The sequence below is a fragment of the Papaver somniferum genome, chromosome 3 (assembly GCF_003573695.1).
Source record: "Papaver somniferum cultivar HN1 chromosome 3, ASM357369v1, whole genome shotgun sequence".
NCBI classification, from domain to species: domain Eukaryota; kingdom Viridiplantae; phylum Streptophyta; class Magnoliopsida; order Ranunculales; family Papaveraceae; genus Papaver; species Papaver somniferum.
In genome coordinates this window covers 108,764,659-108,836,747 of record NC_039360.1, presented here as the reverse complement: position 1 = coordinate 108,836,747, position 72,089 = coordinate 108,764,659, and the positions used below count along the sequence as shown (strand labels likewise).

General features: G+C 38.0%; 1 protein-coding gene and 2 non-coding genes across 4 annotated transcripts; 2 read left to right on the top strand and 1 right to left on the bottom strand.

The window, feature by feature from the left end:
- Positions 1-20,883: 20,883 nt before the first annotated feature.
- LOC113362524 lies at positions 20,884-21,026 on the top strand. Its single transcript, XR_003365774.1, has one exon. It is a non-coding gene; the product is annotated as a small nucleolar RNA snoR2/U65 (small nucleolar RNA).
- A 9,452-nt stretch (positions 21,027-30,478) lies between these two features.
- TRNAT-UGU lies at positions 30,479-30,551 on the top strand. Its single transcript has one exon. It is a non-coding gene; the product is annotated as a tRNA-Thr (tRNA).
- A 3,006-nt stretch (positions 30,552-33,557) lies between these two features.
- Positions 33,558-34,742, bottom strand: LOC113357047. Of its 2 annotated transcripts, none has more exons than XM_026600310.1 (3): positions 34,311-34,742; positions 33,993-34,215; positions 33,558-33,893 (listed from the first exon to the last, which is right to left on the bottom strand). In XM_026600310.1, the coding sequence occupies exons 1-3, from the start codon at positions 34,593-34,595 to the stop codon at positions 33,868-33,870; spliced, it is 534 nt and encodes a 177-aa protein (XP_026456095.1). In that variant the 5' UTR covers positions 34,596-34,742; the 3' UTR covers positions 33,558-33,867. The 2 variants fall into 2 exon arrangements, with proteins under 2 accessions (XP_026456095.1, XP_026456094.1); XM_026600309.1 differs by having other exon boundaries at positions 33,560-33,893; positions 33,988-34,215; positions 34,311-34,737.
- Between the last annotated feature and the right edge of the window lie 37,347 nt (positions 34,743-72,089).

Sequence of the window (72,089 nt, the reverse complement as noted above, 5' to 3'; positions counted from 1 at the left end):
TTTACTTATTGCTTCTAATGTGTGTTTGCATCGTATATCTTTCATTCTACGTCGATCCAAAGATCTAGTTTCTTGTGGGTTAGTTCTTGTTGGATTTTCCCAACAAGTGGTGCGGTTAGTTTGGCTATCCACCACAACAAATGGTGCGATGAGCGTGGAGAGGATCGAAGTTAGAAGTGGGATGTTTCGGTTTTCTGCGGATATCCGAATTTTTTGGTTTCAAAGGATTTGATGTTTTCAAGTATTCAAGTACGAATGATTTGAAGTTGTCAAATATTTGAAGATGCATAGGTTGATGTTATCAAGCATTTCGATTTGAAGGGTTTGATGTTATCAATTTTGTGTATGAAGCAAGTTAAAGTGTTTCGGAAGAAAGGGGTACTTTGATATTTTACATTCGTTTTTGGTAATGATCTACATCGAAGGATTTGACGTTATACTTCTTGAAGCATATAACCCTATGCATTCCGCATAGCTCCAAGTAAGTATACGTGTAACCGTAATTTGGTTAGTTGATTGTGTTTTTTACTTCGTTTCACATGAGGCTCTTGTGGACTATTTTGGAAGACCAAGTTGTTTTCGTTTGGGTGTATTTGCTTCGCAAGTCACCTTTTGAGAAATCAAGAGCATTTTGGATGAGATACAAGTTTCGGTTTGTATGTTGGTTGAAGTAAAGGCAACAATTTTTAGTGTGTCAAATTCTTATCATTATTTCGGTACAGAGGGTGCAAGTTTGATATCGGTTGTCATCAGTTTGATCAGGTTGCTAATTTTTTGACATAAGAAGTCGAAGGATGTTAAGAGGAAGTTAGACTCGAAGATGTTATGGATTCAATTGCATAAGGCAGTGAAGATTTGGTGAGATCTTTTTGAATATTTCGTTTTGGGAATTGTTGACCGTTATCAAGGATCAACATGTTTCAGTTTCGAAGAGTTTAATTTCGTTTGGAGTACTTGTTGCATGTTGGTTACAAGTAAGTTGAAGTGTGATGATCGTTTGATGAGACGTGGTATGTTTTGGACTTTGTATACGGGGATTTCAGTTGTGGTGGAGCTATGGTTTCTTATCATTTAATGAGAAACAATTTTGTTAACACAAGTTATGGAATATGCATCTTAGGCATATGATTGAAGAAAGGGTTATTTAGTTGTGTTTCTGTGAACGTTGTAGCTTCGAAGGGCGTGTACCTTTGGAGAGTGACGTGGCTACAGGTTTGGATATCATTATGTTTCGTATACATGATACGTTTAGTGACATCCATTTGGGTGTTTAGGGCATCTTTCTTACTGTTTCTGAGAGAGATGCTAAGTAGATAGTGACCTTTGTTTCGATGATGTTTTGGCGGAGGATTTTGGCAGTGTATCAGGGATCATCGAAGTAGTTTGAAGTGCAGGACCGTTTTGAGAAACAAGTTGGTCTTTTAGTGTTGATACGTTCCAATTTGGAGGTGAAGACCGTTTGAAGAACAAGGTATCGTTTGGGCACTTTATAAGTTAGGTACAATTCTACTGTTTGGTGTAGATAGCGATTTTATCGCATACTACTTGGAGAAAGCACAGTGCATGTTGTTCAAGTTTCTTGGATAAGTTTGGGGCTGAAGTTTCGGTGTGCTATCTCGTAAACCTTTTATCATCTACTGTTATTTGCGAAGTACTTCTTGAAAGTGATCAAGTTTTGGTTTCCGGTTTATTTCTCGCAAGAGGAAATAGTTTTGGTGTTAGTGTTGAGGAAGGTGTTCTTTCTTCGGTATTCTAGAAGTTGTACTTGTAATTCTTAATTAGTTTTTGAACTCTAGGTGGAGAGTGTTAAATTATAGCAGTGATGGTATTTTGAGAGGTTTTGGTTTGGGTGGAGCAGTTGTTCCTTTGCTATCTACACAAATATTGAGATTTCGGTTTCAATAATTACAGAGGCGGTAGAAGATGGATCAAAGATTTCTTTTGAGAAATCTATTCAGGAACAATTTAGTTTTATCATCCTTTGGTTCTCAGCTTAGCGTGAGAAGTTAGCACTATTGTCTTGGATAGTTACTTAAGCACTTATTACGGTTGCTTAAGAGTAAGAAGACAATGAGTGAGCACAAAAGCGTTTTGGATATTTTCTTGGGAGCTGGTAGAGTTGCCAAGGTTAAGAAGACGGTTGGGTGTGTTTGGGTCTTTACATTTTTTGAAGGATGATTACCAGATCTCGTTTGGAACAGTTACGTACTGGTACATTTTGGGGTAAGTTTGACTAAAGGATATGCACAAGACAAAGTATGATTGTTATGAAGTTTTTCCTCCGTGATTAATCACATTTCTATCCGAGTCCTGTTAGTTTTATAGTGTGGCGGTTTGACTTAGTCGACGAAGTCGAAACTGCATTCTTGCCTGGAGATTTGGTGGAGAACATTAATTTGTCACAGCCCGTTTGGTTTGAGGTTGCTGGTTAGTCTGGAAGTTTGGTATGTCAGCTTTTGGAGCCTCTGTTTTGTTTGTTCACTAATGTAGTGATTTTGTGAAGCTTGACATGTTTGTTAATCTATTGTCTCGTTACTCGTTTCGGGGATATGCTCATGGAAAAGATAAATTCAGTGTTTGATTGCTTTAAGAAGCAATTGAGCTTGGAGTTTCGAGATGAAGGAGTTTTGTTCTGCTAAGAAGATACTTGTGCAGTAGTTTGGACGAGATTTGTTGACTTCGGTCGTTTGGGGGTTGAGTTGATACTTGATCTAGTTTGCTCGTCGTTGAGGTGCTGAGGCGATTGTCGTGGTTTGAAGATTGACTCAGATTAGTGAAATCTTTACCAAGGTGGAGATTTGTTGAAACATCGACAAGGTGGAGATTGTTAGATAATTGTCGGTTTTTTGGAAGGTTCCGGAAAGTTCTGGAACATACTAGAAATCTTTTGTGTAGAGAAACACAAGGTTTCCTAGTTTAGGTTGATTTCCATATTTGGATAGGTTACCTAAATAACAATAGGTTTCCTAGTTGGGTAGAGTTTCCTTTTCCAAGGAGACTAAGACTTGGGAATCAAGTTTGTGACTCCTATATAAGGAGGTCTAGGCTATGTGTTTAGACATGGAATTCAATGCTGAGTTAGAGAATACACAATATAGTTCTCTAAGGTTTCTAGGGATTCCATCCCACCTCTTGGGGTGGAATTTTAGTGAAGAGAAGATCGCCTTGTTCGTTGATGGTGGAAGATCATCGTTGGTGTTGGAAGATACATCGTTTAGAAGGAGATCATCTCGATTATGTGAGATAGTATTATCTTGTTTGGTTAGACATTATTCAGCAATATTGGAGCATTTTGTTCATGAGAATTATTTTAGGGTTTATGATCAACACAATGTTGGATCATAGTTTGTTGATTGATTCGTCAATTGTTAAGTGTAATTCTCTATTTAGTGGCTCCATAATAATGAAGAAGTCGTAATCGTTTTGGTGGATGTAGGCATATTGCCGAACCACGTTAAGTCTTGCGTGCTTTACTTATTGCTTCTAATGTGTGTTTGCATCGTATATCTTTCATTCTACGTATCCAAAGATCTAGTTTCTTGTGGGTTAGTTCTTGTTGGATTTTCCCAACAAGTGGTGCGGTTAGTTTGGCTATCCACCACAACAAAAAGTACAGAAGTTGCATGCTAAGTCCTTGAAGTCTGAGGATCTTAAATTACTGATCAAAAGGTATTGCGTATGCATATATTATATCGACCTTAGAAATATTAGCGTCGACTTAAATCTTATTATGTAGTAGGTGACAAGTGCAAATAATCATGTAGTAGGTCACAAGTGCCGATAGCAATGAAATTTTCTTTTGTGAATAGAGAACTAAGTAATTTATTACTGCAAATTTGATTGAACGATTACCGACCCTATGGAATATTCTTTACTGCCTACTTACGTTGGAAGTAGTATTTGCTATCTTAGCTCAAATGGAAGAGCACATGATTTTCAACCATGTAGTTGTGGGTTCAACTCCTACAGATGGCATTCATTTGCTACATGCTTCCAATAGCAAAATAGTGATTCCATTACTTGATGCACACAGAGTGAGACTCCAATAGAAGATATGGAGTTGGAGCAGGATCTTGAGAAGATACGGGAACCTTTTGGATTGGAAAGCCCAACATAAAATTGCTCTAGGAGTTGTTGAAGGTCTTGCTTATCTCCACCAATATATGCTGCCTCTAATTATTCCCAGAGATATCAAGTCAACAAATTAATATCTTGCTTAATTCAGATTATTTCCCTAAAGTCGCAGATTTCGAAGCTCCAAAAGTATTGCAAACAAAAGAAATGGACTCTACAATGATATTGATTGTAGGGACATATGGATACTTGGCTCCAGGTAATTTAGTTTTATTTCCAATTTGATCTTTTTTTATGCAAATTTCATTTCATTATTCATAATAGTATTTATTTTGTCCAGGTAATTTTTCAATTCACTGTTCATGAGTAAGTTCTGTAAATAGTATAAGTGCTTACCGAAAAGCACTTGAAAAATGTGTTAATGATGTTACCTTTATTGTTATTATCTCAGTTACAGTTACAGATGTATCAACTTAAATAACCATAGTGCGGGGATTCAGTTGACATGGTCTAGGCGAAGGTATAGAGTTTAAGCACACATTGCGCCTTCGGTCTGCCTGTATGTTTTGATGAATTTTGTTTCCTTTTTGTATCATAGCTACTGCCTGATAGTACATGATGTGCATGATATGGATGAAAGTGCATCATAACGGTTTCATTGATTCTCAATCATCTTCGCCAACAAAACATGTTATTGATTTCATCAGTACATAAAAATCGATTCCATTGGTTAGGGTACATTGTTAGAGAAACAAAAGTTATTGATTCCATGTACACGGTTTTTCTTATTTTCTGTTTTACAAGCCTAAAAATTGACTGTCCTAGAGAAAAGTATGTTAACTCTCCTTAGTGTATGTTAAGATGTCTATTAACAATACATCATCAAGCTCTAATCAGGAAGCTCTAATCAGGTCATATTGTATACTCTCTCCGTTTTTTTAAAGAGAAATATTATCACTTTTTCAATTTGGCGTATTTTATTGTTTTGGTTCAGATTATATGATTCATTGATTGGGTCAATTAGCATCATTTAAAATTGCATCAATTACATAATCAGCAGCAAAACCATATTTTCTTGGTAACAGAGCCACTTTTGTCATGATATCTGCAAAAAAAGTAAGCAACTTATTGAACATGCTTTGATGGGTAAAAGTGTTAGATAATTGTCGGTGTTTTGGAAGGTTCCGGAAAGTTATGGAACATACTAGAAATCCTTTGTGTATAAAAACACAAGGTTTCCTAGTTTAGGTTGATTTCCATATTTGGATAGGTTACCTAAATAACAATAGGTCCTAGTTGGGTAGAGTTTCCTTTCCAGGAGACTAAGGGAATCAAGTTTGTGACTCCTTATAAGGGGTCTAGGCTATGTGTTTAGACATGGAAATTCATGCTGAGTTAGAGAATACACAATGTAGTTCTCTAAGGTTTCTAGGGATTCCATCCCACCTCTTGGGGTGGAATTTTAGTGAAGAGAAGATCGCCTTGTTCGTTGATGGTGGAAGATCATCGTTGGTGTTGGAAGATACATCGTTTAGAAGGAGATCATCTCGATTATGTGAGATAAGTATTATCTTGTTTGGTTAGACATTATTCAGGAATAATGGAGCATTTTGTTCATGAGAATTATTTTAGGGTTTATGATTAACACAATGTTGGATCATAGTTTGTTGATTGATTCGTCAATTGTTAAGTGTAATTCTCTATTTAGTGTCTCCATAATAATGAAGAAGTCGTAACCGTTTTGGTGGATGTAGGCATATTGCCGAACCACGTTAAGTCTTGCGTGCTTTACTTATTGCTTCTAATGTGTGTTTGCATCGTATATCTTTCATTCTACGTCGATCCAAAGATCTAGTTTCTTGTGGGTTAGTTCTTGTTGGATTTTCCCAACAAGTGGTGCGGTTAGTTTGGCTATCCACCACAACAAATGGTGCGATGAGCGTGGAGAGGATCGAAGTTAGAAGTGGGATGTTTCGGTTTTCTGCGGATATCCGAATTTTTTGGTTTCAAAGGATTTGATGTTTTCAAGTATTCAAGTACGAATGATTTGAAGTTGTCAAATATTTGAAGATGCATAGGTTGATGTTATCAAGCATTTCGATTTGAAGGGTTTGATGTTATCAATTTTGTGTATGAAGCAAGTTAAAGTGTTTCGGAAGAAAGGGTACTTTGATATTTTACATTCGTTTTTGGTAATGATCTACATCGAAGGATTTGACGTTATACTTCTTGAAGCATATAACCCTATGCATTCCGCATAGCTCCAAGTAAGTATACGCGTAACCGTAATTTGGTTAGTTGATTGTGTTTTTTACTTCGTTTCACATGAGGCTCTTGTGGACTATTTTGGAAGACCAAGTTGTTTTCGTTTGGGTGTATTTGCTTCGCAAGTCACCTTTTGAGAAATCAAGAGCATTTTGGATGAGATACAAGTTTCGGTTTGTATGTTGGTTGAAGTAAAGGCAACAATTTTTAGTGTGTCAAATTCTTATCATTATTTCGGTACAGAGGGTGCAAGTTTGATATCGGTTGTCATCAGTTTGATCAGGTTGCTAATTTTTTGACATAAGAAGTCGAAGGATGTTAAGAGGAAGTTAGACTCGAAGATGTTATGGATTCAATTGCATAAGGCAGTGAAGATTTGGTGAGATCTTTTTGAATATTTCGTTTTGGGAATTGTTGACCGTTATCAAGGATCAACATGTTTCAGTTTCGAAGAGTTTAATTTCGTTTGGAGTACTTGTTGCATGTTGGTTACAAGTAAGTTGAAGTGTGATGATCGTTTGATGAGACGTGGTATGTTTTGGACTTTGTATACGGGGATTTCAGTTGTGGTGGAGCTATGGTTTCTTATCATTTAATGAGAAACAATTTTGTTAACACAAGTTATGGAATATGCATCTTAGGCATATGATTGAAGAAAGGGTTATTTAGTTGTGTTTCTGTGAACGTTGTAGCTTCGAAGGGTGTGTAACTTTGGAGAGTAACGTGGCTACAGGTTTGGATATCATTATGTTTCGTATACATGATACGTTTAGTGACATCCATTTGGGTGTTTAGGGCATCTTTCTTACTGTTTCTGAGAGAGATGCTAAGTAGATAGTGACCTTTGTTTCGATGATGTTTTGGCGGAGGATTTTGGCAGTGTATCAGGGATCATCGAAGTAGTTTGAAGTGCAAGACCGTTTTGAGAAACAAGTTGGTCTTTTAGTGTTGATACGTTCCAATTTGGAGGTGAAGACCGTTTTGGGAAGAACAAGGTATCGTTTGGGCACTTTATAAGTTAAGGTACAATTCTACTGTTTGGTGTAGATAGCGATTTTATCAAATACTACTTGGAGAAAGCACAGTGCATGTTGTTCAAGTTTATTGGATAAGTTTGGGGCTGAAGTTTCGGTGTGCTATCTCGTAAACCTTTTATCATCTACTGTTATTTGACGAAGTACTTCTTGAAAGTGATCAAGTTTTGGTTTCCGGGTTTATTTCTCGCAAGAGGAAATAGTTTTGGTGTTAGTGTTGAGGAAGGTGTTCTTTCTTCGGTATTCTAGAAGTTTTACTTGTAATTCTTAATTAGTTTTTGAACTCTAGGTGGAGAGTGTTAAATTATAGCAGTGATGGTATTTTGAGAGGTTTTGGTTTGGGTGGAGCAGTTTGTTCCTTTGCTTATCTACCACAAATATTGAGATTTCGGTTTCAATAATTACAGAGGCGGTAGAAGATGGGATCAAAGATTTCTTTTGAGAAATCTATTCAGGAACAATTTAGTTTTATCATCCTTTGGTTCTCAGCTTAGCGTGAGAAGTTAGCACTATTGTCTTGGATAGTTACTTAAGCACTTATTACGGTTGTTTAAGTGTAAGAAGACAATGAGTGAGCACAAAAGCGTTTTGGATATTTTCTTGGGAGCTGGTAGAGTTGCCCAAGGTTAAGAAGACGGTTGGGTGTGTTTGGGTCTTTACATTTTTTGAAGGATGATTACCAGATCTCGTTTGGAACAGTTACGTACTGGTACATATTTTTGGGGTAAGTTTGACTAAAGGATATGCACAAGACAAAGTATGATTGTTATGAAGTTTTTCCTCCGTGATTAATCACATTTCTATCCGAGTCCTGTTAGTTTTATAGTGTGGCGGTTTGACTTAGTCGACGAAGTCGAAACTGCATTCTTGCCTGGAGATTTGGTGGAGAACATTAATTTGTCACAGCCCGTTTGGTTTGAGGTTGCTGGTTGAGTCTGGAAGTTTGGTATGTCAGCTTTTGGAGCCTCTGTTTTGTTTGTTCACTAATGTAGTGATTTTGTGAAGCTTGACATGTTTGTTAATCTATTGTCTCGTTACTCGTTTCGGGGATATGCTCATGGAAAAGATAAATTCAGTGTTTGATTGCTTTAAGAAGCAATTGAGCTTGGAGTTTCGAGATGAAGGAGTTTTGTTCTGCTAAGAAGATACTTGTGCAGTAGTTTGGACGAGATTTGTTGACTTCGGTCGTTTGGGGGTTGAGTTGATACTTAATCTAGTTTGCTCGTCGTTGAGGTGCTGAGGCGATTGTCGTGGTTTGAAGATTGACTCAGATTAGTGAAATCTTTACCAAGGTGGAGATTTGTTGAAACATCGACAAGGTGGAGATTGTTAGATAATTGTCGGTTTTTTGGAAGGTTCCGGAAAGTTCTGGAACATACTAGAAATATTTTGTGTAGAGAAACACAAGGTTTCCTAGTTTAGGTTGATTTCCATATTTGGATAGGTTACCTAAATAACAATAGGTTTCCTAGTTGGGTAGAGTTTCCTTTTCCAAGGAGACTAAGACTTGGGAATCAAGTTTGTGACTCCTATATAAGGAGGTCTAGGCTATGTGTTTAGACATGGAATTCAATGCTGAGTTAGAGAATACACAATATAGTTCTCTAAGGTTTCTAGGGATTCCATCCCACCTCTTGGGGTGGAATTTTAGTGAAGAGAAGATCGCCTTGTTCGTTGATGGTGGAAGATCATCGTTGGTGTTGGAAGATACGTCGTTTAGAAGGAGATCATCTCGATTATGTGAGATACGTATTATCTTGTTTGGTTAGACATTATTCAGCAATATTGGAGCATTTTGTTCATGAGAATTATTTTAGGGTTTATGATCAACACAATGTTGGATCATAGTTTGTTGATTGATTCGTCAATTGTTAAGTGTAATTCTCTATTTAGTGGCTCCATAATAATGAAGAAGTCGTAATCGTTTTGGTGGATGTAGGCATATTGCCGAACCACGTTAAGTCTTGCGTGCTTTACTTATTGCTTCTAATGTGTGTTTGCATCGTATATCTTTCATTCTACGTCGATCCAAAGATCTAGTTTCTTGTGGGTTAGTTCTTGTTGGATTTTCCCAACAAGTGGTGCGGTTAGTTTGGCTATCCACCACAACAAAAAGTACAGAAGTTGCATGCTAAGTCCTTGAAGTCTGAGGATTTTAAATTACTGATCAAAAGGTATTGCGTATGCATATATTATATCGACCTTAGAAATATTAGTGTCGACTTAAATCTTATTATTTAGTAGGTGACAAGTGCAAATAATCATGTAGTAGGTCACAAGTGCCGATATCAATGAAATTTTCTTTTGTGAATAGAGAACTAAGTAATTTATTACTGCAAATTTGATTGAACGATTACCGACCCTATGAAATCTTCTTTACTGCCTACTTATGTTGGAAGTAGTATTTGCTATCTTAGCTCAAATGGAAGAGCACATGATTTTCAACCATGTAGTTGTGGGTTCAACTCCTACAGATGACATTCATTTGCTACATGCTTCCAATAGCAAAATAGTGATTCCATTACTTGATGCACACAGAGTGAGACTCTAATAGAAGATATGGAGTTGGAGCAGGATCTTGAGAAGATACGAGAACCTTTTGGATTGGAAAGCCCAACATAAAATTGCTCTAGGAGTTATTGAAGGTCTTGCTTATCTCCACCAATATATGCTTCCTCTAATTATTCCCAGAGATATCAAGTCAACAAATTAATATCTTGCTTAATTCAGATTATTTCCCTAAAGTCGCAGATTTCGAAGCTCCAAAAGTATTGCAAACAAAAGAAATGGACTCTACAATGACATTGATTGTAGGGACATATGGATACTTGGCTCCAGGTAATTTAGTTTTATTTCCAATTTGATCTTTTTTTATGCAAATTTCATTTCATTATTCATAATAGTATTTATTTTGTCCAGGTAATTCGTCAATTCACTGTTCATGAGTAAGTTCTGTAAATAGTATAAGTGCTTACCGAAAAGCACTTGAAAACTGTGTTCATGCTGTTACCTTTATTGCTATTATCTCAATTACAGTTACAGATGTATCAACTTAAATAATCATAGTGCGGGGATTCAGTTGACATGGTCTAGGCGAAGGTATAGAGTTTAAGCTCACATTGCGCCTTCGATCTGCCTGTATGTTTTTATGAATTTTGTTTCCTTTTTGTATCATAGCTACTGCCTGATAGTACATGATGTGCATGATATGGATGAAAGTGCATCATAACGGTTTCATTGATTCTCAATCATCTTCGCCAACAAAACAGGTTATTGATTTCATCAGTACATAAAAATCGATTCCATTGGTTAGGGTACATTGTTAGAGAAACAAAAGTTATTGATTCCATGTACACGGTTTTTCTTATTTTCTGTTTTACAAGCCTAAAAATTGACTGTCCTAGAGAAAAGTATGTTAACTCTCCTTAGTGTATGGTAAGATGTCTATTAACAATACATCATCAAGCTCTAATCAGGTCATATTGTATACTCTCTCCGTTTTTTTAAAGAGAAATATTATCACTTTTTCAATTTGGCGTATTTTTTTGTTTTGGTTCAGATTATATTATTCGTTGATTGGGTCAATTAGCATCATTTAAAATTGCATCAATTACATAATCAGCAACAAGACCATATTTTCTTGGTAACAGAACCAATCATAAATATGACCACCACTTTCAACAGTTGAAAACAAGATAGATATAATAAGGTATGTATAATAGTCGATTTTTTTTTGTGTTGATACCAAGGCCACACAGTTGTTTTGTAGATCTTCATAACCTGCTCTCAGCTATTTGAAAATAAGGTACATATAATAGTCGATTATTTGTTGTGAATATAAAATGAGAACCTTCATATCTCCATAACCACCTCTCAGATATTCATAAATAAGGTACATGAGGCCATTGGTGCAAGTAAGAATCTGGAGTAGATCTTCAACTTCTGCTCCATGCAATTTTTTCCAGTCAAGTTGCATAAACATTTTATTATATCTGATTTAAATATTGAACTTTGATTTTGATTAGTCGCACGTTGAAATGAAACTTACATGTGAATCTTACTCCCGTCCCTTCTCCCTAGATCATAAGAGCGATGAACAGTGAATCTCCTCTACTTCCAATGAGAAAAACTATCCAGACTTCCTATAGGTAATGACTAACGACATTGTGATTCCGGTGAGGATGAGTTTGTTGTTCATAAGGTTGTCGACTAATGGAGTTACAAGCATATAATATCCACAACTGAATTACCACCAAGAAACAAAAGAGATATAAACTTGGCAATGAAATTGACTACAGTTATGTTTTCGTTATAATATATTTAATATATTTTGATGTAGGGTGTTGCCGTTTTCAGATAAATGATTTTTTCTGTGTAAAGTACTTCAATTCTTTATACGAAAGATTATGTAAGTTCATATTATGATAATATCATAAAGATGAACCGTAGCTTTCCAGCTATGGTGCCAATTCTTTCCAACCAAATGATGAGTTTCTTCAGCGACCACACTAGGGCGTTAAAGAAATCTCTTAATGTTTTCGTACTTGAACAACTAAAATATACTACCACCGTTTCCAGAAAACAAATACTATCACTTTTTAAAATGAGTACATTATTTTATTTATAACTTGGCAATCTATAAGGTGACATTTCATTGCAAATATTTTGTCGTCATTGGATTAAGTATTAATTAGGGAGCTGACCTATTGCCATATGCAGTGTTATTGTTGCAGGTGGTTCCTTTGCTTAATCAAATGAAGCCTATGAATTCAATGCCATATCCACTGCATAGGGTCCGTACCTTGAGGATTTGTATCTAATTATTTATTTAAGTGCTAAAATATCTTGCCGGTGCATGTTCTAGCTGCAAATCAGTGATATAATAAAAAATTGTAAGGCAAGTAATGTATAGCCTGTTACATTTGAGATTCCAAGGACCTTCAATTGTGAGGCAAGTAATGTATGGACTGTTACACCTGAGTTTCCAAGGACCTTCAAATATTAAGGAATAACTCAGATTTATAGCATCAGTTATGACAGAAGAAGCCCCCACAATGGGTAACGTTGTACGCGCCCGGCACAGACATTACTGGTGCATCTGATCACGGCTCTTCAGTTGTAGAATCAAGAACTCTATAGAATGGTGATGTGAGCCTTCAAGATATATTGAGGAAGGTCCATTGGTATATTGTTTAGGTAAAACTGGTACTTATGGCGGATCCCCTATACTTGCACATGGATAAGGTATCATCTAATTTACTAAAGGAAGATCCGCTTAAAATCTCAACTTAAGTGCTTTCCATTGTTTTTAATTTCTTAAAGCATCACTATATTTCCTATCTAAAGATTTCGTCATTGACACATGCATTCTTTTTGTTTGCTGCTTCTGCATGTATTCATGGTGGCATCAGATTGGACTTCTGATTCAATTTTTCTACATGAGGTAGAATTGATTATCATGGTACACTCGTTAGTGATGGAGTTCTTTGGTAAATATCTGGTGAGGTGCTCCACCGATTTCAACACACTATAAACTTGGGATACACTGTTGGGGTAATATATGTGCAGGAAGCAGAAGATTGGGTAAACTCTCTTCTTGCTATGTTTATGAATCATTCTAGCTTAAATATGCTTAAGTATCATTAGTTAAAATCCCAATTATATTACAGAAATGGTACTTTTTTTCTTAACTCACATGGAAGAGCACATGGTTCTCAACCATATAGTTGGGTTCCACATATGGCATTGTGATTTGACTAGGCTAAAAATTACATGCTTCCGATGGCAATATTAACTCTGGATTACATAGATTTGAAAAGTGGCATATATCATGTTGGTCATGATGTGTGGCTCCAATTGAAGTGGAACCTGGAATCATGCATAGCGAAAGAGTGTATCTCATATCAGAATCAGATTACCAAGGGGTTGGAGGGAATTTAAATGTGGCAAGAGGTCTTAGAAGCTTTCACAACGGTTCAGAATTCTATGGGTGTTGTATTGGGTGGACTCATATAGGCACTCCTATCTGTTGGTTTCTTAGATTTGTAGTTTGATTAGTTTGTTGTTCGTGATTAAGTTTATTTTTATGAACATTGTTTTAATGTTATGAAGTTGTTGGTGGTTTAGCTGTTAGGAGTGGCGAATGCTTCGCTTATGACTCCTGCCGACGTTTCCGGGACATGGTCGGTGGGAAAATAGAGATTTCCAATAAAAATAACATATTTAGCTTAAAAGTGGTGAAATAGACATGTCTGTGAAGATGCGGACTACCTGCACCTGGACATAAAGACCCTATGAAGCTTTACTGTTCCCTGGGATTTGTGGTTTTTGGATACTCATTTTAGATTGCTTTTACTGATGTGGTGTTTGGATACTATTTATTCTGTCTCGAGGGTACTGACGGAAGAGTTGCCTTTACCAGTATGTTGCTCGCTGCACCAAACACACCAATTAATCGAATAAGGAGCAATCAAACAACAAGCACATAAGAGGTAAGAAAATATTTTTGTTAACATGCTTTAGTTGTATAACATTTTAGCAAATTCTACCCCTCTTGCAGTTATTTATTTGTGACACATCGTTTATCTTTGGGTGGTTTTATTGCAAGAAGAACTCTTTTATCCTTCCACGTATGGAATGAGTAGAGTTGCTTATATTTCTTAATCATTAAATATATTGGTTTACATTTGCAGTGACTTCGTATCTTCTTCTAATGAACCATGGAATGAGTAGAGTTGCTTATGTTTAAATGCATAACCAAAAGACTCAGCCCAAACCAATGCGAAAGATTGACAAAAGCAGTAACAGAGAAGGAGATTGAAAGTGCAGTTCGATCCATTGGAACCAACAAAGCCCCGGGACCCGATGGGTTTACAAGTAAGTTTTACACCACCTTCTGGTCTTCAATCGAAACTCAAATAATTGCAATGGTGCAACACTTCTTTGAACACTCCCAGCTGGAGCAAACATTCAATCACACAAACATCACATTAATCCCAAAAACCCAAAACCCTACAAAACCAAATCATTTCAGGCCAATTGGCCTATGCAATGTGACTTACAAAATCATTGCTAAGATCCTTGTCAACCGACTCAGACCACTTCTTCAGTTCATGATCATCCCATACCAAAGTGCATTCGTGCCAAATCGTTCAATTCATGATAATATAGCCATTGCAACTGAGATATTACACACCATTCGAACCACCTCACCATCCAAAACACCAAAAATTGCAATGAAACTTGACATTCAAAAGGCCTATGATAGTCTTGACTGGGGCTTCATAAGACTCTCTCTACAGAAAATGGGATTTCCACAACGTTTCACAAACTATATCATGAACTGCATAACGTCGGTCTCATACTCCATAAACTTCAATGGATCGACTCAAGGGATCATAAAGCCAAAACGGGGAGTACGTCAAGGTGACCCTCTATCACCTTACATTTTCATCCTTTGTGCAGAAGTGTTGTCCACCAACTTAGGGGTCTTGGAGCAAAAAGGGGAGCTGAAAGGATTAAAGATTGCAAGAAAATCACCACCGATCCTACACCTTATGTATGCGGATGACCTATTAATCACTTGTTCAGCAGATCCAAAATCATGTGACGTACTAAAAGAACTCCTACACCGCTACTCCACCTCTGTGGGCCAAGCAATCAATCAACAAAAATCAACAATTATCCACCACAAAAAACTGGCACCGGTGTTGGTACAACAACTACAACAATGCTTCAATATCAAGACAACAACAACTCTACCAACCTACCTGGGCATACAATTCAAAAGAGGTAGAAATCTCTCGAATTTATTCGTGGAACTCTTAAATAGGTTGGAACGGAAAGCGAAAGGCTGGATAGCAAAGTGCGTTAACCAAGCAGGGAGGTTAACTTTGATCAAAACCGCACTGACACCGACTGTCAACCATGTCATACAAGTAAATAATTACCAACGGAAGTGCACAACAAAATTGACAGAATAACCAGAAATTTTCTCGGGGGTCATGACAGTCGTACAAGGAAGATGCACCCAATTGGATGGGATACAATCACCAAACCCATATCAGAGGGAGGACTTGGAATCCGGAAAAGTAAAGAACACAACCAGGCGCTACTCTTAAAAAGAGTGTGGCATCTGCAGTAGCTCAAACCATCAGTCTGGAATTCAATGTGTATACCAAAATATGTCAAACCTAACACAACATCATTCCCAATCCCAAAACCTCAATCATCATCCAGTCCTCTATTGAAGAGTTTAGCTAACATATCTTCTCTTTTGCAGGGTTTAGTTGTTTCACAGATTGAAGACGGACATACCACACTGATCAACCAAAACTGCATACCAAATACCCATCCTCCATCACTGCAAACCATCAACCATAACATTCCACCAGACACACCAGTCAGCCACTTCATCAACCACCCAAGCAACACATGGAATAACCCACTCATCTTTTCTACATTCCCAATCCAAATATCCCACAAGATAATCAGTATCCACCTACCCAAACAACCAAAAGCTGATCGAATAGTATGGCCTCACTCAATCACAGGTGACTACACATCAAAACAGGCTACAACAAACTCACCTCCCAAACAACCAATTCCCAAACAACCAACCCCCAAACAAAAACAACCCCTCAACACCCTGTGGACTACAAATTTTTTTTGAAACTATCATGTCCACCAAAAATTAGACTTTTCTTGTGGAAAGTCGCACATCATGGATTACCAACATTCCAAAAACTTCACCGGCTTAACATCACGACAACAAGCAATTGCCCATTCTGTAACACTCATGAAGAATCCGTACAACATCTCATTTTTGAATGCAACAATTCAAGGGAAATATGGCAACTGGCAATCAATCATCTAGCAGAAAATTTGGATAACGCCGGAACAGAACAACGACTACATAAACATCATCAGAATTCGGCTACAACAATGAACCACATATGTGTCACAAACATACAAGACATACTCAACAAGACCCACTCAGATTCAACAAAAGGTTTACTAGGATACACAGCGTGGCACATATGGTTGGCAAGGAATGCCAAAGTGTACCAAAGACAACAACAACGACCAAGGAAAACATTCCAACTGATTCTGGTAATGTACAATGAATACCAAAGAGCACAACACTATATGGCGCCTATCATGATCAACGACCCAATCATAGCAAGAAGGACTCAACAAAGGACGACTATATCAACTATTTACATACGATGGAACCCACCGGAACCAAACTGGATCAAAATAAACACGGACGGAGCATCGAAAAGAAACCTCGGTCCGGCGGGGGCTGAAATCATATGTATACACAATGAAGGAAGTCTACTAAAAGCAATGGCGACACTACTTGGTATAACTACATCAATCCAGGCGGAAACATGGGGACTACTACTGGCAACAATGATGGCCACGCAACATCAATGGCAAAGGATCTGGTTTGAGGTTGATTCACAGGAATTACTACATTTAATTAAAAAACAGGAACCACAGTCGTGGTATCTAACAAATATGCTGGCAGAAATCAACTTACTATTAAGTTACATCCCAAACTACAAACTGACGCACACTTGGAGGGAAGCAAACCAGGCAGCTGACAGACTAGCAAACAAATCAATCGAAGATCAGAATCAAAGTACGGCGGCAGCAACGACAAATATTTGGGATCATACATGCCCAAACTTTATACAAGATGTTGTTTTTAATGATAGGATTGGCACGGCCTATCCAAGAAATGTAACCTCAAACTCCCAACTTCTAATAAAATAGTTTACCAATTCAAAAAAAAATAATTCTAATGAACCATGCTGCATTCAAAGAAAATATAGATGTGAATATTTTACGGGCAACAGATGTGTGATCAAGCTGGAAACGATTATTTCATGTCAATGAACAATTGACACAAGAAAGAGAAAAACAACCGACATGGCCCTTTAGAGTATTAAGTCCAAACATGACCTGAACATGTTTTTACTATGTAGGTGTTTAATATTATCTTCTGCTAAGGGTTTTAAAGCAGAACTAAATAATCATAAGAATACAAAACGAAGTTTGCAGGGATGCCAAGAAAAAGAGATGCTAATAACGACTGCAGAAAGCTAGAAGAAAACGAATTCAAAATAAGTTGTAGATTCTGATCCCAACAACACTTAAGAGCCTACATATATATATATAGGCTTGTACCAGGACTACTATAAGAATCCCTAAAGTAGCTAGAACTCCAAATAAAAAATTGAGAATAAGGAAACAACCTAGGACTTTTGAAACTAAGGATAATAACTAACTTCTAAAATATGGATAATGGGGCAGACATAGTTCTTCACTGTAATAACTTCAATTAGTCAAAATCTATGCTTTTCAAAAAAAAAAAATCAGGTGCCAACGATTCATGTCAATATATATGCCTCCAAGCCCATCTTACAGATTCTGGGCTTTTGGACATGATGTGGGTGTCCATGGATCTGTTGTTTGTCCGTAAAATTGTTTTAAGTTTTTGCGCGGCCGAGAAACAAAGATAAAGAAATTCTCATTGTTGTAGGGTTACTTTTCAAAGATTTTAGTTATAATAAACCTTGATTTGACAATAAAGAAAAAAAATGGAGATTTAAATAGTGGATTGGTGAGCCCTTAATATTTTTTAATTTGAATAGTATATGGTTCTTATTGTAATTGGCAGCATTGCATGTTACTTTAGTAGCATCCAATGATTTCCCAGAATACTCATCCAAATATAATTAGTTAGTTAGGATTTTTACGAACTTTGGTTTACGTAGTTACTGTGCCGAAGGTTATTGGATATGCCGTTGTATTTTTAGATTTAAACAGTCTAATATGAAAGAGTAGTTGATTATACTTGGATTTGTGATAGCGACGAAGAAAAAGGAAAATAAGAGCTAAAATCCACCGGAACATCTGAAGATGTTTTACTGATTTTTAGAAGTAATACGTTCGGGGTTAAACAAGCAGCGAAACTCAAAGAAAAAAAGGTTTTACTGATTAAAAAGTTATGTTAGTTGGTACTAGCTCACAATTTTTGTGTTAATTTGCTAATTTTACTTTTCATAAAGTGAAAGCAGTAATGGATTTGAAACTAATAATTTAATATATTCTACCAAAACTAAACACAATCCGAAACGTATAACACCACCATTTATTACTTTGAAAATCAGTAATTTAAAGTTGACGGACAAAATGTAATATCCTTGGATAGTGAGGTTTGGTACCTCTAGATGTACTAATATTTTATAGGAATGTTGAATTGTGTAAGGAGAACATATTACTAAAAAATAACTTCAAATTCATAGTTGTGTGGTTATATAAATGAAAATAGGGTAGAGATTATTTGATTGTGTGAGAATAACCATATCAATGAGTTCTTCCCTTAAATAAATACACTATTTTTGAGGGTTCGTTGCTACAACATAGGAACGACATGAGTTTTGGTCTACAATATTAAACGCAAATATGTCGGAATATGTGTGTTATTCTTTCGTTTCACGTCTTCCGAGCATTTTTGCATAAAAGAAATGTCACCGGAGCATTGTTTTCCCAACCTTACTCTAAAAGGACGAAAAAGAAGCAAACATGTTGTGAAAGAGAAAGTCAATAATAACATAAGAAAAATGATGAACATGCATGGACAACATCCAAACCTACCTTTGAAGCAAAGGATAACCCAGATTTACATGTCTTATCAGCATGAATTAATACATGATATTGTCTTTATTGATCTATTGTTGAAGATTCAATGTATTGATACATGTAACTTGAGTACGTAATAGTTTTGGATATATTTTGAACTATTGTTGAAGATTCAATGTATTGATACATGTAACTTGATTACTTAATAGTTTTGGATATATTTTGAACTGCTAACCATCCCGATCATTTTCCATAAAAAAATGTATAAAAAGGCATTCATCTAATCGTGAAACTTATTAATAGTCCGCCTGAATTAACGAGTTATCAAGAGATACGAGCAGTAGTGTATCAGGTGAATGGATCAATCTAGCAAGGAGAAACAATACATGAAGAAAATCGTGGCGGTGGAATGAAGATCTTTCCATGAAGTATATGTAGAGTCATGTTATCAATATTCTATATTTTTATCAATGTTTTGCAGCATTTTTTATGATAACTTTATACTATTGCGTTTACTATTACTATTTTATTATGATCGGCAAATTATTCAGCAAGCACGTGTCCGAAAAAACCCATTAGAAGAGAAATGTTGCCTCCAGAGAAGTATAAATCATCAACTGATCTGTAATGTCAAGTTTGAAAGTTCCTATTCTTATAATTTTTTCGATAATAAATTTAAAAAATATATATTTGTTATTAAATAAAAAGATTGCTCAACTAGCAAGATGTGCAAAAGAAGTTTTTTGTAAAAGAGGTGTGCTTTCCAAATAAGCATAAAACATCTACTGATCTGTAATGTTAGTTTGGGTTTTCCTATTTTTATGGTTCACACTAAATTATTTGCTTCTACGTTATTGATAAAACTTACTTACGTAAACAGAATCCCAGGCTAAATATACATTATTCAAATAATTCATATAATAATATTGTATCAATAATTCTCAGTCTACATAGACTTTATCTTTAAATACCCAGGAGCCTAGGAATATTAGTTTGGTAGAATATTAATATATCGAAAACTACGAACAATCCACAAAACGATGTGATTTCCGACACTGTCATGGAGCCCGTTGATCTAATTGTAGGTACTTTGGGTTTAACAAAGATTCGAACATTAATTCTCCTGAATTTGTTCGTTAGTTTATACTTTGAGACATGTTCTACGTGGATATGAGATTAATAGCATCCATATTTATTTGTGTACACATCAATTGCTGCTGAAGATTTTACATCAGATGATTCAAATGATATTGATGTTCCATCAGATAAAGAAAGTGACACAAATACACAAATTAAGTGTTTCCAATCATAATATTTATCAAGACTTATTGGTACATCACTCTCTTTGAAGAGTGAATGCTCCTTATATGGAGCCTTGCACTAAATCAAATGAAGACTGTCATGTGCATAAAAAAAGAACCCCTGTCTCCCAGGCTTTAAGAGATTTATACGATAGTGATGCCCGGTTAATATTTTCCGAGAATATAATGCTTCAAATGCATTTATCAGCCTTGGTGTGCAATTTGGATAAGAAGTAATAAATGGAAGGGGTTCGAAGTGCTTCTCACCTCATATGGGACTTCGACATGGAATGCGGAGCTTTGGTAGCCGATGAAGGAAAAAATCTTTATTATCATAGAAAAATGGACATTGCTTGATCTCTGTGCGGGGAAAGGCACCTGATTGACGAGATATTGACCAAATCATTCAAGAAGAAACCAACTTTGGAAGATATATTCATCAGGAAAAAGTAAAAATCCTTTGTTGCTTGAATCTCTCAGATTTTGAGGGTTTTATACGAAGGTAATGATGCCCTTTCAACTTTTGTCCCACATCAGAGAGTATAATGCTTCAAATGCGTTTACCTGTCTTGGTTGCAGTCTGGACAATAACCATCAATGTTATCATTGGACCTATAAAAATTCCATATTTCACATCTTGGTAGGAATATGTACACTGATTTACCATTCATTTACAGAGCCTTTTTGTGCGATTACATCCTTTGAATTTCCTAATAAATTACTTATAAAAAAAGGTTGCAGTCTGGATAAAAGAAATCTAAAAGGCAAGGGTTCAAATGTGTTTTCTTAGAGATTTTTCATTGAAGTTCTCCTCCTTCAATACAAGGAGAACTTCAACATGTGAGTTGAGAATTAGTATCCGATGAAGGAAGAGAACCTTTTTATTCCAAGTTTTATATATACAATATTAATAATGTTCGGGAAAACCAAAATTCCCTGCTAAACAGAGATGTTCTTTGGAAAATTCAGGATACTTTTTCAGAACCTAATATGTTTTGCACTAAGTATTCTTCCACACATGAGATCCTGAGTAATGTCTCTGTTAGGGATAAGAATGCGAAAGTTATTGGTGGTCTCAGGCATATGTTTGATATTTTCAAGATTAAATAGACACTACACTTTTCTAATCAATACCCATATACCTTCTTGACAATGACGGCGAACTTTGTTGGTCAGGAATTAAAGATGAACTTTTACCATATTATTATGCTTTGGATCGTCAAAGTCTAATAACCCATTATTCGAATTATAGAGAGATGGTTGAATAATTCAGTTGATAAAAAAAAACAAAAAATACAATATGTTTGTTAAAGTGGTAGCACATGTATGACAATCGAATTTCAAAAACGTAGACTGCCTCATATACACGCTCTTTTTTCCTTCTAGAAGGGTCCGAAAAAAGATAGTGCATTGGAATATATTGAGAAATTTATTTGTACTGAATTTCCGGATGAGAAAACTGAACCCATATAATCGAAGTGAACAGTGGATGAAGATTTGTAAGTTTGATGAAGTGGATATTCCATAAAAGAAAGGTCAGCAGGAGCATATCCTCAATCGAAACCCTTCTCAATATTTTTCCCTTTCATAATAGTTTATTAAGGTTATCTAGCCAAAGAAGAGAGGGTAGCCGCAACTATTTAAAACTATAAGTAAATGTATGTTACCCGGTCTATATGATTCGGATTCGATGTGCATAAAAAATGGAAAGTGCATTACATGATATCCAAAGAAACACGATGATAATACAATCATTAGCGAAGGTGTAACAATTTATCGCTATCAGGATGAAGGGGGAGAGGTGATCATCTGCAAGGGATACAGAGAAAACAATGCATATATATTCTGTTTGATACAATCCATGTTTTTCCAGGGTGTTTAATTTCCACATTAATGTTGGGATTTATGGAGGTGCAAGGGTTGTTAAACACATACATAAGTATTAAAGGAGATGATCAATGTTGCACTAGATTCAATTTCATCTTTTTGAAACCAATATTTCATTCTGTACACCACAAACATAGAATTATGACACATTTTCAAGTATGTAAATAAGAATTTTGGGAAAGAAAATGCAAATACAGATGAAACTGGTTCACAATTAAGATCTGAAATAGATTTCCTAACAATCATCGCCACGTGTTCAAACATGTGATAAAGTAATTGGGAGTGGATGGGGGGTCTAAAATATCTGAAATAAATAATTATTGCAACACAAAAAAGTGAAAACGAATATAACATCAACTCATACATGATATCACTTACAACAAGAGACGAAGATGTACATTTAAGTATGGATTAAAACAATAAGGAATCTACAGTGAAATACTTAATACAAAGTTTCATAACTCTCAAAAAATTCTAAAACATCTAAAACAACCAGGATCCCAATTCATGGAATCCGATTAAAAGTTGGTGCACCGATCATATAGTTCACAAAGAACGATTATGAAGCACATGATGAATCTACTAGGGTTTTGATCACAGATTTGTAGAATACAAAATTTTAAGATGCCATATTAACTGGGGGAAAAAGTTATAAGAGCGCATAAGGATCTGTGTATATATTGATGACATTCTCAAGTAGAAACTTATTAGAAGATAATGTCATATGACTTAGGCAACATACAATAGATTTTACTTATGCATTTCAACATGTCCACACTAAGAAATAAAAAAATTTATTGAAATGGAAAACATAAAGAAAATTTGGAAAAACTTACATTTTATTTCCATTTTTTTTTAAAACTTTGGGTATTAGCTTAGGTGGTTCAGAGTCAAAGAACATAATATACAACACAAAATATAGACTAAGAATCTAAGATGTATATTTTAGAGTTTGCTAAAAGAAAATAGAAAGAAAAATACAGAAAATCTGTAATGTGAACCTCACAGGAAAGGGATGACAGTCGAGTTAGCTAAGGACAAAAAAAAGGTGGCCAAGAAAAAACCAACCAAGTTAGAAAGAGGCTAAAACATCAGTATATGGAATGGATTTCGAGGACTTGGAAAACCTTTTTAGTCATGTAATGGCAATACAAGAGGTATATGTTTTTTGTGCAATCTGTTTGTGAACTGGAAAACTTCTTACAGGATCTAAAGCAACAAAATAAAACAAAACCAAGAGTTGGGGATGATTTAAACATTTTGAGTCATTTGAATCTAAAAAAGGATCGTTTAAACATGAATTCGGGATGAAGAAAATATAAGGTAGATTATGAAGAGAAAAAAAGTAAGAGTTTGAGAAAGAAAAATTTAAATAATATAAGAAACTTAAAAAAGATTTAGACGATAGTTTTTGATGTTGCATGATTTTGATCAAGTTAAGTATGACGATAAGTGTCTTTGCAACATTGACATGTTACTGTCACTAATAGTAATATGCTTGAGGCTTATTTTCAGAATGAAGAGTTCATTGAAGGTGAGGAAACATCCACGATTAAAAATTAAAGGAAATCGACAAGGATATGATTGCATTTTTTGGAGATCGGGTTATATAATGTGTGAATAACAAGCATGCATCGGTCTTTTTCCAGTAGGTGGGTCCCAACAAATGATTCACAACTACATGACATCGGTCTACGATAATCTGGATAAGTAAAAATAAAAAAAACGAAACACAGGTCTACGTCAATTCCAAACAATATCCTGAACGGAAATACAGAAAAGACATAAATAAAATAGGGACTCGAGAAAGAATACAACTAATGTATAATTATTGTATTCAAGAGTATTGAAATTCCCCAAAACGAAGAAGAATGAAATTCATGAAAGGATCAAAGATATATTCATTACTTTTAAGTTCTTAGAAACTTCGTTTTCCAGAATAATTTATTAAAACAAAAACTGGAATTGTTTATTTTAAGAAAATAATTAAATTTTGGTTAAACGATTACATATATATTCGGACTGCACTTGAATGTTCTAATTTGTAGATAAAAACCGCGTAATATCATCCTCATAAATCACATTATACTTTGACTACGATTAACTTCATCAGGTGATATTCACATTTATTCAATGAACATGGTCATCATTTAGTTACACTAGAACTAACGAATAAAAATGAAAAAATCCAGGTACTCATCAATAGTGATACCTAGACAACATAAACATGATTATATCAACATGGATACATTAATAATAATCATGTAAAACCCTATATTTAATAATGAAGCCTACATGACGCATGACACTAATTAAAAGTTGAGCAGGGGCCATAAGCAGTAAAAAAGTTGCTCATTTGATTTTTTTTATCATATATGTCCTTAGATTACACAAATTAAACATTATGCAAAGGTATATTGATTGCGGGTTTGGTCTGTTAATATACTTGAATGGGTGTTTGCTAATAATGTTTCATTTGAAAATTTATTATGCAATCGAAATACGAGTTTGATTTTTGTTTAAAATTCCAATCTTCCAGTGCTAAAAACGGTACAAAAGCTATTTAATTCAATTATAGTTTTTCGTTTTTATGTGAGCATGTAATGAAAAAGGCAATACAAAACTATTCCGAAAGGCAAAACTAACAATTTGACTAAGGATCTCTTTACATTATGTGTTTAACAGAGACTTTGACTTGTTGTGTATGCTTAAAATATGTATATTAAAAGGAGAGGTTGAGCCGGGGCCGTAAGGCTACAATCATCATAGTATTACGGATCAATTTTTAGGCAACCATATTTTTTATCCACGTCATGAAAGTGGGATACGGACCTATGCTGGCTACAGTCAGTTGCCCATTGGACTATGATGGAATATTACTTCTACCGAATGTTTCTCCGCCAGACGGAATACTCAACAACACAGTTCTCCAGAACGGACAAGACATTTTATTTCTGTGTAAATATGGTTGCAGCGACCATGAACCAGTTAATGCTTTCTAGAGAACCATGAAGAATGCCAACACGACAATAATATCATTAATTGGTGACGCTGAGGCGTTCTTTTGTCTTTTACCTACATTGCATCTGAGCTACTCTTCTTTCTGGGTTTTGTGTGACAAAGATTTTGGTGTAATCAACTACCCTGTTGGTGGTGTAGGCGGTCGTCTGCATATAATATTTTGTCATTAATCAGTACCACGGATGGAGCTATTGTTGATGCACTTTGACGTTTATGTTACACCATTGTTCAGTTAATAAAGTTACTTTGTAAATGATTTGGAAGGTATCAACTTCCTAACCATGTGCAAAAATTGTCAACCACTTTATTTTCTCCATCTATTTAGCTTTTATTAGCTTAGGTCACTTAGTGAAGGATATTTTGGGTTTAACATATTGCGTAATCATATATCTTTACCAAGTGTCTCTTCTCGATAAGAGAAGGGAAAAGGGATTATAGATAGATTCTATATGACCTAAAAAGTGCGGAAGCACCCGAGTGAAGTTCTTGAAATAGAATACGACTAGAAGCGGATTAGTAAAATATAAGTTCAAAGTCGAGAGGTGATGTTGAGGCTTCGAAGAAAGATGGAGGTGATGCTGGACCAAGACAACCAAAAGAATGGGATTACCCAAGGATATACAGAATGAAATAGAGGAATCTTCCAATCCGTCGGGGAAGATATCTTCTCCCAAAGTAATTATATATGTTATTTGTACTTAGGATTCATATAATCATGTTTAATGTTCTTTGGATTCTGAAACAGATCAACAGTTGTGTATATCTTTTTCAACGTTTATTAAGATATTGACAACGGACAGACATGTTTAACCAAGAAAATTATTTATAAACTGGTGGTGCTATTGACAGCTCTAAAACACCACTCAACTCACAGCTCAACAACATCTAAACCTCACATCTCTCAAATGGTGCCCTTTTAGCCAGTGGTGGGTCCTAGCTGAACAACCCTGAACCACTACCTTTACGACACCTAGCATTGAGTGGCGAATAGAGCTGTTAAGGATGATATGAATATCATTTCCGTTTATAAACCGAAAATTAACGCAAAAATTATTTATAAACCGACACAACAATAGCAGAAAAAACTTCTCTGACAACAAATGGGACCCAACAACGTGCCATGTTTTTCAAGCAGAGCTTGCTCACCTGTTTGTGAGAGGGAGTTATTGTTTTTTATATATTTTTCTTGGTTCGTCTAAACGGAATGTAGGTAATGAGAGTGGAGATTTTAAACATATATGGTAAAATGGTTCATACGTTAATTAATCAACCAATCAAAGTAACTTCTGATCAAATGTAAGAATCAAAGTAACTTTTGATCAAATATAAGTTTTTAGAGGAGTTTGCGCAGAAATGACTCCTACAACCTGCACCTTTTTTAGGGTTAATAAGTTAATTGTATTAGAAAGAAAATGTCTAATATAAAGGGAAAAACATAAGAAAATGAAGAAAGAAAAATAATAAAAAAGACACGTTACAATACTACAAGGAGCCGAGAGCACAAACTTATGCAACTCCGGAAGATATAACAAAAACAAGAAAAATTTCAACTCTTTTTTGAAAGAGCAAACTATTTCTTCTTCATTGCAGATCTATGTCTCACTTTATATTTTTGACAACAAACCATTGAGTGGATTTCCCCAGTAAATAACGATACAGAAAAGTCGAATAACACATTCCGGCGTATATATTCATACCTGGGCCGTGACGGCACGGGTCATATAAGGAGAAGGAGAAATTTTTTTTTCTTATGGAATAGAAGTTTAAGAGATTCGTTTAGGTTTTTTTAATTATATATAAGAGTCACAACGCCTATTATTTACTGGTCTATGCTTAAAAGCTCATTTTATTTTATTTTAATATTAGCCTAATTTCATATCACACGTTCTAAAGCGTTTTGGAACTGAGGCGCTAAAAAGCGCACCCTGAGACGCGCCTCTGAACACTTTTTTAAACAGTGCTGCCTGTTACTTTTCATACAATTCGTACATATTGTAATTAGTCACAAAACTTGGTTATACCACCTAAATTCTATGTCACTTGGTTGGCTACATTATTAAATGATTGTTACGAAGAATAACTCTGAAGGTGCTGAGAGTTCCTAAATTCTAATACAACTTTTGACTCACGGCTCTTACTGGCACAAGGATCGAGATAAGGCAGTAGAAGCAACGACGACGGGTGTCAGATCACTAACTTCTGTGGAAGGTAATTTTTCTGCTACATGCTACTTCTCATACACGTCGTACATATTGTACTTAGTCAGAAAGCTTGGTACCTAAATTCTATGTCGCATGGTTGACTACATTAGTAAATGATTATTATGAAGAATAACTTTGATGGTGCTGAGATCGGATCTACAATGGTGCTGAGATATGTACTGCATTTGCTGAAACACACACTTACTGCTTATGGATTGAGTTAGACATTGGGTGTAAGGGTGGTGGGCCAAAATACCTTTTCTTAAATTTTCGTTGGTTCTTCTGGAAGTGACTCAGATGTACATGTAAAAAAACATTGCTCATCTCCCAATCGAAACTTAATTAACCCTTCATAGAGCATTCTCTGTGTTCTTTCTAAATTCGTTGTATTATTTTCTTTGCAGGCAGGGTAGGTATATGCCATTGGAGTTCCTCTAATTATAGACATTGACCATACAACAAATAGGGTGATATTGGTTTGTGTTTAACACTAAACAAAGATAACGAATACAGATCGGTGCTCAGTTAAAACGGTAATCTCAATCTCATGTTCTATAGTGAAGACTTCAGGTTAACGTATTTTCACTGTTATGTTTAGTAGTGCGACGCAACTTCTCTATGAGCAATTATTTTGGGTTTCATTGATTTTATATGTTATTTTGCTTTACAAATCAAACCCCTGATTGTTTTGTGTTTTTATATATTTTATTATGGTCGAGTAGTTTTTTGCATATTGACTTAATGTTTCTCAGGTTAAAAACAAATCCCGTGCCTAGAAGAGCATATGTTATAAATAATTAATGATTTATTTGGTGTTTCAATCCAGGACGTAGAAAGGTTTATTTAGCTATTATGTTGAAGCATTAATTATCAACGACTGTGTAAAACCTCATATGGTTTTGCTATTTGGGGGTTTTAGTTGTTTTAGAATATCATGTCATAACCTCATCATGTCATAACCTCATCAGTTTGGGGGTTTTAGTTGTTTTACTGAAATTGGAGTTTATCATTTTGTTTGGGTTAATTTTGTGGTGTTGTGCAGAGTAGTGTTGTTGATTGTGCACCTAGACCGATTACAGTTGGTGAAGTTTTAAATATATTTTGCAAGATACGTAAGGTTCCATTTTCTTCATAGTTAATAGATTTTTTTCTATAAACCACTTGATGTCTTCTAGAGTACGGCCAAGCGACTAAAAACATAAATTATGGTGTATATATGTTTACGGATGGATGAACAGTCGCTAGACAACTAAAAACTCGCAACAAAGCTCTTGCCATTAAGAAGGGGTTTGCAAGAAAGTTCTTGCGAGTTTTACTACATTTTTGAAATATGCACTTTACTTTATATTAATCTGTAAGTTTTAATACAGCTTTGGCGAGTTGTAAGTTTTTATTTCTGGGCTATATAGTATCATGGTAAACAGGCCAGACAACTTACATCATCTTAAGATATCAACAATTTTTGTTCTAATTTCAGAGACAATACGTTTTTCTTCAAGTTTCCTGATGAAGGGAAAGTTGTGATTTAGTTAAGAAAATCCTCCAATTGTTGTGATATTTTGTTCATTGCTCCCTCCTCTGCGTTTTAGGGTAACTAATTCACCACAGACAAAATTTACTCGGTTCAGTGAAATAATCGACAGCGTTGGGGTTGAAAATGAGGCAACTATTTTTCTATTTTTATTTGATTATGTGGTTTTCAGTTATAGGGTCATTTGTTTACTAGGGTTTAGTGTTTGCAATGGAAGGTTTTGTTTGATATACTTGATAGATTTGAGATTCTAAGTTATGTTGTTGATTTGATTGATGAAATGACTCAGTTTTGTAGTGAGTTCTTTTATGACAACCTTATCTGTTTGGACAGAGTTAAAAATCTAGGTCCGACCAATTTATTCAACTTTCACAAATGAATCTGCCAAGCGCAAAGGTACTATTGAAGACTAATTTAGCTTCATTTAGGTTTATCATATTTAGGGATGTTATTTTTATCAATTAACTTGCCCTTTTCTGTTTTTCTCCGAAGATTGTTTACTTCGGTTTTGGACCCTGGAAAAACTGTCATTTCATTTTGTTCGAATGTGGATATATAATTTTGTAAATATTTGTTTTGGCAGATCATAGTGACTGACTAGCTTCTTTGACAAGGGACTTGAGATGGATTTTTACTTGGAGCACCGGGGCAGGATTTCAGTTTGTACATGAATACATCTTTCAACTTACTGCCAGGTTTGCAGAATGCAGAGCACCAAAAAAATAAAAATTGTTTTTAATGTTTGATTTTTTTTTATTAATCAGCGTTGTAACGTATGTTTAAGTTAAACACAATGTTGTGATGATATAATTTGAAAAATTAAGAAATGCTTCGGGCTTTGGTTATTAATGAGTTCGTAATAGATAATATAGCAAATTGTTGTACTACATTAACCATTTGTTACATGTTCTACATTACTTCGGTTCTTGAATTAGCTTACACTTAATCTATGAATGATATATTTCTAAGATTCTAATATTTTTTTCATAATACACAATCCATTTCCTAATAACTCCGATGAATATTGCTTCTCGAACAGAAACCTGGAACTTTAGTTTTAAGTATCTTATGGTGGTACCATACTCTAACTTCCAATGTGTTTTCAGAGATAGAATAACTCTACCTGGAAATTTAAGGGATCTCTTTAGTGCTTTGTATGTACTCACATGAAAACTTATTTTCTTAACTCTATTCTTTTGATTGTGTTTGGTTATTTCAGTTCTGATGCTGTTCAGGTGTACTATAAAAGCGCCTGGTACAACACAATCTTAAAAGGAAAAGACTTGAAGGTAGCCGAATTGCATCAATTGTTAACTTATTCTTCGTAGAAAGGTAATCAATAAAAATTCCATTTTGCAATTAATGGTTGAACTTCCCATAAAGGTAATTTGATGTAAGATATCGAAAATGTTCCAATTCTACTTTATAAGCATAGATGCCAAGCCACGTTTGATAAATGGTAATAAGTATATGATTCGTAAAGGGTTTAATGGTTTTAACATAATGTTACTTGCTATCTTATCTCAATTGGTAGAGCACATGGTTTGTGACCATGTAGTTGTGGGTTCGATTTCCACAGATGGCACATACATTATGTGATTAGACTTCTATATATCCACATAGTAGGGACGAAGTTATGAATAGTTAGGATTATTTTATGCAGTGTTGATATCAAACATCTTCTATCATCTAATTTATTGGTGCTACAAAAACTTTTGTAACAAAATTGTTTTGGCCATTTGCTAAACCGATTTTGAAGTTTTTCTCTAGGTTTTCAAAACCCACACGCCTAACTGTAATGAAAATAAAAATAATCAGTCAAAACCATTATATCTCATAGAATGACGTAAGAGATAGTAGGCAGTATACATCAAGCTAAATCCTACGAAGTTTCTGTTTGCATCTCGGGTTTGATGTCGTTATTGGACAGTAAAAGGAAAACATCGGACGATTGAGATTTCTTTTTTCTTTTTTTCCTCTAAACTAATACTTCCGTTTCTTAAAAAGAGTTACTTTCACTTTCTCAATTTGACTTATTTCTTGCTTAATTTTTTTCTATTGGCAATAAGCATTACAGAATTGGTATACACCACACATCTTATATGAAGCTCTTAGGCAGTTTTTATCTTGGGCCCTCAGATGCTTTTTATTTATTTATTTGTATATAACTCATTTTACTTTTGATGGAAGAAAAATCAGTTTTTATATAAGTTTCGGTGTATGTTTTGTTGTTTCTGCAACATGTTTCAAGCGAATGATGATGAGTTTAAGGGACTTGATGATACTCAGTATTACGAGATCCAAAGCTAATGTGGGGCGTTGTATTGGTTTAGAATAAGATAAATTTAGTGATACGTACGTATGAAAGAACATAAAAGCCGCCTGCCAATATGAAAAATGTTGTTATTCGAGTGGGCTATGAACTTCAGGCATGGTGAAGTGTTTCAAATCTGTACTCCAGCTGGTGAAGCAAACATTTGGTGCTACCCTACATACCAACAACAAGTTCTAAAGGTACTGTGTATTAGTTAAATATCCAAATGTCCGAGAAGATAACACATAACATCCTGGGAATATTATACCTTTATACAAATTTCTGTCAAACTCATAGCTCTATTTATCTCTATTTGTATTAGGCGGTCAGAACAGAGAACGTGGGATAGGTAAAAGAACAATGGCATTGTAATGTTGTTCCATGGGACCCGACTGACAATCCTTGCAAGATTGTTTCTTTTAAGATATTGAGTCTTCAAATCGTTTAACATGGTGTTATTTAAGAGTGATTCACAATAATGGAAAGGTTTTTGATGATTCTAGGTAGCATTGATCTATGTGGTTACAATCCCAAACTCATGCTTCAGTTAAGTTGCTTAAATTAGGACCTAAATAATTTGATTGTGAAGTAAGATGATTTTGCGCATCTTTTATATTAGTTTATTGTTTAAAGCAGTCAGTATTGAACGCCAGTATTCAGTTGTCTAATTAGAGATAAAGAAGGTTCATAAATCATAAGGAAATGTCTTGCTATTGAGAATTTAGTGAAGGCAGTTAGGGTTACTAATGGTATTGAGTACCCTAGAGACACCATTTTAAGTCTGCTAAACCATTTGGACAATCATTGTAGTGGTTATTTATCCGTCCTTATGAGTTTGGGATCTTCGAGCCCTTGACGAATTAGTGAAGGAAGTTAGGATTACTGATGGTATTAATCAGTACCCCGAAGTCACCATTGCTCAGCCTGCTAGACCATTTGGATAGTCATTGCAGAGGTTATCTATCCATCCTTATGAGTTTGGGATTTTCCAGACCCATAACTCCCTTTCATTACTGTGAACTCTTAGTTTATATTATTCTTAGATAACTTGAAAATTAATATTTATAAGTATAATGATGTACTATTCAAAGCAATTGTTTTAGAGTTGAGACGATGGAATTTATAGAGCAAAATCTTAAATGATGTTAGTGATTACTGACGGATTACAAAAGTGTGACTAATAGAAAATAGGGTAAAGGAACTTTTTTAATGAACATGCATATCCTATGTCAATTACATTGCCTTTTAGCTTAAAATTTTTGGTTTGGAAGTAACTATTTTGCCGAACACACAATCATTTGTTTCACAATAGGATGTTCAGGACGAATTCTTCTGATTTTAAATATGTAGATCAATAATTCTGCATTTAAGAATTACTGTTTGAATTCAGCTTCAATTTTTTTTTGGCGCTGGAATTATTTTGCCCTCTCTTTCTGAAATTTATGCAAATTTATAGGAAAATAGAGTAAATTTAAAACGCGCTCGCTACTATATAATAATGACAGTTATTTATTCACCAAACCTCAACTTCAACGCTTGCTCCACTACGACTACTTGGCTCCTCTAACAAAGTTCGATTTGTTGATATTCCAGAAGCAGGTAAAGGGATTATATAGCACCAGCAACACCTCCTTTTTTCCTTTATCCTCTTCGGTTTCCTCTCTGTCAAGATTTCCACTGGTGATAGGCGTGTAAGTTTCAAATTGGTTTCATTGTAATTCTTATAAGTAAGTTTACTAAAATAGCTTGACTAGGGTGTTCCTAATAATTAATAAGAATGTAATTTTCGGGTTGCTTACTTATCTTTTAAAAGTATTTGGATACACCAACTAAGATGTAGTTTGTTTTAATGTATGTAAATTGAAGAATATCACGGGAGGTTGAGCCGGGCCGTAAGGCCCCGGTGATACCTAGTATTTTATAAATTAATCTTTTACTAGATATTCTTTGTGTTTGATCCATCATTCCATCTTTAAAAAAAAAAACTTGCTCACGGATTGAAATCCAACCCGTTAGAGGGTAAATTAGCCGACTCTCAATGAAAGCACTATCCCCCTCACACACCAAGCTGGTATTGTTAAGCCGCTAACACCTCAGATGGCAAATCAGCAGTCATCAAGGAAATGTTCTATAATTATTGTGCATGGTCTCACGAAGGATTCTAGTAATATTCTCCCAGCCACTGAACTACCTATCATCTGTGACTTTTCCACTCCTAAAATGTTTCCACATGGTTAAATAAAAAGCCAATCAATATGCAGCTGTGGTGGTTGAGAGTATCAAAAGTAAAATCAAAATGTACTCATATCATATGGATCTGATTAGTTTAATCTCTCTGCCTACAATAATATGGATTCCTTTCCTACTATCTCAAACCAAAAATCCAAATCTATTTTTTCATACAGTAAGAAACTAGTGGGTTCATGAAAATAATAAGGGGACTATCCCGAAAGCAACTAATAATTATAATAGCACATACAAATTGACTACTAGTACTCGTCATTACTTTTTAACTCTATAGTCTACTCCACTCCATTAATCCACCATCTTCGTCTTCCTCCCACCCTCTCCCTTGTCCACATTCATCTTATCCGTTCCTCCTCCTCGGCCGTTCTAAACATCAAACATCATGAACTAAGCTCAATTTAAACAATCCAACAACAATCAATATTAAATCAAGTGTGAAGAACGGAAGTAAATTACAGACCTTACGTGTAATGGGATCAGGCGGATTTTCAAGATTAATAAAGGAACGAATAGACATTTTGGCTATTTCAGAGATAGCAGCATTTCGAACGCCAAGATCATCATTAATCAAATCTTGGTAACCCGCTTCAAATGCACGTCTCCAGAATTTAGGCAGCACAATCCTACTACTAGTATGTGTGTATGCATCCCACATGTGCTTCACTACTTTCTCTCTTTCCTCAATTTCCTGGTAATCAAGACAATAAGAATGAATCATCAGTGAAAAACACAAACCACAGCAAAACAAAGGAACAATTAAAACATGAGGGTGAGTGGATATACGAGAACATCAAGATCGTCGAGGATGGGACTGTTTATAAAGTCGTCATCTTGAGAGAAATGGTTGAGAATACCACCAGAAGAAGATGACCATTTGAGAGTGATTGTCCCGGTGAAGATTGAACAGAATGCAAGCAGTACAATTGCAGCTAATACCCAAAACTTGAATTTCCCTTTTCCCAATAATGGATTGATAATATTTCCATTAAGATTATTGTTATCTGTTATTAAGCTGCTCTCTTTCTTCTTCTTGCTTGTTGTTGTTGTCGGTGGAATTTCTTCATTCATTTTTCAGAAGAACACTAGAGAGAGAGAGAGAGAGAGATTCAATGGGAGAGTGAGAAGAGAGGAGTTGTTGGGTTAGACTTGATGTGCAATTCGATCGTACGAGGGGGATAGAGATATGCGTAACCCATACTAACTTGTAGAAAAATCACATAAGACATATAGGAAAAATCATCTCGTAGAAAAATCATTTCTACAAGCGGCAGGCTCCACTACTGTTGGTGCCCTTTCGTCAATTCCTTGTAAGAAAATCATTCACCAACGTCCGTTCCTTATATATGTTTTGTGTACAATTCACCAACGTCCCTTCCCTATATATGTCTTATCACGAAGGTTATTATTGGGGCGTCACATTCCATTAGAGGGGCGTCACCTAATAGGACAAAAACGGGTCACCTAGAAGTAATATAAAAACCCCTTATCTCAAATAATTTTGTAATGACCGAATAACCCTTTAGTTAATTTTAATTTTATTTAATTTAATTAGATAATAATTAATTTCTATGGTTGGAATCAATCCAAACCTGGACGTAAAACCAATTTCTACGGTTGGAATGACGTAAAATCAATTTATACGGTTGGAATTAAAAGGAACCTGAACGTAAAATTGAAATTTACGGCTAGGTTGACGAAAGGAAAATTTAATAAACTAAACCTAGACGTAAAATTGAAAATTACGGTTGGAATTCAACTAAACCTGGACGTAAAATCACTTCTATGGTTGGAATTAAAAGAAAACTGGACGTAAAATCGGATTTTACGGTTGGAATTAAAAGAAACCTGGAAGTAAAATGAGTTTCTACAGTTGGAAACTAATCCAAACCTGGACGTTAAACTACACGCAAATAAAATTTTACGGTTGGAATTAATCCTAACCTGGACGTAAAATCACTTCTACGGTTTTTAAATTTTATTTTAGTTAAAGGGTAAGCTAGACATTTTGTATATGTGTTAGGATATCTCATAACTACTTTTTTGGACATTAAAAATTCAAGTAAAGTCCCTCTATTGGAGTGTGACGCCCCGATAATAGCCTTCTATATCATATGCATGAGATTTTTGACTTTGTTGTTGGTGAGTTTATGAAGTTGTTATAACGCTATAACTCTATACTTCGATTAATTAGCTACTGATACCAATTAGTGAACTTAATATGAAGAGATTATGACGAGTCCCCATGTTGTGTCTTGCCATATGACTTAAAATTCCCTGCCACAATATGAATGTTACCTTGAAATGACAACACAGTTTCTGCTCCTATGTTTATCGGCAAGTAATTTGAATGTTCACCGTGGTTAGTGCTTTAACATTGTACTATTGTTTGAATTCACGCCTTAATGCGGTCTGTTTAATTTCCTTAAAAGAGGACGCCTAAATTCCATGATGATTCATCTAGTTGAATGAAGACTATTTCCTTATAATCATTAATATATATATAAGTGGTTAGTGGTAGTGGCCCATTTCATGAAGGGATTTTCAGTCGTTTTCAGACTGTCAAGTGGATGGCTACATATCACCCCCATGTTGCTGCCTCATAATGTAACAGAAAGCTCGTGGGTGTTGGACCCACACTGGGGTAGATATTTAGTGTTGTATTGCGTAAAAAAAAAGCAGGACGGACCCAAGAAGTCTTAATTTTTTTTCCAGGGCTAATAGCCTTGATCGGGCATAGCATTTCACTTTTTTAGGCTTTTGGGCTGTGTCGGCTATCTGGGCTTTAGCCTAGCTATTAGGTCCGTCAGTGTAAAAAAGAGAGCTAAACGGTTTAGTTACACAACTTCACTTGCCATGAGGACTATAAGAGAAAACAAAACGTGGTAATGGTTGAGGTTGAGACTTTTTCCTCGAGGAGTTGTTGGATGGTGGTTTATGGAGTGAGAATGTGTGGAGAGATATGAATGGTGGTTGGTTGGTTTGATAGGGGAATGGAGAGGGTGTTCCAAGCAGTGACTGCAGTTTGCCAGTGTAGGTGGATACAATCAGCTGTTTTAGGGCTAGCATGCATTGGGGACAAATATTAGACTTCGTGCCTGCCATAGTGTGGGTTGTGCAAGACTTGACAGGCCGGCGTAAAAACTATGTTATATATTTATGAGATAATCTCTAGTCTACCCGGTACTTGCTATTAAAAAAGACTTTGGTTTGGGGGAGGGTGTGATGTGATTGATCGGTGGTTCGGGTTAGGCACATGTATTCAGATGCGAGGTATTAGGCGAATTGTACTTTGAAAAATGGATGGTGTTGAAATATTTTTCTTTGCAGAGTCTAGCCCATGCAAACTCCAGATTTTCTTCATTAATAAAGCTTTGTTATGATCACTACTTAACCTAATGCCAAGTTTTATTTGGTTTTGTTATCCCAGTATAAAGGGTGTAGTTTCCTTGTTGAAGAGTCATGCGCCTATTTTATTTTATGGCGATATGATTTGTCTGCTATGTATATGGATTGCTAGAAGTGGTGTCTTCATAATATGGTTTTAAGTAGCGGAGGAAGATGTGTTGATGAGAACTAACTTTCCAGTTGGTGTTAGCTAGGCATTTTATATCCATATTTTTGCTTTTCATGCCAGCCGTTGTAGTAAGAGGGAAAAACTGTGGTAAGATGTTTTACCCTGCTTGAAGTGGTGCCCAGGTGATAGGAGGTTGAAGTGGCTGGTATGTTGTACATTTGATGAAGTTTGTCTATTTCATGATGTGCAGCCTTGGATGATGAATGATTGTGGATTTTGTTGTGTTAATTAACTGACCCGTGGAGGTTCTATGGGATGCATCAATCATTTGAGACGATTTTTGTTTTTGGCAGACGCCTTATAAGGATTGAGGAGGTCGTCTGCGTATATCATATAAAAAATCAGCGAAGTCCTTTATGAAATACGTAGTCCCCATGGTAAGCCTTTTGTTTTCTAGATTTCCCAGATTAGTTGAAAATATTTCCGCACATATGATAAAATTAGGAAGATAACGGGTCGTCTCGTAGAATATCTCTAGTCTGAATGATGTACCCATATGACTTGTCATTGATGTTAATCGAGTAGGGGACCCTTTAGATGTAAAGCATGGTATAATCTACAAAAACGACTGAAAATCCTAGCTTGGTAAAAGCTTTTCTAATGAAGCCCCAGCGAAAGCTATCATAAGCTTTCTGAATGTCCATTCTAAGAGCTATTTTTGGGGTCTTTGGTGATAGTTGAAGTTCTGATATGACGGAATAAATCTCTTACGATCGATATGTTATCACGTATAGATCGTTGAGGTACAAATATGGAAAGGGCTGATCAGAAACGAAAGAAGACGAATGTGATTGACCAGTATTTTGAGATTGATTATGTGAGTATTATTATAGAAGCCAATAAATCTGAATTGTAATGGTTTGATGGATGGTTCACTATTGGTATTAGCGTAAGGTTTGTGTGGTTCATGAAACGGTGAATGTGCATAGAATTAAAAATTTAAGGACCATAGGTATCGGTTCAATATGAGTAGTTTCCAAGAAAAGTTTGAAGAACTTACTTGTATATCCAACCGAACATGTTGCACGTTTAAAATCGATAGAGAACATACCCTGTTTTATGTTGGAGCACTGCTCGGTCGAACTCGCAAACGTTGCTGTCTCAAGCTTGTTTGTCAAGTTTAGTTGATCAAAACTATAGTCTTGATTTCTATTCTACTTATAGGAGTTTTGGACTAGGATAGATTGTGTAGTTGGCTTTAGACTTCACGACGCTTACAACTGAAGACGAAGATCTAATGAAGAACTCGGAGGAACTTCATCAACTAAAGGTATGTAGAGACTAAAACTTATCTATCACTCAGAAGTCTATTCTATTCTATTCCATCTCCTATTGAGACAAAAGTCGTATAGTGATATAAACTTTCATATCATACACATTTGTTATTTCGAGCTGAGTATAACTCGCTTATTGATAAGCACGAAAGTGCGATGCTTTTTCACCCATAATTACATTAGCTAGGCCTCATTTTATTGCTAATAAACTTGTTTTAAGTCTTTTGAAGGGAATAAGCTCTTGTGGAGAAAGTTGCTCAAAAATTGTTATTTGATCCAAGAAAAGTACTAAAGGCACCCCCAGAAATGTGATAAAGGCACCCTGAGGAGTTGGTAAAGGCACCCCAGGAGTTTTCACTATTTACAGGCCAAAATTACTCTTTGTACCCCAAAAATTAGTATTCGCACCCCATGAATTACTATTTATACCCCAAATTGCACGCTGGATTTGGATAAGGGGCAGTCATCTTCTTCGTTTGAATTTTGAATTTTGGTGGGAAAATGGCTGCAGAATTAAGGTTTGATAATTGAAGTTGTTTCACTGAGACTAAAGCGCTGAAATTTAATAGACATCTTCCTTAAGCCTGAACAGGACTGGTATGATCACTTGATTGGATCAAAATTGGCTAGAATGGTGATTTGATGCAAACAAATGGAAAAGAAAATGGCGGGAAAATGTGCAGGCTATGAGCAGAATTAGGGTTGAGAATTAGAAGGAGTTTTAGAGAGACTCAATGACTGGGGTTGATTGGGATAATTGGATTGAGCGTAACAAGCATGGTATAGTCATTTGATTCAGCTGGATTTGGCTGGATAATTGGGTCGAAGTGAAACATGGAAGTTAACCTTAACCTTTTCCTGCGAAGATTTCTGGCAAGATTTCGGGGGAGTTTATGTTGGACTTTCTCTCTGACTTCGATTGCTTTGGGCCTGTTTGGACAGAACAGGGTTGATAATTGTCGTGGAATGGAAGGTAAAAGAAGTTCCCATTGATATCTCATGAAACAGGGCAGTTGAGAATATCTCGGTCTTTTGATTTCAATTGGAAGATACGTAAGAAGATTTTGTTGCAGATTTCCGTGGATTTGAACAAGTATTATGTGCTCACTTTGTACACACGTCTTTCATATGTTTTGGAGAAGAAAAATTCTGTTATTATGGTGTTTGTTTTAAAACAGGGAAGAAAACAAGTCTCGGGATTTATCTGCTATATTTTTGGAAGTTTGGTGCATGGATAAACCGAGTATTACTCCAACAGGAACGTGTAGAAGAGAAATAAGGATATTTCTCAACAACATGAGCGCGTGAAAGATCAAGTAAGGAGATTATTTCCTGTGAAAACCCGAGAAGTTATTGCGAAATATTTTGAAGTTAATGCAAATATTTCTTCGCCTGATGAGTATAAAAAGGTGTAAAGAGAGCCAGAGAGGGACATCGAGAGTTAGGGAGAAGAGTAAAGGATTGCAAAGCTGATTTTTCTGCTGCTGTAGAAAAGAAGAAGAACAAACTACACTTGTAGTCTGTCGTTTAGAATTGTCACTGTTTCTTCCAAGAACGACAGTTTTCTGCGACAGAACAAAATAATTTTTTTCTATAACAGTCATTGTAACAATATTGTAACGGCCTTACAGCGTTGCGAAACTCACTTTTCTTATCTTTTCACCTCTTGTAAGCACTTTTGAGTAATAATAATGAATTTTGAGCGTGTTTACAATATGAGGAGTTAAACCCCTACACTGGGTCGACGGATGAATCCGATTTTCATACATGGGTGAAATTTTTTATTCTCTATTTAACTTTTGCACTAATTAAAATAGAATTATGATTTTGATTAATTAGTTATTATTTTATTTGATGGGTCATGCTTGCTTAAATGTTTGATGTCCCATGCTTACGATTTATAACTAATATTTTGAGAATCTATCTTGGCAAAAATAAGAGTCCATGTTTTTATTTGTTTAGCTATAATTGCTGAAGAATAAAGAAGTAAACCTATTGATATGAATTCGGTGAAATCCTAGTCCTAGTAACTCTCGCATTTGTTTATTATTTTCTTTAATTCTTTAAATATAATCTTCACAAGTCTTAGAGTTCGAATCTTATTACTACAACATAAAAATCACATTATTTTTGGCGCCGCCGACGCGGACTTGTTTTTAGATTAATTTTTAGGTTTATTTTTATTTTGTACAGTAATTTTATTTCATTTTAGATTTTTTTTTTCTTTTCCTTTTTATGTGTTTCTTTTTGTATTTCTTTTCAGGGACTTTTTGAGGATGATGACTTCTTCTGAAGAGACGTCACCTAAGATGACACTGGAAAAATATAAGCGTAGAAATTCAAATTATAGGCAACATCATCTGAGATGACGCTTGGGGAATATATTCATATGCAACGCTATGGAGTTTTTGCTCCACATATGGTAAGTGATGAATCACCTCAAATGATATATGAGAAGTATTATAAACACACACCACCTAGTTTGGAATAAAGATTGAGAATTCTGGAATGCCAAAGATTATATGTTAATGATGATCAATCTTGTAGTGACTCTTTGTCCCAGACAGAACATATAGATGACCCTGTGGATGATTGTGTGGATGATTTTCCTAATTCTATAGATGAATCTATCTCACAAGATCATTCACCCGACTTACAGGTTGTGTCTAGACCCTTAGACTTCCAAAACTTACCAGATTTAGGGTTAGAATTGTGTGCTTCTAAAATTTTGTTGGATCACTTTGCATCCAAATACCCAGAAGACTTGCCTGTTTCTGATACCGTGCATGAGCCAATTGACAATTTTCCAGTCCCAATAGTATCCCCATATTATGTTCTTTACACACATCCTTGTGTAGTAAAAACTAGGTTTGGGGGTAATCCTCTATTTCTGACAGTTTCAGTGTCCCTACATTTTCATAACATAATTGTGAAGATGTCGTTTGTAAATACTGTATTTTGGGTTGATTCCCAAATTTTTAGGCTTTTAATTTTCGAGGATCCGTTTCTGTACATATCCAGTAGGTATTTTTTTTTTTTTACATTTTCTTTAGTCTTTTTGCTATTATTTGATTTTCATTGTTCTTTGTTATTACTATCTTTTGATGTGTGTTACAAAGAATGATACTTTTCTTGCGTCAATCAGGTGAAATCTTCTAATCGCTTCTGTTCGATTTACATTTGTTTCTCTTATTAATTTATTGCATCCCATTACAGGTTGCACTGTTTGAAACTTTGAGGACAATGTTAAATTCAAGTGTGGGGGAGTGGTTAACCTTTCAGATTTCTATTTTATGACCAACTGTGTAGCGGGTTTAAAAAAAATGATCAGCTGTTTAGCGGGTCTAAAAAAAATAAAAAAATAAAAATTATTATTATGATTGTAGGGTTATGACCAGCTGTGTAGTGGGTATTTTTCTTTTTTCTTACATGTTATGACCAGCTGTTTAGCGGGTCTAAAAAAAATTAAAAAAAATTAAAAAATTGATATGACCAGCTGTGTAGCGGGTCTCTCTTTCTCTCTTATTATATGACAAGCTGTGTAGCGGGTCTTCTTCTGTTTTGCTCGAGGACAAGCAAAATGTAAGTGTGGGGGAATTTGATAAGCACGAAAGTGCGATGCTTTTTCACCCATAATTACATTAGTTAGGCTTCATTTTATTGATAATAAACTTGTTTTAAGTATTTTGAAGGGAATAAGCTCTTGTGAAGAAAGTTGCTCAAAAAGTGTTATTTGGTCCCAGAAAAGTACTAAAGGCACCCAAATCTTGGATAAGGGCACCCCCAGAAATGTGATAAAGGCACCCGGAGGAGTTGGTAAAGGCACCCCAGGAGTTTTCACTATTTACATCCCAAAATTACTCTTCGTACCCCATAAATTACTATTCGCACCCCAGGATTTACTATTTATACCCCAAATTGCTAAAGGGACGCTGGATTTGGATAAGGGGCAGTCATCTTCTTCGTTTGAATTTTGGCGGGAAAATGGTTGCAGAATTAAGGTTTGATAATTGAAGTTGTTTCACTTAGACTAAAGTGATGAAATTTAATAGGCATCTTCCTTAAGCCTGAACAGGACTGGTATGGTCACTTGATTGGATCAAAATTGGCTAGAATGGTGATTTGATGCAAACAGATTGAAAAGAAAATGGCGGGAAAATCTGCAGGCTATGAGCAGAGTTAGGGTTGAGAATTAGAAGGTTTTAGAGAGACTCAATGACTGGGATTGATTGGGATAACTGGATTGAGCGTAACAGGCATGGTATAGTCATTTGATTCAGCTGGATTTGGCTGGATAATCGGTTCGAAGTGAAACATGGAAGTTAACCTTAACCTTCACCTGCGAAGATTTTTGGCAAGATTTCGGGGGAGTTTATGTTGGACTTTCTCTCGGACTTCGATTGCTTTGGGCCTGTTTGGACAGAACATGGTTGGTAATTGTCGTGGAATGGAAGGTAGAGGAAGTTCTTGTTGATATCTCGTGAAACAGGGCAGTTGAGAATATCTCGGTCTTTTGATTTCAATTGGAAGATACGTAAGAAGATTTTGTAGCAGATTTCCGTGGATTTGAACAAGTATTATATGGTCACTTTGTACACACGTCTTTCACGTGTTTTGGAGAAGAAATTTTTTGTTATTATGGTGTTTGTTTTAAAACAGGGAAGAAAACAAGTCTCGGGATTTATCTGCTATATTTTTGGAAGTTTGGTGCATGGATAAACCGAGTATTACTCCAACAGGAACATGTAGAAGAGAAATAAGGAGATTTCACAGCAACAGGAGCGCGTGAAAGAGCAAGTAAGGAGATTATTTCCTGTGAAAATCCGAGAAGTTATGGCGGAATATTTTGAAGTTAATGCAAAGATTTCTTCGTATGCTGAGTATAAAAAGGTGTAAAGAGAGCCAGAGAGGGACATCGAGAGTTGGGGAGAAGAGTAGAGGATTGCAGAGCAGATTTTTCTGCTACTGCGGAAAAGAAGAAGAAGAAGAAGAACATACTACACTTGCAGTCTGTCGTTTAGAACTGTCACTGTTTCTTCCAAGAACGACAGTTTTCTGCGACAGAACAAAACGATTGTTTTCTATAACAGTCATTGTAACAGTTTTGTAACGGCCTTACAGCGTTGCGAAACTCAGTTTTCTTATCTTTTCACCTCTTGTAAGCACTTTTGAGTAATAATAATGAATTTTGAGCGTGTTTACAATATGAGGAGTTAAACCCCTATATTGGATCGACGGATGAATCCGATTTTCATACATGGGTGAAATTATTTTACTCTCTATTTAACTTTTGCACTAATTAAAATAGAATTATGATTTTGATTAATTAGTTATTATTCTATTTGATAGGTCATGCTTGCTTAAAAGTTTGATGTCCCATGCTTACGATTTATAACAAATATTTTGAGAATATACCTTGGCAAAAATAAGAGTCCATGTTTTTATTATTTGAGCTACAATTGTTGAGGAATAAATAATTAAACCTATTGATATGAATTCGGTGAAATCCTAGTCCCAGTAACTCTCGCCTTTGTTTATTATTTTCTTTAAACCTTTAAATTTAATCTTCACAAGTCTTAGAGTTCGAATCTTATTACTACAACATAAAAATCACATTACTTATATATTTCTCGAAATATATGTTGGTAGCTTTTTGCTTTAGCTACATTAATCATTATTCTTGACGAGTTTAGTTGGAAACAATTTATTTGTTGGAAATTAAATAATAAGTCAAAATATGATCATGTGAAAATTGCCTTGAAATATCTTACATGGTTTGTGTGAGACAGTCATTTGATGTCGACTTGGAAAGTTTCATATTGATCATTCGATCACTTAAAAATTGCTTATAAGCTAATGGTTTGTGTGATATATCCATTGTTGTCTTCTAAGAATGTTTCAACGATTGAAATGGGAGTTTAGAACTAAAAACCCATTTCTGGAAAACATCAGAGTATGTGTACTTAGTGTACAAACTGTGTTGGTATGATTCAGGTCCGAAAACCAATTTTGCATACCAGTATGCAAACGATTTTAACTGTTAAATTCCGGGAACCAAGTTTGCATACCAATATACGAACAGTTCTACCTGAGTTAGGTCCGGGACGACAGTTTGCGTACCCGTTTGCAAACTTAGTGGTCAAAGTTCTAAAATCGGTTTAGTATTATTTATGGGTAAAAACTGATTCTGTTGTTTTTGGTAATTTAGGATGTGTTGATGAGAAACGAGTTCAAACCCTAAACAAATGCACTGCACGGGAATGCTTTTAGGTTCGAGAAATCAATCTGTAAGACTCTGGTCTAAACCAAGAAATGGTCATTCCAGATTCAATTCGGTCACAAGGTGAAGGAGAAGGGTTGATCTTAGGTAGGGAAGCAGAGAAGGTGTTTGAGATTGTGAAGGTGTTGGCTGTTTATGAATTGTATCAGAATGTTGAACAGACTTGCACAATGTAAGCTATCAGTTCTTGGTGTTTCTGGATACAGTGTTAACAACAACTTGGTTTTCTGTGTTGTTTGGAAATAGGTTAGAGAACCTATTTATACAAGTCATTTTGAGCGCAACCTTCATCTCGTAGGAAGTGGAGGAAGTTGAGTGGTGGAGTAGTGGGGTCGTGTAGGTGATTGTCACACGATCACACCTTTTCCCACTTCCCTCATTACCATTAACCGTCCGCCTTTCCTGACACGTTCTCGTAATGAGCGCGTTGCACGCCGCACGCTGTAAACCGCCAGACCAATACCCCGGTAAGTGTCCCCCAGTTTGTGACTCGAATGAGCGGGTCAAGTTGTGGGTCCCGCCGCAAGAAATAGTATACGGTGCTATTAGGTTAAATAATTAAGTTATTTATGGAATTAATATTCATGAAATATTGTGCATGCTCGATGCATTAAAGCAAGCAGCTCAAAACAATCGATATACACGAAGCATCGTTGTTTTAAAGCTTGATTGAATAAGTCGCGTATTAGCGTCTTAAAACAGCAGCACGTCCAACCATCTTCAAGTGATCGTTTGGAGGTCGCGTGGGCGGGACATCATCTGGTTGATCACTTCCAGTGGTAGAGTGGCAGACAGTGATCATTAAGGCGCTTCATTAATCGGCTAATTTTTAATGCAAGCAATCCGACCAAGCTGAAAAAGTTGGACGGACGAGATTACTTACAACACATATTTTTTGCTGTCGTTGAAGGAATTTAGGGTTTTTTAGAGGTGCGCAAACATCCCCTCTTTAGCTGATCGAATCCAAGCATTGGTGCTAATCTCGAATGGACCGACCAGGCATGCATGGAGACGGAAGCTGGCGTGCATGTCTACACCTCTCGGTCCCTCAAAGATTCGATCTAGGCCACTCAATTTGACCGGCAAAGATGAGTGGTCGTGATCGATTTGCGAAAAAAATATATTGTTGCAAAGGGTTCAAAAGCCGTGCGGCATGCCACCTTTGGAGAGTGCATTTCGAGGCGCCGGGTCCTAGTCTGCATAGGCCGATCGGTCACGCGCAAAGGTGGGCCCACGGTGATCATGTTGACATCCTTGGGACCTATTGACTCCATATCTACGCCGTCCGTTTAGGCTGGTGAAGATGGATGGTCACGATCAATTCACGACAGATGTGTGTTTCCGCAAACCTTAATTAGGGTTTTGAAACAGCCATGCCCACGCGACTTTGACCAAGCGGTTTGGCATGTTGTTGGCCTCTTTTGGGGAGATCGATCACGTGGGGCCAACGTTGGGCTGACAATGAATACGTATGCACCTTCCTGATGGTCATAAATGCGATCTAAGCCATCCAAATAGGCTGGCTAAGTTGGATGGTTGCGATCGATTTAAGGCACTAGTGAACTTCCGCGACCCTTAGAAGCACGCCTGCCATGGTTTGAGCAAACGTTACATTACTACATGGCCTCGTCGTGAGCAAACCGATCGGGTGAGGGTAAAATTGGCCCGCCAACGTGTGCGTTAGCGCTTCCCTAATCATTCATGGGATGATCTAATCCGTCCATCCAGGCTGGCGAAGTTCGACGGTTGCGATGGTTTTAAGACTGTCTTGGACAGTTCAAGCTCGTTTGAGGTTCTCTTTAACCAGCGCGACTACCCTACTTAGGGTTAGCGTTTTGATGCGCTGGGAGATGCATGGTGATGTCCGTCCGGCTAGTGCATTAGTGGGCCCGCCGGTGGTCATCACTGTGATAGCCTATTCCTGCCATGGTTTGGCTAGGCTGGTTAAATCTTGCGGCCAACTTGTGCGGCCACGGTCGTTTCTGAGACTGACATGGACAGTCTAGATTTTCCTTAAGGAAATTAAGCATGCTCGATCGATCTAACCAAAAGCGCGTCGATACGAGATTCTCTTTGTTAGAGAGCAATGCAGCCTGTGTGGGTATTTCATGCATGTCTCAATATTGACACTTTGGGAGATTCATGCTACTCTACTGAGAGTGAACACTTAATCGTCGTGTCATGTCAATAATGAGAGTTCGGCTGAGAACACAGCACGGAAAATACCAGGAAAATTATGCATTAATTAATAATGCTAACAAAATTCACATAATATTTGGGATTGTTGTTATACGCATCATTCTGGATGAATTTCATGTATATATTGAATTGCTTCAAATAAAGTAAAAAGGTTTTCTGCACTCCTCACTTCTTAAACGGATTTTCCCTTTGCAGGGTGACAACGCATAAAATGCTGGTTTTACAATTTTAGCCCTGAACTAAAAGACCACCATCTACATTAAGTCCCCTGCTTGGTACGTAACAGTGACATTGTTGCAGAGTAAGTACTAGATGGTGATAGACAAGAATAAATCGAAAAGGCAAGGTATGGAAGGATTACCAGGAAACATTGACGCACCGTTAGTCCGACCATGTAGTATTGGCGCTCACGGGCAACTGCCCTCCTCAGTGCATGGCATAAAAGAAAACCTTCTTTACATTCGGATTCCAAGATGTTCATGCGTATAACAGGGAGGTTGTCTTTCCTCTTTATTATTCGCTCTGCCCGCGTATCTTCTTGTGGCAGTTGGTGCTCTGTGTTGATCTCCCGCAGGGAGGTGGATGTTGCTTGAATTTGGAACAACGACCTCGCATCCCCAGCCATGCTGACTCAGAATCGTTTTGAACGCATTCCTTTTGATCATCCAACGGTCCCTTCCTGTCTTTTAATTAGTGTTGCAACAAGAAGCATGACTTAGTCAGCGTTGAACCCTCGCTTATGGGATGAATCTTGTTACGACTTTTCAGTCTTCTTTTAGGGTTTCTGTCATGTATATATACAGAGACACCCTTATTGTTCCGAGATAAAAGTCCTCCTGCTGGGATTCCCTGCTTTCATCATGTCAGATAGAAGTGGATCATCTTCCTTAGGTCGGTCAGATTCTTCTGCTAAACGCAAGCGGCTTGTATCCATAGTACGATTCTAAATACTTATTGATTTTGAAGTAGTGATTCTTCTTTTCTTTTGACGTCTAATCATCATTTTCTTTTAGAATGGCCGAATCCCTGAGCCTTGCGACGGTTCTCCTGCTCGAACTATGCGATTCAAGAAGATCATACCGGTATATTTTCCACTAGTGAATGTCTATTTATCTGTCATGGCCGGCAAGTGACGAGATCTTCTTCTTCTCCTTCTTTTTTTTTTTTTTTTGTTTTTTTGCAGAGGTATCCTTCTGGAACATGTGTAAGAGTGGTTGATGATGATGATTTAACCACTCCTCCCCCTTCAAGCTCCAACTCGCCTGCCGCTGACCTGGAAGACGCTGATTTGGGTATCTCCTCATACGAGTACCCCAACGCGGGCTTACGTTTCGATGTTCACATGAGATGTTTGTCTTCTAGTTACCGGGTTGTTGGCGGTTTTCTAGTGAGGAAGGGGTTCATGCCTCTGTATGCAAAAATATGAAGAAGGTACGACCATATTGCAACTAGGAACATGGTGCGACACTGCTTGTCTGCTTTAGTTAGTACAATGAACTGTCTCCTACCCATGATTGCCGAGATGGAAGGCGCATCCGTTCGTGACGTTGCTGAATAAAATATTGAGAAGTGGGAAGATATGATATCTGCCTGTGAATCCATGGAGTTCAACGTGAGCTGGTTGCGGCAGCGCCTTGATGTTATCAAAGTTGATCGAGCTGGTATCATTTCCAATGTTGTCCCTGCTACGAAGGCCATCTTGGAGGAGGAGAAGGCCTTGGCTGCTGAATCTGAGAAGGTGGAGCAGGCTATCCGAGACTTGAAGAGTAAGACTGAAGGGTATCAAGAGAGGCTGAAAATGATGCTTTCAAGGAACTACAACTTGTTGGACGACCTTTTCTGAGTCGTACTTTTGTCTTGAATAAGTTGGCACAATGATGTTTGGATCGCTTCTTTTTTTTTTGGGTTTTGAACCTTGTTTTGGAAAATAAATTGCATTGGATTTTGTTAAGTGAATGGAGTTTACATCAACATGTTTTCATTAATGGATAATTTAATAACTGAGACGTGAGAAGAGTGACAATGCCTGATTGTTGCGTTGCGAGGCGGCAAGAGATAGAATAATGGTCAGGCGTAGTATGTCTTGAGCCATTTTCCGTTGATGACTGCTTCCAATTTACCTCCATCCTCTTTAATAATCTTGTAGTAGCCAGTGTTGTAAGCCTTGGTGATCATGTAGGGACCTTCCCATTTTGGAGAGAATTTTGATGCGGACATGTCTTGATGAATGTGTTTGGCAGTCTTCAAAACTAAATCTCCCACTTTGAAAACTCGTGGTTTTACATATTTGTCATACGCTATGGAGATCCCGCTTCTGTATGTTTGAGTACGTTCCTCTGATTTATCTCACCTGGAGTCTAGGGTGTCCAACTCGGCAATCCTGGAGCTCGATGCTTTGGCTTTATTCCAGTGGACCGCACTTGCTGCTGCAATCCTGGCTGACAGAATTTTAATCTCTGCCGGGAGAATCGCGTCTGCACCGTAGACGAGTGAGTAAGGGGAAACGCCGGTAGAACTCCTAAGTGACGTCCGATACGCCTACAACGCCATTGGTAGCTGTTCGTTCCATGTCCTGGGATGATCATGCACTATTCGATTGAGAATCCGAATTAAGGTTTTGTTGGTGCTTTCGGCTTGCCCGTTCCCCTGGGGTAGTAGATGGTGGAGAAGACCTGCTTAATTCCATATTCTTCGAGTAATTCTCGTACCTGTTTGTTGGCGAAAGGAGTTCCATTATCAGTAATGATATGTTTAGGCACGCCAAACCGACAAATGATGTGTTCCTTAATGAACGCCGCGATTGTTTCTCCAGTAGTCCCTCGTAGAGGAATGGCTTCAACCCACTTGGTAAAATACTCTGTTGCGGTTATGATGTCGTGTTGTTTTGACGATGGCGGGTTGACCTTCCCAATGATGTCAAGTCCCTAGCTGTAAAATGTCCACGTATTACTCACCGAGTGTAAAGGAGTAGAAGGTGCATGAATAAGATTTCCGTGAATTTGACATTCGTTGCATCTTTGAACAAACGCAGCGACATCGTCTTCTATGGTTGGCCAATAGTATTTCTCGTGTATCTGGAGAAATAGCTTTTTCTTTCCCTGGTGTTCGCCTTCGTGCATTTCCTTCATCAGAACCGGGATCTCCACCTCGACCAGGCACCGTAATAGGTCGCCTCCAAAGCTTTTGCGGTACAATATTCCTTCATGAAATACTAATCTCCTGGCTCGTTGCTTCATTTTGGCTGCGTCCTTCTTGCTTGCAGGGAGTACTCCGTCTCGAAGGTAATTGACATACGGCTCTCGCCAGTCTCCAGTGTGGTTCACGTTGAAAACCTCCAATTGGTGTGGTGGTTTTTGACAATTGGAGCAAGACCCTTGGAGTGATCGAGATTGAGTCTCCATATCTGGCCAGTAGAATCCAAGGCGTTGGAGACGTCGGTAAAGAGTCACTACCAACGTTTGTCCACAAATTTCGTTGTGAATGCGGTTAAGTTGTAGTTGCGCTTCCTCGTCTCCAAGACATCTTGACAGAGACCCATCTGGATTCTGGTGGTACAACACTCCATGAAACATGAAAAAGCTTTGCAGGGTTTTGAGACTGACCTTTCCTTGGGTGAGTGAACTGTTTATCTCTTGGACGATTGGAGTCCTCTAGTCGTCAGTTTCAGCATCTTTAGACTCTGCAAGCCATGTCGAGGCTACAATCTGTTTCCTCACAATCAAAGTTTCTTCCAAACCTTCAAATTGCAGCTTTGAGGCCAATGTGGCTAGGCAATCGACGTGTTTGTTGTTATTGCGGACAATATGGGTTATGGTCACATCCTCAAAGTAGTTCAATAGCTTTTGCGTCTCGGATCTATAAGGGGCCAGCGTTATCTCCTTGAGTGAGTATACCCCATTCATCTGATTGACCAGCAACTTAGAGTCACCTCTTACTTCCAGGTGTGTGGCTCCTGCTTGTTTGGCTAGTGACAATCCTATGAGGAAAGCTTCGTATTCTGCAGAATTGTTGGTGCATTGAAAGTACAACTTCAAAGAATGAGAAAAGACTTCGCCCGTTGGAGACACTAGAACTATGCCCGCTCCTCCGGTATTATTCCTAGGCGTAGCAAAACCGTCGAAATACAATAGCCACGCCCCTCCTTTTCGATTAAAGATATTTCGGGAAATTCTCCCGGAAGGTCTTCATGTAGCGCGGTGGTTTCTTCTCCTGCGAATGCTGCTAGAAGATCTGCCACCGCTTGCCCTTTGATATCTCTTGGAGGAGCGCATGTTATATCAAATTCTGATGTTTGAAGCAACCATTTGGCCTGTCTGCCTATCAAGGTTGGTTTCGAGAGTAATAACTTGATAGGGTCATCCATGGATATTAACACCACCTTGTTCGACAGTAAATAATGTCTGAATTTCTGCACAGCGCGAACTAGGGCTAAGCATGCTTTCTCTGCTTTGGGGTATCTGAGTTCAGCATCTCTCAATGTACGGCTGAAGTAGTATATAGGATGTTCAATCCACTCATCATCTTCCTGAGAAAGGAGGGCCCCAATAGCAGTGTTACTAGAAGCAGTGTAGAGGCATAGCGCTCTTTCTTGCATGGGGGATTTCATAACGGCGGGTGATGACAATATTTGTTGGATCTTCCGAAATGCTTCTTGTTTCTTTGTACTCCAAATGAAGCTTGCTCCCTTCTTCAACAGGGGAATGACTGCGGCGATAAGTTAGGCCAAACCAGGTATAAAACGTCGGATATAGTTTACCTTGCCCATGAATCTTTGGAGTTATTTCACAGTTTGTGGGAGAGGCATCGTAAGGATAGCTTGGGGTTTGGTTGGATCGACCTTGATTCCTTCAGAGGTGACTTGGAATCCCAAAAATTTGCCGGAAGAGATTCCGAAAGCGCATTTCATAGGGTTCATATTCAATTTGTACTCGCGACATCTTTCAAACACTTGTCGTAGGACGTCTGTATGGGATGCACGAGTCTTTGACTTGACCACTGTGTCATCTACATAATCTTCGACTTGCTTGTGCATCATATGGTGAAAAATTGCAGTCATGGAGCGTTGATAGGTAGCACCAGCATTCTTCAAACCGAATAAAAAAGTTGTTTGCATACCCGCGTCATTGTCTCCTTATGCACCTATTTGTGGCGTGGAACTGTTCGAACCAAAGGAGAATTCACAACGATCATCAAACAAGATTTACTGCACTCCGCTCCCCACGTGGACGTCGATCGAAGAGGAAGACCGACTCGCATCACTGAATATGGAGGCCAAGTCTTGGGCACGCCTCCGCTAACAAGACGCGCTAACTCTTCTTCATCAAGCGGAGGCTCAACTCACCTCCATACTAAGAAGGAGCGGACCTTTATGGTGAGCCGGGACCAGTAAGGTAAAGTTGTATATCATCGCCGCTGTTAGCAATTAGCAGGGGAGGCCATCACCTAGTCTCTCCGCCCAATAGAATGCAATCACGGCGAAAAGCTGCAAGAAGAAGTACCGGATGCTCCGCGACAGCTGCAGGATGGCAGCGACTCCATAACCGATGAACTCGAAGTCATCAATATCGGAGACGAAGAATCTCCGTTACCTATCTCCATCAGTTCGAGTTTACGTGAGGACGAACGCGCAAAGCTTGTACACCTTCTCAAAGAATATCATGACATATTTGCATGGACGTATGAGGAAATGACCGGCTTGGATGAAAAACTGGTCACCCATCATCTACATATAAAGTCTAGATCTAGACCGGTCAAGCAATCTCCAAGGCAATTCAGACACGACGTGGAGGAGCAGATCAAAACTGAGATTCAGAAGATGTTGACTGCTGGCTTCATCAAGCCCATCCACCATCCTACCTGGTTAGCCAACGTAGTTCATGTAAAGAAAAAAAGCGGCCAAATTAGATGTTGTGTTGATTTCAGAGATCTGAACAAGTGCTGTCCCAAAGACGATTCTCCCCTTCCCAACATTGACATGCTATTAGATGCTACCAGCGGACATGGCATGTTCTCTTTCATGGACGGATACAGCGGATACAACCAGATAAATATGTATGAACACGATGCAAGTAAGACAGCTTTTCGAACTCCTCTCGGAAACTTTTACTATACTGTGATGCCTTTTCAGGCATTGGTGATATCTCAATGGGACAATCTTATTATCGTGAAGCCATGGTCTTCCCAATATCATATGGTAATTCGGTTCTTTCTCTATCACTTCCAATTTTACTTTCGACTGGATATGCCCAACTGATATATGCAAATTGACATACTCGTATGTATTGGTTTGGTTCCCTTCGAATTCCGTCATCGTGGTAGGCTGCCGTGTGACTTTGTCTGGTCGAACCCTCGCTGTCCTGAGAGTTTTAAGAGTAATGACATTCGAGGATGCTCCAGTGTCGATAAGAGCTCTTTTGAATTCTGAACCTTTGATGTGTGCAATAACATGCAGGGCTCTGTTGTGACCTTCCTCTGCCATCATGTCGTCTTCGGTAAACGTGACATTATTTATGGACACCTCTGATTTTTACAAGGCTTGATTGCGCGAAGGGGCCAAACGTGCGTCTAAAGCTATCTGATTGATTGCAGCAAACATTTCCACTCATTGGTCCTTTGAGAGGTGTAAAAGCTCACACAAGCTTTCTACTAGAGAAGTCGCCTCCTGGTCTACTGGCCGTTGGTTGGTAGTGAAGCTATTGATTTGAGGATGGTCATTGGTTGAAGAGTTACTCCTCATCGTTGGAATCTCCGGAGCGGGGAAGCCGCTTAAATCCGATGTGAGATTGACGAGTAAGTTGAGTATGTTCTCTATCGTCTCTTTCATCACGTCCATGTTCCTCGTGTGTATTTCCTGTACTCGAGCCAATTCTATTAGGGTCGGAACTTTTCCATTGGTTGTGCGATCATCATTGGAAGGATGAACATCGCTATTTAAGGGTCCCGCTTGGAGTTTGAAGTCAAATTGATCCTAAGACCAACCATTCTGAATTTGAGAAAATTGTAGTAAAAATGAAAATTGATCTTGCAACCGAGAGATTAATCTCCCGCTGTGGTCGCAAGTTGTTTATGGGTAAAAACCGATTCTGTTGTTTTTGGTAATTTAGGGTGTGTTGATGAGAAACGAGTTCAAACCCTAAACAAATGCACTGCACGGGAATGCTTTTAGGTTCGAGAAATCAATATGTAAGAATCTATCCTAAACCAAGAAATGGTCGTTCCTGATTCAATTCGGTCACAAGGTGAAAGAGAAGGGTTGATCTTAGGTAGGGAAGTGGAGAAGGTGTTTGAGATTGTGAAAGTGTTGGCTGTTTATGACTTGTAATAGAATGTTGAACTGGCTTGCACAATGTAAGCTATCAGTTCTTGGTGTTTCTGGATACGGTGTTAACAACAACTTGGTTTTCTGTGTTGTTTGGAAATAGGTTAGAGAACCTATTTATACAAGTCATTTTGAGCGCAACCTTCATCTCGTAGAAAGTGGAGGAAGTTTTTTTTTTTTTTTTTTTTTTTCTGAATCACATTTTTTATTAAAGAAAAAACTAAAACATGGCTTACAAGACTGACTCAAATAAAACACTAAAACAAAGTATCAGAAAAAAAAAGACCAAAGACCAGGCCCAAACATGCTAAGCCCAAACCTAAAATCAACTCTTAACTCATTACAAAAAAACTGATCAAATGTTAGACTGTGAAGAAACTCCTCACTTGAGAATCATAGGATTGATTCCAGCTGATTCCATTCAACCTATGACCACCTTCATGAACCACTTTCTTGATTCTGCACTTAAAACCATTAAGATTTGGTTTCTTCTCCTCAAACAATTTCACATTTTTCTGGAACCATAATTCTTTCATGGTTGCACAAGCTGCAATCATCCACACCTTCTTGACTAATGGACTTTTAAACTTGGCTGCTGCACAAATATCAGCAAAAGATGTAGGATTGGCAAAGCAGAAAATTGTGTTTAGCCAGGTCCAAATGGCAACACTGAAATCACAACCCCACAGAGTATGATTCATGTTGTCCTGAGCTTTCAAACAAATACAACACATAGAAACCATGTCAAAGCCATTTTTACTCATGACCTCATCATCTACATAAACTGTTTGTTGTAATTTCCAGATGTTACTGGCAATGCTGGGATGAATGCAGTTTTACCATACAAACTTGGGCCAAGAGAGTCGAACCTCTTTATGCCTAATCTTCTCAACTGCAATGTCAGTATGAAACTTTCTATCCTTGCTAGCAATCCACACACACTGATCACTACCGCCACTTATTGCAGGCAAAGAATGCACAGAAATGATGTGATGTAACTCAGTTTCAATACACCAGTTCCCATCTTGAATTAAGTCTTGTACTTTCATACCACTATGACTCTTCACAAATTCAGTGAAACCAGTATCCTCAATTATGGGATTGTCACTTAACCAAGTATCAAACCATACTGAAATTTGAGAACCATCCCCCACTTTCCATCTAATATCTTCTTTCAGAGTGTGCCAAGCCCATTTTAATCCTTTCAAATTAAGGATTGTTTCCAATTCCTTGTCCACTGCCCATTTCTGTCTTTAAACTTTGCAGCAAAAAATTGAGCCCATTCTTCCTCTGAAATCAAAATCTTCCACATCAGTTTCATTAATAAAGATTTACTGATTGTTGCCAATCTTTTGATGGAGTAGTGGGGTCGTGTAGGTGATTGTCACACGATCACGCCTTTGCCCACTTCCCTCATTACCATTAACCGTCCACCTTTCATGACACGTTCTCGTAATGAGAGCGTTGCACACCGCACGATGTAAATCGCCAGACCAATACCCCAGTAAGTGTCCCCCAGTTTATGACATGTTTGATGTCTCGAATGAGCGGGTCAAGTCGTGGGACCCGCCGCAAGAAATAGCATACAGTGCTATTAGGTTAAATAACTAAGTTATTTATGGAATTGATATTCATGAAATATTATGCATGCTCGATGCATGTAATGCATCACTTTTAAGCAAGCATCTCAAAACAATCGATATACATGAAGCATCGTTGTTTTAAAGCTTGATTGAATAAGTCGCGGATTAAGCGTCTTAAAACAGCAGCACGTCCAACCATCTTCAAGTGATCGTTTAGAGGTCGCGTAGGCGGGCCATCATCTGGTCGATCACTCCCTGTGGTAGAGTGGCAGACGGTGATCATTAAGGCGCTTCATTGATCGCCTAGTTTTTAATCCAAGCCATCCGACCAAGGTGTCAAAGTTGGACGAACGAGATGACTTACGACACATGTTTGCTGCCGTTGAAGGAATTTAGGGTTTTTTAGAGGTGCACAAACATCCCTCTTTGGCTGATCGAATCCAAGCATTGGTGCTAATCTCGAATGGACCGACCAGGCATGCGTGGAGACGGCCGCTGGCGTGCATGTCTACACCTCTCGGTCCCTCAAAGATTCGATATAGGCCACTCAATTTGACCGGAAAAGATGAGTGGTCGTGATCGATTTGCGACAGAAATATATTGCCGCAAAGGGTTTAAAAGTCGTGCGGCATGCCACCTTTGGTGCGTGCGTTTCGAGGCGCCGGGTCCTAGTATGCATAGCCCGGATGGTCACACGCAAAGGTGGTCCCATGCTGATCATGTTGACATCCTTGGGACCTCTTGAGTCCATATCTACACCGTCCGTTTAGGCTGGTGAAGATGGATGGTCACGACCAATTCACGACAGATGTGTGTTGCCGCAAACCTTAATTAGGGTTTTGAAACACCCACGCCCACGCGACTTTGACCAAGCGGTTTGGCACGTTGTTGGCATCTTTTGGGGAGATCGATCACGTGGGGCCAACGTTGGGCTGACGGTGAATACATGTGCACCTTCTTGATGGTCCTAAATGCGATCTAAGCCATCCAAATAGGCTGGCTAAGTTGGATGGTTGCGAACGATTTAAGAAGCATCACGCCTGCCATGGTTTGAGCAAATGTTTCATTGCTCCATGGGCTCGTGAGAAAACCGATCGGGTGAGGGTAAAGTGGGCCCGCCAACGTGTGCGTTAGCACTTCCCTAATCATTCATGGGATGATCTAATCCGTCCAACCAGGATGGCGAAGTTCGACGGTTGCGATGGGTTTAAGACTGTCTTGGACAGTTCAAGCTCATTTGAGCTTCTCTTTAACCAGCGCGACTACCCTACTTAGGGTTAGCGTTTTGATGCGCTGGGAGATGCATGGTGATGTCCGTCCGTCTAGAGCGTTAGTGGGCCCGTCGGTGGTCATCACTGTGATCGCTTATTCCTGCCATTGTTTGGTTAGGCTAGTTAAATCATGCGGCCAACTTGTGCGGCCATGATCATTTCTGAGACTGACATGGAAAGTCTAGATTTTCCTTGAGAAAATTAAGCATGCTCGATCGAGCTAACCAAAAGCACGTCAATACGAGATTATCTTTGTTAGAGAGCAATGCAGCTTGTGTGGGTATTTAATGCATGTCTCAATATTGACACTTTGGGAGATTCATGCTACTCTGGTGAGAGTGAACACTTAATCGTCGTGTCATGTCAATAATGAGAGTTCGGCTGTGAATACAACACGGAAAATACCAGACAAATTATGTATTAATTGATAATGCTAACAAAATTCACATAATATTTGGGATTGTTGTTGTACGCATCATTCTGGATGAATTTCATGTATATATTGAATTGCTTCAAATAAAGTAAAAAGGTTTCCTTGCACTCCTCACTTCTTAAACGACTTTTCCCTTTGCAGGGTGACAACGCATAAAATGCTGGGTTTAGAATTTTGGCCCTGAACTAAAAGACCACCATCTACAAGTATGTGAAAATGCGGGGGTCTAACAACCTCACCCAATATTTCGATTAGCAATCTGTATGGACTAACTCTAATATACTTTTAAGAGAATCAACTAGACAGTCAAACTCAATCTTAATAACAAGTATATCAACGAGTTAATATCTCTATCTCTTGATTTAAATCTTACTCAACCAATCTGCTAGTCTCGATTAAATACAAGAGAGATAAACTTGGATGGTACCAAAGACCAATATCCAAGGATCAATCAATTTCCAATCAACAACCAAAGGTTGGATTTCACAATTGATCGATACAACGCACAACCGATGATATTTCAATTATATAACAAAATATAATGCGGAATAGAAATAACATAGACACCAAAATTTTTGTTAACGAGGAAACTGCAAATGTAGAAAAACCCAGGGACCTAGTCCAGATTGAACACCACACTGTATTAAGCCGCTACAGACACTAGCCTACTACAAACTAACTTCGGTCTGGACTGTAGTTGAACCCTAATCAATCTCACACTGATTCAAGGTACAGTTTCGCTCCTTACGTCTCTGATCCCAGCAGGATACTACGCACTTGATTCCCTTAGATGATCTCACCCACAACCAAGAGTTGCTACGACCCAAGGTCGATGACTTTAGTAAACAAATCTGTATCACACAGAAAAGTCTACAAGGATAGATAAATCTGTCTCTTACGGATAAACCTAAAAGTTTTGTTCTGTCTTTTGATAAAAATCAAGGTGAACAAGAACCAATTGATAAACCGTACTTATTTTCCTGAAGAACAACCTAGTATTATCAATCACCTCACAATAATCTAAATCGTATGGTAGCGAAACTAGATATTGCAGAATCACAAACGATGAGAGGAAGATGTTTGTGATTTCTTTTTATCTTGCCTTATCGGAGATATAATCTCAAGTCAATTATTCAATTGAACTCGTACGATAGAAAATGGCAAGATCAGATAGCTCAACTACAAGAGAAGTAGTTTCGTCTGGCATCACAATCCCAATGAAGTCTTTAAGTCGTTAATCGACGGGGTCTCGAGAAGAAACGTACGATTAAAGGAGAATCGACTCTAGCAAACCAACTAGTATCACACAGGAGGTGTGGGGATTAGTTTTGCACAGTTGCTAGACGTCTCCTTATATAGTTTTCAAATCAGGGTTTGCAATCTAAGTTACCTTGGTAACAAAGCATTCAATAATCACCATTAGATGAAAAATCTAATTTATCCAAGCTAATATCTTTCAACCGTTAGATCGAAACTTAGCTTGTCACATACAAATGAAATGTATTCATTTAGGATTGAGTAACCGTACCTAAACGTGTACATTGGTTGGTTCAAAAATGGTTGACCAATGGTAAGCCATATGAGTGCTTTCATATTAACCGTATTCATCTTTCTCATAACTAGTTCAAATGACTCATAAGAACTAGTTCCAGAGTTGTTCAATTGGTTAGGTCTTTATACATAGACAAAATTGAATCAAAATCGGTTTGATTCTTTTGAATCAATTCATGAACAATATACCCACGGTTTGCAAAGATTGCATTCCTTATAATTTATTGTTTTAAGTCCATGAACTACCGATTTGAGAAATAACTAGCTTGGGTACGCGTACGGGTATGCGTACCTTAGCTACTGGATTTGAGTTGGTTTTAGTGTCCAAACTCAACAGACTTTTTCGGGTGAAAAAGTTCCGCCAGTACGCGTACCTAAGGTGACTGGATTTTGAGTTCGTAAACTTCAAACTCAGCAGAATTTAACGGAAGTGAACTTCCGCCAGTACGCGTATGGGTACGCGTACCTAACCTGTCTCCTTCACCAATATCGCATGCACACATATGCACGCGCTTGGTTTCCGGCACATGGATTTATACACTAATGTGCGAAAACACTATATGGTTACATCCATAGGTGGTTATATATTCTCAACTCTACATTTCAATCATTGAAACATTCTTCTATAATGTTATAACATTCGTTAGACATAAAGAATTGACTATCGTCATCAAAGCTATTTTCAAGATTGAAACGTCATCATGACTTTCATCACGGGTAAAGATGAAGATGGTTAAAGCAAAAGCTTACCAACACGTATTTCAAGAAAAAGATAGGCGAGTAAACTTGGCTTGAAATAGCAAATGTGTATGTATGAAAACTATCATACTTATACGACTTTTGTCTCAAGAGTATGAGATAGAGTAGATAGACTTTTGAGTGACAAGATGAGTTCAAGTCTCCACATACCTTTTGTTCGGATGAAGTTCCACCGGTTCCTTGAGTAGTTCTTCGTCTTTGCAAGATAATCGCCACGGAGTCTGGAGCTCAACTATTCCTAAGTATCCTAGACCGAGACGTAGTCATAAGTATACTAGAAATTAAGACATATAGTTTTGATCACTAACATTGACAAACATGCTTGAGATAGCAACGCATGCGAGTTCGACCGAGCAATGCTCTAACAGTATTATGCCACTGGGGTTTTCGCTCAAACCATGGTTTTCACATTCGGTCGAAATACGGTAACATCTTATCTTATGACTAAGTTCAATTACTTATTTTTGTCTGTACCTGGAAAATCACCATTCAATGCTGACTGAGGAACATGAATATTCCTCACTAAGCAGGGGACTTAATGTAGATGGTGGATTTTCGACAAGGGAAAAATCGTAAAACCATAATTATGCATACTTCGGATCCGGCAATCGGATGAGTATTGAGACTCATGTCTCTCAACAAAGCGTGAAAGCTCATGCCATAAAATCTCTGACTGAGAAGGCTGTCTCTCAGAGTGTCTGTAGATGTGTAGTCTCCCAGCTGAGGCCACGACACATCTCATGAATACTGCGCAATTTCAGTAATTATTTCTATATAGAATCGAAAGATTGGACGGCTCCTAGACAGTATGCCCGCTATTATAGAGCGACAACGTCTTCAGGATGCAACCAGGTTTTTCCTGACTATATAGGAGAACTATGATACTCCAGCAAGTTCATATTTCTCAACTCTCAGATAATTAATGCTCCTATATAGGAAGGCCTGCTAGTATAGATCCATCAGTTAATTATCTCTAATCGCCTGAATATCCAGCAATATTCTACGATTCTTCGTTATATTTCGTCATTCCAATTCGTGGTTCTTCCCAGCAGAATTCCACGGGTTATTGATAAATATTCAACGAAACAGACATCTGAGCATCGAATAAGCCCTGACTAAAATGGTGCAAGTGTACGTAGCAATAATGCACAAACCAGCATTTGAATGCGTAAACGAGCATTTCAAAAATACGAATGAACGATGAACCTATGCAAAATAGGAAAGAAAAAAAATAATAAAATATTAGCAAAGGCGCCAAGGATTGGGCTCACCAGCCGGCCGGTCATGCCATGATATTTCTTTATGTCAAGAAGATAATAAAATTAGGGAAACGTGTCACGGGACCGAGCACCAGACGGCCGGCCATGCCCTAGCCGTGGCCGGTCCCGCACCTCACGTCCTCATTATTTTATTATTTCTCTCAATCCATGAAAATTCTCTGATTTCATGAATTTTCCCTAAAACCATGAAAATTCCCTGATTTCATGAATTTCCCTAAAACCATGAAATTCCCCGATTTCATGAATTTTCCCTAAACCCATGAAAAATATTATAAAATTAAGAAAACTCGTGGGACCGGGACCTAGCCGTCCGGTCATGCCCTAGCCGGTCCCACACGCCTCTTATTCTATTATTGTTATTTATTTGTTTTCCTCATTCCATGAAAACTCCCTGATTTCAACAAAATACCTTGGTTTCAACAAATCTCTCCGATTTTATGAAAATTCTCTAAAATCATGAAAATTACACAAAATTGGGAAGAGTGCCCTGGGACCATGCCCGTTGGCCGGCCGGTCATGCCTTGGCCATTGTCGGTCCGACACTCCATCAGTACCTACTTTATTATTTTCTTATTTCTCTCATCTCATGGAAGTTCCCTAATTTCATAAAACTCTCCGGTTTCATGGGATTTCCCTCAATTCAGAGAAAATACGCAAAATTACATAAAACTGGGAAAAGTGTGGGACCGTGCTTGTCAGCCGGCCGACCATGCCCTAGCCGTGGCCGGTCCCACACCTTGCAATTACCTGTTTTATTTATTATTTTTCATCATCTTATGTATTTTTCCTAGTTTCAGCAAAACCCTGGATTCTGCATATTTTCTCAAAATGTTGCTCAAACGTGCATCGGAAAATATTGAAACTCTCTGGACTGAGACACGGACACTATGGTGACACGGGCACATCCCCTTGACCGACCAAGGTTGACCCTAAGGCTTGCAAACAGCCGGTCCCACACGTTTTAATGATTTTAACCTAATTTTCTCAATTTCTCATATTAGGTTCAAACACTTTCCAAACAATTGGGGGTTTGCTCAAACGACCATCAATTGGTCCCACAGTCACTAAGAGTCGGTCCCATGACTTCTTGGTCGTCCCTCATCTTTTCATGGCTAGGTTTTGTTATATGTCGCTCACACGAGCATTATTTTAATAAATGATTAAACCAACATTTAATCATTCTTTCACCAACTGGTCCTCAAGAGACTTTGGTATTTTGCTCATTCGAGCATCTGGGCGTTATGTTACATGGTGGAGTCATCATCCCATGTAGCCGGTCCCTGCTTCACTCGGCGGTTGATTTTGAATAAATCATCATTTCATTAAAATTAGGGTTTTTGAATCCAGGGCTCTGCAAAAACATGATTCTGAGAAGATTAAAAAACTGATAATTTTATGTTGATTCCATGATCAACATTTTTATTTATTATGCTCGACCCAACAGTCAGTATCTTAGATTAATATTTTATTTGGTCCTGCTACCAACAATTCATCAAATGAGCAATATTCGCTCAAACCGGCAACATTTGCTCGAACCAGCAATATTTGCTCAGATTCAAGAATAATGGTTCAACTATCAATATTGAACAATTCAGCAACACAGTTTGCTCGTCTTAGGTAATCAACATAATAATACCTTGTCTCGGCAGACATATTTAATTCATGAGTTTCAGAACACTTGCAAATCATGTTCAACTCAGCAATACATGGACTCATCGTCCCATAAAGTCAACAACTGACTCCACAATCACGAGATATCAATCGTGTCACATGAGGGGATATTAACTAGGATTTTGGTCTGGCGGTCTACGACACGTGTGTTCACCCATGACGAGAATGTGAGAAAGTCGTGTAATCAGTTGGAAGAGTTAGCAAAGTAGTGGGTGGAAAATTAACCAAGTCTCCGCACGATGAGCAACTGGTTTTAACACGATTTCCCACTTCCCCACTTTCTGATTCCAGCAACTGTCACACTTCATGGGGTCATGGTTTTTTTAATTTAGTAATATAAAAAGACCTCTGAATCATGATTGAAAGGACAAGATTCGAATTCTCGAACATTCGTCTAAACAAGCATTTTTTTCGGCAAGTTCATACAGACAATCCTTCGTCTACACGAACTCATCGTCTGAGCAATCACTCTCAATTGAGTAAAATTCAATCATTCAGAGCGTTCTTACGATGAATTCACAACACATCTACAATCTCAGATCACCATTGATCCCACACATATCTCAGCTTCCTTCCTACAGATCAACCCATCCTCTCTTGTGACCGAATTGACTCTGTAACGACCATTGTTCTTGGTTTAGGCCGGAGTCCTACAGATTGATCTCTCAAACTTAAATCACTCCCTTATTGCAGTGCATCTGTGTGAGGTTCAACATTTCGCTCGGTTCAAGGAGTCTCCACACGGACGTCTCCTCAATTCCGTAAAAACCAGCAAATCGGTTTTCCCCATCTACAGATTGGCGACCACTGTAGGAGATTAATCTCTCGGTTGCAATCTCACATTTTCACAAGATGGCTGGTCTTAGGTCTGGGTTAGTTACAGGTTCCAACACAAACGATGCTAGCACTAGAAACAACAACAATGAGGATATCCCGGAAATAATTCCGACCTCTAACACTGGCGGTGATGATGTTACTCCTCCTCACGCTAACACGGAAGGTCACCCTCTGTTCGGCCGACACCCTGAGGAAGTCCGAGGAAACCCACCACCTACCATTGCTGATCTCATCAAAGTGCAAGAGACTCTTGCAAAGAATCAAACCGATATGGCTACTACACAGAAAGAGCTGTCTAATTATCTGAAGACTCTCACTGACAAGATGTCAGAGAGAACTCAAGAAAAAGGAAAGGAAAAGGAGAAATCCTCAAATGCTGATCCTGAGGTGGTTCCAATCCATACGGTGGATGACAACGAAGTCCGCAAATCCGCAGACGATCCATCAGCAAAGGAGCCATCAAATTTCATTACTTGGGAAGATTTGGAGCGCCTTTTGGAGAATCGTGGAAAGGATAAGACATCACATGTCCATCGTCACCAGCCTCCATATCCTGCTGCTACGCAAAGGATCCCTCTTCCGAAAGGTTACACTTCTCCGACTTTCACTCTGTATGATGAAAATGGCAATGCTCGAGAACATGTCTCTCGTTTCCTATAAGCCTTGGGAGAACATGAACACAACCTCAATGAGTTTTCCTATTTTTTGAAAAGCAGGGTATACATCTGGTACAACAATTGGGAAGAAATGATTAACGCCTTCTACAGGAAGTACTTCTTTGTGTCAGAACAAGTCACTCTCTCTGATCTTGGGAGAATATTTCAGAGGGTTAGTGAAACTCCCAATGACTACGTGAAAAGATTCAGAGTCCAGGCCCTGGAATGCCATGATCCAAATGTCACGGAGCAGAAGCTGGTAGATTTATGCATCAATGGCAAGATCCCGGTCTACAGAGTTTTACTGGAAAATCTTCGTTTTCGGACTTTCTCAGAGCTTCACGAAGCTGCAAAGATATCGGCGACTACTGCACCTGCTCTGTTGGAAAAGACTGAAGAATCACGAGACACTCGAGGAAGCAGACGTTTGATCAACAAGCAGTACAACATGCATCCCTCCATAAACGTTGTTGCAGAAGGGAGCAAACGCAAGGCCGAACCTCCAAGTAAGCATACCTCAGCACCCCCAAAGACATAAAAGAAGGACAAACCAGAGGCACAAGCCCCTGACCAACGTACAGAGACTCCTGATCAAGAGGAACCTGACTTTCCTCTCCCCATTGGAGAAGTGCTCAAACTACTGGATGCCTGGATCCAAGATGGTGCAATCAAATTACCATATGTCAGGAGAGAACCAACTGAGGAGGACATGGAAAATCCTCGTTACTGTCGCTTCCACAGGTTCGTCAATCACCCCACAAGTAGCTGCAAAGTTTTGAAACGCATATTCAGGGAAAAGGTTGAGTCAGTAGAACTTAATCTGGGGGCTGAAGGAGTACACAGAGATCCCCTCCCACTCAGAACTTTCTCCATCTCTGAAGAACCAGTCAAGGAGGAAGTCCAGTCATTGATAGAGCATGTCTGCCAATTACGCTATCTGTCAAAGGCGCAAAGGGGAGACATGTTCACGGCTTTGAACTACATAGTATCTGGAAAACGCCTGCTGATTTCAGAAGTACCTCCTGAACCTTCATCCACTGACAAAGAAATGTATGACCGGGGACTGCTCACCACAGTGCATATTAAAGGAAACTAATTCAAGAGAGAATTTGTTGATGTCGGCACTGCCATCAACATCATTCCTTTGAAAATTCTCAAAGACGCTAGCATTACTCGACAAGAGGCTACTCGTGATCCCATGGCAATCAGAGATCACGAAGGGGTTTCCAAAGACGCGTATGGCTATATCATCCTCAAAGTCAAAGAAAATTTGGTCTGCACTGAGACCAAGTTTTACATAATCCGAGAAGACCCTGGATATGAAATGATCCTTGGACGAGCTTGGATTCACGCTGAAAAGAGGGCTCCAACGCCTTCAATACGTCCTGCTGTTGAAGCGGGATCTGACTCAGAAAAAATGGAGGATACTTCCCCGTTCGAGCATCTGGAGGAAGTTAAAGCCTTGAAAGAACTCACACAGAAACCTGGAGAGAGTGCCCATTCTTTCGTCAAGAGGTTTCGTACTCAGGCAAGTCTTATTCCTCTTCATGCGCCAATAATACCAATGTTGAAATATACTACTCTGGTCCGGGGACTTCTCCCTATTAAAAACTTAGCGATTACCAAAAGCTACGAATGGATAGTCTCACCTCAAAAATATTACACCTAATGGTTACGCTCAGAGCCTCTTCAAATTGATCATTCTACCAAGAGGTTTATTGCTGAAGATATGGCTAAGCATGACCGACAATATGCTGAATACTCCCCTCTGCGTGAGTTTCCATATGTACCATATCCATGGAATCAGCAGAAAATATTCAAGGCGCGAACTATTAAACCGAACAAACTCGAGGAAGGAGATTTGGTTCTCAAGGCGACTAAACGTGATATCTATTCTGCAAGGAGCTCCAATCGGGAAGGACCATTTATGGTTGCTAAATCCATAACCGGAGGATACTACAAATTGATCAACACAGATGACAGAACCCTGCCAGTAATTCACGAGAATTGGCTTAAGGCATTTGGATGAAATTATTGGGCATTCGAGTTATTGGACGTTTGAGCATTCATGACGTCCAGATTTGGCATTTATGATTTTCTTTTATTATATTTCAATTCCTCCAAAACATTTGTAATACTTGCAATCAGTATTTGAATTCAGCAATTCATTAAAATTCAGTTCATATTTCTTAAAAGAAAATCTCTATCACTTCCGAAAGAAAATCCTCAATCATCTACCAATACAAAACCAGCTAATACCAAAACCCAAATAAAAACCTCACATCTCTCAGAAGTTCAGAAATTCAAGAGATTATGAAAAGAAAATCAAAGAAAATCAGCAAAAAAAGGATTTTTGCTCCTCTGCATCCTTCAAGACCTGCAAAGCCGCCTTCTCCTTGTTCAGCTCTTCAGTCAGCCTGGCAATTTTGTCTTCTTTCTCCATCACAACATCATTGGGAAAGGGTATTTTGTTCTCACATGAGTCCTTGATAGCATTCATTTGCTTACGAAGCCACTTTATATTGAAGCCAAGTCTTTCTGAATTCTCCAAGTTAAACTCCCAATTAAAGAGTACATCTGGAGTCACAGTATTTCTGGCTCTAGTGCATATATCACTTACAACACGTGAGATAACACTTACTTGCATCGTTAAAGCATAAGCACGTCCAGGATTCCTGTCAACAATTATGTGGCCAAATTTCTTCCATATTTTCTCGTACAAGCCTGCATATCCAATGGGAACGCTGAACCCACCAACTAGTTCATGATACGGGAGTGATGTATCAAATGGAGGATCAAAAGCAACTCCTGCACTTGGATATTCATGCACCACTATACGGTTCTCAGTTACTGGGGCAGCTTCTACAATCAGAACAACAGTTTCTTCAGTATTCTCTACTGCTGGCTCGGTTTCTTCTATCACTGAACCACCAACAATCGGGGTTTCCATAACTTCAGTGACAACCTTCTCATGGCCTTGAAGTGCAGGGATGGTTGTCTCTTCATCAATAACTCCAGGGCATCTCTAGTTATCCTTATTGGTTTCAGTATCCTCAATTTCAGTATTTGACACCTAATACGAAGATTACATGAGGTTAGAGCAATCTAAACATGAAACCAAATGAGATCATAAAATAAAATATACAATCAGTCCAAAATCATCAATATTCATCATTATACACTCAACGCACGAGCAAATAGCATGAAAGTCATGAAAATACGTTTTGTGACAAGCTCGTCTGAAGAGACTGTACTCCGCCCTGTACTAGATTACGAACTGGGAGAAATCTACAAGGAGTCTGAGGATGATTTATATACCCTTCTCTTCTTATGGATGTCCTCTACCACATATCAAAATTTCATAACAATCCAATCAACGAGCAAAGCGATGTGGTCAAAACATTGAGCAACATACCGTCTGAAAAAGTTCTGAAAGTCTCCTGGAAGTTTACTGTTTCGCCTTGTCCAGGCCCTGAACGTGCTCAAAACTTAAAAAGCTTCTTTTCTAAAGCTTGTAAATTTTCCGGGCTTAAAGATGCATATGCAGATCATGGAAATCCGACTCCAGATGAAGGTTTTACGGTGTTTTTGCTAAAAACTGGGTTCTGAATTTTCTGACGACGAATTTCGACAAAGTTTTTCGTATATGCACATGGATTCTCATTCATTCATTCAAAAATAAACAATTTCATACTTCTATGAAGAGTTTACAAGATATGTGCTTACTTGAAGAGTCTCCGAAGCGTTCAAAGAGTTGGGGTTGTACGTGTCAACATCAAGAGGCTCATTGCTTTCATTCGGTTCCGAGCCTTTGGAATTTCCTCCATCTCTATTCTCAGAGGATGAGCGAGTATCAGCACTCTCCACCTCTATGGCGACATCCTCCTGGACACATTCTCAAAAAATTAGCATTTTACATATGAAGCATTATATTTGGCTACGAGGAAGAGTACTCACAACATTTTCTTCTTCAACGCTCGAATCAGAAATCGTCTGCCCAGCAGTAGAGAATTGAAGACCATCAATACTAGACGGAGCAAAATTCTGTAACCAAATAACAAATATTGGTTTTACGATCCTAGTAATACGGATAGAAGAAGTCACGTCGGAAAAGGTATCGACAACTCACCAAATAAACAACCGGGGACTTTCTGGTGTTAGGCAGCAGCTTACAATTCTTGTTCCTACCTTCTCCACCATGAATGCCTGTTTTAGCTTCTGAGAAATTCACTTCAAGACGAGGTCTCACAGCACGACCGTCTTGCAAAAGGAATTGAGGTGATAATCAAAGGCAATTATTTCAATTTTACGAAGAATATGCAAAAGATACATACTGGTGAACATCCTGGAGATGTATTTCGCTTATCGCCGCCGGAGATGTGTTTCAATCTGGGTCGAGAAGAAACCATATCAGCGGAAGGAGGCTCTTTCACCAGAGGTTGACTAAGCCTTATGAAATCATGTAAGCGTTCAAATTGCTGGTTCCAGAAATCTATATAACCTGGAGTTACAAACGTAACTCCGTCAGCACAAGGGAACCAATAAGAGCTTCCTTCGACATGTGTATGGTCTAAACAAGTCTTAATCTGTTCCACCGACGGTTTTCTCCTCCAAAAAGTTGGAACGCACTGATCCATACCCATCTGACGGTCTGCTATGTTAATGTTGTATTCCTCCACCAAAAAGTCTCCATATGTTGCTGCTATTAAATAACCTGGAGTGCAGCTCAACATGAAGGATCTTTCACCATCGCTCAAGTCAGCACCAGATTTCAAAGCCATGCTTTCTCCAGCATTGAAAGCTGTCAATTGGGAAACATGAGGAGGAATCATCACCCAGGGACGAAAGTTAAACTCAGACTCATCGTCTACAACATCAATGAAACGCGTATTGGATTGAGGCTGTTTTGTTGACCAACGCATAATCCTTGCGTTATCCTTATCGGGGAAAATACGTCGAAAATCAGCAGCATTCAACCCTTGCAAGATACTACAGGGAATAGGTGCATACTTCGCAAAGCGTTCCCACATCAAGGCCTGGATAAACATCGTATTGGCGTAGCATTCAATCTTCATAAAGCCGTTCGAAACACTGGAGTCTATAACCAAGGAGTCCAGGTTAGAGTACAAAGAACCCAAGAATAAGCTACCTATGGGAAGTTATTCACCTTGAGCCATATTAATGGCAAAAGGGATTATAAACGGCTTTAGCAAAGTTCCGACGTCTTCGAACACGTCCCTGGACATCCATAAACACAAGAAAGCAGCAATAGACAACATACCGTCAGGTTCGTCGAGAGGGACATCTCGTGGCCGCCAGTGTGTTAACCAGTGAGCATAACAGCCTTTGCCAGAAGCCTTGTTAATTCTCTCCATCTCAACTGTTAAGGTGTTAGAAATAAAGCTCTTCAGGAAAGTTACCTGTGATTGGAAGATGCAATAAAGTAACTACATCTTCCAAGGTAATAGTAAACTCTCCCCAGCTGCATATAAAGGTATGAGTTGGAATGCACCAGCGAGCTTGAAGGGCCACAATACCTCGTGCATCATGAAAAATATACAAATCTCCGGATGATTGAATAGCTCTGGTAACTTGTGCTCTATCCAGCATAACTCTAACACGAGGAAAACCCAGCATGCGTCTTTCCCATCCAGAAAATTTCTCTAAAGGTCGGCGAGAGAGTTTGAATTCTATAATTGAGGCAAGGAAAAGTCTTCGTTCAAGGCAAAACCGAATAGCTGCTCGAGGAGTCACCAACTTCTTTTGAATAACCGTTCTGGAATTTATCAAAAGGCGGAATGCTGGAGTTCTGAGACGTCTTTCAGTGTCTTGCTGAACCGCGAAGAATGCATCATCTATATTGGGAACATTTTTTATTCCAGGTGCTTCTTCTTCTTCATCACCAATAATATAAGTCTCGTCCATACACGTATCACTGGAAGTGTCATTTTCCTAAGAATCAGAAATCCTTGCGAAGTAGCTGTAATGTGCACAAAGCATTACACTTCAGTATATCGTCATACCAGGTGCAAACTTCGACAATATGATGGGGTCATATAATCTGACAACAGGATACTTATGGAGACATCTACAAAAATGGTAATTCTTAACTCTTACCTCTTTACAATTCCACTAACAAATAGTGATTGTGCCGCAAGGGTTAACACTCCAAAATTAGTCCGCTTCTTGAAACCTACAATAACGAACGAAGCTTTATTAATTTTTGAAGCCAATTTTTCATAAAATCATAGACACAATTTTCATAGTATAAACATCCACAACTGAACTATGAAATTTACACCAAGACAATATTTCATCATAAATAAGTTGTCTAAATTCGAGGGTTACTCAAAACCCACGTTTTGATTTTGCAAAGCAATAATTAATGAGAATTACTCACATAAATTTTCAATTTTTTTTAATGAGAACAGACTCATGTGATAAAATATGTCATCATATTTTGCATAATATGTCACGGCTACATATAAAAAAAAATCTATTTTCCTTCGTACGAGCGTTTTTCTTTAAAACGAAGGTTTATTTTGGTTTTGTGAAAGCTCACATCTTTTAGGATAAAGTTTTGGTTTCCATGAAAGCTCGTAAATAAAATTTTATCACTGGATACAAGTATATTTCAAAAGAAAAATCTCTCTCAAGTTAGGGAGTATTGCTAGTTTCTTGAACTAATGATCGAACGAACGTACGTTTAAATAAAATCAGGGTTTTTCAACAAAACTCACACTCATATATACACATGTATAAAATTTTATGATGAACAACTCATGAAAAAACAGCAAAAGCAAAAAAAAAATAAAAAAATTGACGTACCTGGTCGGCGTCGGAGTTGACCGGAATTCGGCCGGCGATGACGGTCGGCTCCGGCGAAGTGTTTTTTCTCCTGCTGAGACGTGAGGGAGATGGTGAATTGATGAAGATGGTTGTCGTCCAAGGTGAGAGGAAATAAAAAAAAATCAAATTTTATTTCCAAAACCTAATCTCATAAGGATTTCCTTGTCGGGCCCGGCCCGTGAATCCTATAAACCACCAAAGACCCGTCATCAAATCAACGGTTCTACACAAATTTGTGCTCACCGGATGATGCTCTATTATGCCACTGGGGTTTTCGCTCAAACCATGGTTTGCTCATTCGGTCGAAATCCGGTAACATCTTATCTTATGACTAAGTTCAATTACTTATTTTTGTCTGTACCTGGAAAATCACCATTCAATGCTGACTGAGGAACATGACTGTTCCTCACTAAGCAGGGGACTTAATGTAGATGGTGGATTTTCGACAAAGGAAAAATCGTAAAACCATAATTATGCATACTCTGTATCCGACAATCGGATGAGTATTGAGACTCATGTCTCTCAACAAAGCGTTAAATCTCATGCCATAAAATCTCTGACTGAGAAAGCTGTCTCTCAGAGTATCAATAGATGTGTAGACTCCCAGATGACGCCACGACACATCTCATGAATACTGAGCAATTTCAGTAATTATTTCTATATATAATCGAAAGATTGGACGGCTCCTAGACAGCATGCCTGCTAGTATAGAGCGACAACGTCTTCAGGATGCAACAATGTTTTCCCTTACTATATAGGAGAAATATGATACTCCAGCAAGTTCATATTTCTCAACTCTCAGATAATTAATGCTCCTAGATAGGAAGCCCTGCTAGTATAGAGCCATCAGTTAATTAACTCTAATCGCCTGAATATCCAGCAATATTCTACGATTCTTCGTTATATTTCGTCATTTCAATTCGTGGTTCTTCCCAGCATAATTCCACGGGTTAGTGATAAATATTCAACGAAACAGGCTTCTGAGCATCGAATAAGCCCCGACTAAAATGGTGCAAGTGTACTTAGC

Excerpts from the sequence above, each read along its gene's own strand:
- LOC113357047 (XM_026600309.1), bottom strand. The coding sequence starts at position 34,595 with ATGAATGAAGAAATTCCACCGACAACAACAACAAGCAAGAAGAAGAAA. Across the intron at positions 34,216-34,310 it reads TCGACGATCTTGATGTTCTC|GAAATTGAGGAAAGAGAGAA; the intron begins GTATATCCACTC and ends CTTGATTACCAG. Across the intron at positions 33,894-33,987 it reads CTGATCCCATTACACGTAAG|AACGGCCGAGGAGGAGGAAC; the intron begins GTCTGTAATTTA and ends TTTGATGTTTAG.